Source organism: Puntigrus tetrazona, chromosome 1, assembly GCF_018831695.1.
Source record: "Puntigrus tetrazona isolate hp1 chromosome 1, ASM1883169v1, whole genome shotgun sequence".
Taxonomy (NCBI): Eukaryota; Metazoa; Chordata; class Actinopteri; order Cypriniformes; family Cyprinidae; genus Puntigrus; species Puntigrus tetrazona.
The window spans coordinates 31,470,049-31,542,137 of NC_056699.1; the positions used below are offsets into that span (position 1 = coordinate 31,470,049).

At 38.1% G+C, this 72,089-nt stretch overlaps 1 pseudogene; it reads right to left on the bottom strand.

Annotated features, from left to right (window-relative positions):
- Positions 1-13,536: 13,536 nt before the first annotated feature.
- LOC122349731 lies at positions 13,537-26,044 on the bottom strand (annotated as a pseudogene).
- Positions 26,045-72,089: the final 46,045 nt, after the last annotated feature.

Consider the following 72,089-nt stretch of genomic DNA (forward strand, 5'->3'; position numbering starts at 1 on the left):
TCATGAGCAACTAATCGCCATTCTATATGATTCATAGATTAAATAAACAATAAATTGTTCTTATTTTAATTTGTCATAATGTATTTATTCCTATATAGCATACTAATGTACTAACCTCATATGCATTTCAACCTTAACGCCGCTTTCATAAATCATTAGCTAAAGATTTGCAAAGGTATCATTATGTTATGACTTTACTTGTTGAGGCACAGGACTATTAACTAATTGTTAAGTATGTGGGTCTTGTGTTAGTTAGTTAGTTAGTTAGTCGTGTGTCTCAATACACACTGTCAGGTTCACCAATAAAATACTTTCAGTTTGCTTCTCATACAAAAATAGCGGTGTAGCGTTATGATTGGTCGGATCGCCTGTCAATCAAACTACATGCAAGGATCAGTCCAGTGAGCACACTGGGATTTTATGACCACAAAAGTGAAGAAAAGAAGACTTTTGTGTGTTAATCTACATTTTTAAGATTTATAGTTAATGCACTGAAAATAATAAGGTTCACATTGCTGTGTGAAAAGAAATTGTACTATGTATATTTATGATGAATACACACACATACAATATATATATTTTTTTTATGTATTTATTTATTTACATTTTATATTTAATATACTACCAACCTATTTTTTTCCAAATATATACATGCATGTGTTTGTATTTACATACACATATATATTATGTAAACAAAACTTTTGAACTAGGATAACAAACAACAGTGGACGAAAGCCGTGACTTTCACTGTTTATAATACCAGATAATAGCAGCAATGAAGATCACAATAACCAATGCACAAGTTATCCAAGCACAGAGTTCCTCCCAAGTGGACTGACTCTGAAACGACTGAATCTGCTCTGTCTGAGGCATGTCGATGGAAACTTGTTCAGAACGCCTCGTGAGTCTTCTGAGGAAATCCTCACGGCTCAGATCTTTAATGTCCTTGATGAGATCAGGGCTGATGCGGTAGGTGTGATTCTGATCGAAGTGCACCTGATCCGAGTGCTGCGTCACGTAAACGTTCTCGAACCTTCTCCGCCTCGGGTCAAAGGAAACGATGATTCGATCTGTGTTGCTGCGTCTAAATCTCCAGTGTAACATCTTGTCACATAACCAGGCAGTGAATCAGCTTTGTGGAGTTTCCCCACCGTGCGTAGTACGGCAGGTCACTGTAAGGAAGAAGTCCTCTCTATTATGAAACCAACAAAGCCAAACTCTCCATTTTAGGGCTGCACAGTGCAGTCATACGACCGTTAGAGTCAATCTGAACACAATCATGAGCGAACCACCACAACAGGTTCAGACCGTGTCTCGGAGAAGGCCGACCGAACCCAGTCTCTTCAGATCAGACAGATTCTTCAGGGTTATCACCATGTTCCTGACAATCCTGTTGACAAAAAGTGCATGTAAAATATCTGTTACAATCAATAATACAATAAGAAAAGAAATGTAAAAAGCTTGCAAAATGTAAAAAATAAGAAGGAAGGTGAATCTTCATCGGACAGTATCATTAAAGTCCAGGTCTTTGACGACGGTTTGGGTGTTTTCTGAGCTCTCTAACCTCGTGACTGTAACTTCACAGTAACACACACTCATTGTTTTACGGGCTGAACGTGTGTGTTGCTGTTTTTGATGAATAGAAACTCAAGAAAAATGAAACTTACAGAAGCGCAAGACGGGATATGTCATAATATTCAGAACTCATGTTAAATATTTATTTCATCATAACGCACTTAACCGATTTCAACAATACGGGCTGCAATTATTTGACACATTTAATTTCTAATCTCCGTTTCTAACTGGTAGAGTTTTACATTCTTACCTTATGCCTTCCTCGTCCTTGTAATAAATCATTTAAATAGTCCAATGATAAACATGTGGATCATTTATTTAGCAGATGACAATCAGCCTAACCTGAGATTTCTAAATAAACGGTCACATATCTAGAAAAGTTCAATGCTCTCACCAAATGTATATATTCATATTTTTGGTTTAATAACAAAGCGATGATACAATGAATGAAACTTACACTTACACTTTATCTTGTGTCTGTTTTCATGGGTATCTAACAGCCTACTGCACAAAAAGAAACTGTGCATGTAGTACCATGTACTTACATTTAAATTAACAGTTTGACGCAATGCACATGTTTTTACATTGTACTTATATTTTAAAAATGTAATTGCATCTGTAATTAATTTCTGCGATTACATTCATAGCTAGTCGTATGGTTGATCCATCCCTGATCTTACCCCTATCCCACCCAAGTACACAGCGGTTAAGGCCGTCTCATATAAAGTAAGACTCTATGCCTGTGTCATTGAAACCTGAGGTTAATGCGGCTTAATACGCTGTTTATTTCATCAGAACATAAATTATTCACGTGTAGGTCACTAAAAAACAACTACAACACACAAAAAAACAGCTGAATGTGATTTGTAAAAATAAAGCAGCCAATAAGGAGATGCTTTAGACCAGTTCAAGTGTGTCACAAAACGTCTTTGAAAAACGTACATCTAAGCATCCGATGCATATTTGGCCCTGAACACATCTTTATTCTGCAATACCTCTACTGTGATTGACATCCCTGCACTATTTTAATACATTTAAGACGTCTTTTTGTAGACCTTGGACGCTTTGTTCATAATGATAATCTTCACACATGTTAAAATAGCTGGAGAAAGTATAACTGAATGGTATGAGTGAGTAGATCGGTTTAGCTGTTTGTTTAATATCAACCGTCTTTTGTCATTCAAGATGAGTAAGCTTTCAGTAACTCACAGGTGCTACTGCAGATGTATGTTGTGTTGTAGAAAAGACTAAAATATGGCTTGACCTTGTTTTTGCATACAAAAATACATAATAATAGACTTGGGATGACTTGACGAACATGTGCATGTGACCCAACTGATATAGATATTTATAAACCCTCCAAAACTATTTAATTGAGCGATGCTAAATATTTTTATAGCAGTGAACCACATTTTTCTAGGTTTTGAAAGTCAGCATAATGACAGAATTTTGAATTTTTGGATAAACCAGTGCTTTAATGCGGTAAAAAAATAGATTTATTCATTAAAAATACGCTTTATCAGTAAACAAATGTAAATTAAAATGAATTAAACATAAAGTATCATAAAGCTACTATAATCCAGAGCAAATTAAAAAGACATTTCTGGCCCAGATCGAGTCGCGTTTATTACGAAGGTTTCAAGAAAGGGCTTTTATTTCGTATTGAAGAGGGAACGTTTGATCTGAAAGTGTATTTACACGTAACACGAGCTCAGCGACGAAAGACGACGGTCGCGGACCTTCACCTCTCGATGAAGTCCGACCAGTCCTTGTTCTGAATGATCTGAACCAGGCCTCCGACTGATCCGAAGGTGGCGTCCGCATCGCAAGCGCCCTGACCTAAATGATGCGTCACGTAAACCCTGTCAAACCACGTGTCGCACCAGTCTGAATCGACCAAACAACGACGCGGTCTGCGTTGCTCTCACGTACATCAGGGTTGTAATTCTTTGGTAACATTATTAGGCATCGCTCCAGGTCGGTGCAGGTTACCGATTTCATAATACTGCAGGTCAGTATCAGGAAGAATTCCTTCTGAGTTATGGAACGGATGGAAACCAAAATCTCGGTGTTCTGGGTCGCACAGGTGCGATCATATTGCCGTCGTCGTCGATCTCAATGCATTCATCAGCAAACCACCAGAGCAGAATCAGACCGTGTCTGGGTACGCCGACCGAACCGTCTCTCTCAGATGGGCCAGTTCGTTCAGAGTTCTCGGTCGGGCATTCTGCGTCCTAGAAAACAGATAAATAAGACTTGGATTGAAGGATAGCACTCAAATAGAATGGATGTCACAAGTTGTAATAGATAAATAATAGCAATCTTATAAGAATCTAATAATAGCTAAAATTCGATTTATATTTTATGCATTGCGCATGCACTACAGAATGCTGTAATTATGTTTCCATGTTGTTGTTTTAATTCAGAACATACCATATAAAGCAGTAAAGTAATCAGCAGTCATTCACTTCCTCAATAATTCTGTCACGTTACATTGCATTACATCAGCACGGCTGCTTATATTCAAAAATCACTGGTTTTTGGACAAGTACACAAGTATTCATTGTTCAGCTGTTTAATATTCTTCAAGGGTTCGTTAGAGAAGCTATGCCAGGGCTGATGCATACATCTACCGCTCATATCATTCGTTGATATACATAATGCATGCATGTATTTATATATCATTGTGTGCGTGGTGCAGATGAACGTGTAGAGCAAAAACCAGAAACATAAAACAAAAAGTGTTTATTCATTTATTATTAACATATAATGTATTATTTATTAATAATTATTTTTACTAGTTGTCTTTTTATTATTATTATTATTATTAATAATAATAATAATAATAATAATAATAATCGTTACAGTCTCAATATCATTATTGATTTATTTAGGTAGGCTAGCAGGTTATGCAGCCATTTTCAGTCTCGTCGTACTCAATATAGTCCAACAAGTGGACGCGTAGGTTTCGTTTCTCTCTAAACGCGGACCATCATCTGAATACACACTAAAAATACATTTTATAATGCATATTTAAACATAGATGTCCGGCATAAGTTTAAAACGAGCTTATATATATATAATGTAATTAAAGTTGCTCTTAGTGAAAAAGCAGTTTAAAGCAGGAATAGAGCGCTGTACCTTATTCACGCGCGTGAAGGATCTGCGTCCGTGCGGCGCGCGCGCTCGGTTATTATTGACGTCTCGGTCAGTGGGCGGAGACCAACACGAACTTGACGTAAATTGTGTTTATTCGACTTAAGTAGCCTCAAAAACGAGCTGGAAGCAAAATAGGTTTTTTTTTCAACTTTAAGTAGCTACATAAATACTATTTTTGTACAGACCGTGCAGTTGCGAAATACAGAAGAAAGGAGAGGGAAACAGGAAAGTGAAAATAAAGATGAAAACTCCGACAGATATCGGTATCATAACAATCATTGCGTCTGAACACCAGAAGTCATAGCAAGAACTACACATCAAATCCTATTTCACTGTGCCTCGATCTGACATTTAACACATTATGGGGCCAAAAGTCCCAAAAATATTATATAAAGCAAAGATGCCTAGGGACTTGGTTCTGAACCTTTGTTATTATCAATTTATGGTTCATCCAAAGTTCAGCAGAAGAGAGAGAGAGAGAGAGCAGATGATTATGTAGGAAACAGAAAAGTGAAGCAGACAGTGTGGAAAGAAAACGACTTATTAGCATTATATTCACATTTAAACATATTATGATAAAAAAAGACTTATAGTTAATGATATTTAAAATTTTGGTTGTCATGGCAAGTAATAGAGAATTTTGCATTGGTAAATTAAAAAACTAGATCGCACAAACACAAGTCGATAGTTTTTTAGTAATTAGAGTTTTATTAACAGTCTATTACAAAAACGTATAAATACAGAAACTTCATAATAAAATCAAGACACTGAATTGGAATTAAATGTGGTCATAAAAGGGATGCTGTGATCGACATCAAACAACATCAGTCATTCTTGAGAAGTGGAAATAAAACCTTGTACTCATTGTACTCATTTGTCATCATAATGAGAAAATTAAACTGAATGGGATACTTGGTTTAATACATTCTAGAATTAATCCCTCATTAATAATTTTTAATTGAATATATTTGTATTTTTAATCTAATAGCAGTTGCTGGATCTCTTTGTCTCGTGGTTCCATTGAAATAATCAACTGACTCAAAAGAAACCCAAAATGCAACATGCAGCTTCAACAGCTGGAAACAATGAAAACTATTTACATTTTCAATAATAAATAGACAGTGGCAGCAAGGATGAGCAACAGCACCAGCAGACTGCAGCCAATCAGCAAACAGCAGCATTTCTGAGTCTTGCTGGGCTGCGCTGACTGAGGTACGTCTCACGGAAGGATCCAGTGTCTCCTGAGGAATTCCTCGTGGCTCAAATCTCGAATGTCCTGCATGAGCTCATTGCTGAGACTCGAGAGCTGTTAGTCTGCTCTGTCGGAGGCATGTCGATGGACACGTGTTGGAGGCGATTGGTGCGTCCTCTGAGGAAGTCTTTACGCTTTAGGTTTTGAATGTCCTTGATGAGATCAGGACTGATGCGGTAGGTGCGATTCTGGTCGGTGCACCTGATCCGAGTGCTGCATCACGAACGCGTTCCGAACCTTCTCCGTCTCGGGTCAAAGGAAGCGATGATGCGATCTGTGTTGCTGTCGTCCTGAATATCCGATGATGATCTTTCCGGTCACATAACCAGGCAGTGAATCGGGTGGAGTTCAGGTTGCCCACCTGCTCGTGTACGACAGGTCGCTGTAGGAAGAAGCCCGTCCTATTATGGAATCGGTGGAAACCAAAAGCTCTGTTTGTAGGGTTGCACAGTGCAGTCATTAACGACGCTGGAAATCTATCTGGAGCGCAATCATGCGCGAACCACCACAACAGGTTCAGACCCGTGTCTCGGAGGAGGCGAGACCAAACCGCTCTGTCTCAGATCAAGCAAATAATCCAGGGTTCTCACAATCTCCATGGCTGACTCTGCTGAAAATGTTAAGACTTTTTCACTCGAATGAAAATATAACAGTTCAAAACCAAGACCGACCATAAGCGCCAAAATCCCGTCAAACATGGGAAGCCTGTTAGTTATATCTACAGACAAAATGTTTGGTCTGACATTATGGGGTTTTCAAGCATCCAAAACAAATATTAATATTAGGCTACTTTTTTGATGTTAAAATCCATTCATATTAGCAGAATAAAGTCTGTTTAGGTCTTAATTGGACCATCTGCATGCATTCATTGATCACTTGCACAGAAAGATGTTCAGAAATCTTTAGGCCGATGGCAATAAAACAGATCCATTAAGGGTAATATGTAATATGAAAGGGTTAATCTGCAGTTGGAGTAAAATGCAAGGAAGTCAAGATAGGTTTCTGTATTACCTGCACTTATACTTTAATTTTTATATAAATGAATCACTGGGAAAGTGCTCTTACCGTGTCTCTGGTAATGAACCGTTGCGTCCAGTTCCTCATGCAGCAGCTCTGTCTTGTGTGAAGTCAAGATACTGATATATAGACGCTCCTAAACCATTTTTACAACTAATAAATCAATAAACACCAGCTGAATGAACGCGAGTCCACCTTATTCTGAAATGGCTTTTGAGGGAGGAGAACTACCTGATAACAGAAACGATGCTGCTCTGTGCCAGGACGTTCATAGAAGAAAAAACTGAAGAGTGAAAGAGTCATTTCTGTTTGTTGCTTCCCTTTCAACAATCATTTAAAAATTAAAAAAATTAAAAAATTAAAATATCCAGACAGAAATAAGGATCGAAAATTGTGTGAACCATCTCCGGTCTCTCTCACGTACTTTGTAAATACACCTGTTTTCCAAAGGCACCTGATATTAGGTTGCTAAGAGATTTATTTGCATAAACAAATGGCGCAGTTCAAAGTTTACAAAGGTGCGTTTTATTTCAACCAAGCCAGAGTGACAGAACATTTAATGTAAATCAAAGAAATAAACGAAGGTCGTGATCGTATAACAGGAGACAGTGGCCAGGGAGAAGCAGTGCTTTTTGAAACCTCAAAAAGCATTTTCACTGGATATTGTCATCTGAACAAATAACAAGTCTGCAACTTTTGTTCTGACCAATTGAGAAAAACACATTAATGCCATAAATCTAAGCTGCCAGTGGTGTTTAAAAATCCCTGGCCCGATCAGCTTACCTTATATCACACATCAAACCGTGCAATTACTATTATTGTTCTAATTTGTTAAATTGTTTTATGTTACCTCACGCCAGCGTTGCATGACCCTACTTACCTAGCTTAGCGCATGGATTATTTCTGTACAGTCAGATATCTGGTTGTCATACCATTTGAATTTCGAAATTGAAACTTGTGTTATCCACATAGGCTATCTGTAATTAAATCTCTTGTAAAGCACTTTGAATTACCATTGTGTATGAAATGTGCTATATAAATAAACTTGCTGCACATTTTAAAACTGGAATATAGTGTCATTTTAGTCACTTGTATGCTTCATAAAAACACAAGCCTTTCTGGATTACAAAGCTACCATCAAAATGATACACTTATTCAAGCTCTCATCATGTGGTAACGTGGGACAACTGATTTATTTTTACCCAAAAATTAAAATGTAATTTTTAAATTTTTGACTTTTTTTTTTTATGTATCCTGGCTCTTCCAAGCAGTGGTAATGCTCGTGGTCCCTTACTTTGAAGCTCTTTAAAGCTAATCTATACTCCTTCTAGGAGGTTATCTCATGTCCTGGTTATGTACTTGATAAAAAAAATAGATATTTTGGATCATTTTTACAGACTGCAGCTTTATTTTGTAAAAATGACTCAAGACCTTTTATACAACTGGGCGTTTAATGCATTTAACAACACATTTCACCACACAAGGATGCAGCAGAAATAGCATTATCACAAGTAAAGCTCAGATTCACTCCGAAACATGATTCATAAAGGTTTGAAGCTTCTTGAAACAGTTATTCAAACTCGCCCTGACTGCTCAGATGCTTTAATCAATTACGCCATTACATAAAGCGAGAATAATAATTGCGAATATAATGAAAAGCAGGTTAATCTGCAGAGCAGCTCAAAGAATGGTACACCAAGAGTTGTTGTCAGGTGCCGTCTCATTCACCTTGTAACTTTGTGGTGTGTATCTGGTACGATTTCTCCAGTGTGGACTGTCATTTCTAGATAGCGCTCACGTCTCATGTTCTTGATGATCTGGAGGAGCCCAGGCTCACTGCAGTGGAGTCCTGCTGCCGAGAAGTGTCTCGTGGTCGCTGTGTTCAGTCACATACACCCTGTTGAAGATGCACAGGCGTCTTGGCGCACAATAACAACGATCCTTGTTGCTGTCAGGATCGCGGGGCTGTAACTCGCCCTCACATAAGATGGGAGAGCCTTCGCTCCTCAGCGTTCAGGTTGCCCACCTGAGTAGTGCGGGAGATTTTGACGGGCACAATATGATCATCATCATCTTCAATTCCATTATAATACCTGTGGAAGCCAGAAGTCTCCTTTTTGAGGACTGTAGGAGAAACAATATTCCGTTTCTCACGCTGATATATTCCTGAAGCGAACCAGTACAGCAGGTTCAGGCCGTGTCTTGGCTGCGGCTGACCGAAGCCTGATTGTTTGAGCTGGGACAGTTCGTTCAGAGTCGACACCATGATGGACGGCTGTGTAAAAAACATTTAGAATAAAAGTAAAAACCATACAATGAGGCAGTAAATACATACTAGTCACTTACATGTTTTGAAGGGAAAGTGCATTTTATACAATGTTATTTGTCAACGTTTTTACGATGCATTGAAATCACTTTTTGCCAGCTTCATCAACAATTTCTGTCTCATTTTATATAAGTTGGACTTTACTATGTAGTTAAGGTTTATTAATAATTTTTATAAAATGCACTTATTGCGTACATACACGTTTTTAAATCATACTTTTTTTTTTAAATCCCTATGTAGTTACATCTGTAATTACATTCATAATAACATCGATCCATCCTTTACACTTTAACCTACCCGTAACAACAAACCTGTCCCTTAACTTAACCACATCTCTTCTAAACAGCAGAAAAGAGTAATTTTACAGAGTAAAAAAATACTTAAATTTACAGTGTAATTTTATTTTTAAATACAAACAGGAAATGCAAAGGTCGAATAAAGTTTGCCAATTTAAAGTTTGCAAGCTAACAGTTAGCACTGAGCTCATTTTTGAGTCTTATTTTGCTACAAGAATGTAAAACACTATTAGTTAGTCAACCAGTCTAAACATCATACCACAGATGGAAAAAAGAAACTTCTCCGTTTAACTTTTGTATAACTTACGTTTTTTCCTCTATAAACAGTATGCATAAATTTGGACAAAAGGCAATATAATTTTTTTCTTGAAATTGCATGATTTTGAGAATGTTGTACATATTCTTTATGAAGAAATTATGGAGCGAATCTGTAATTGATGTTTCTGTGTCTGACACAACGCCTCTAAAACCGTGCGTAAGAGAGACTTGACTTTTAAATATGCTGTTCTTAAGGAAAACACAAACATCTTACCTTGTATGCTGAGGACTGACGAGTTTCTTGCACTGATCTAGCTGTTGAGGAGTATATAGTGAGTTGAAGAGAGTCCTTTTAAAAATGATTCCCTTCAAGACACACCTCCTCAGAAAAGCTCACAGCTGGGAAATAGAAACTTAAGAAGTTTGGAAGAAAGTAGATTGCTGTTGCTTGCTTAATGCACGGTGTGTACTGCGCCCTAAAAATAATATCTGGAATAGTATTAATACTCTATTATGCCACATAATCTCACAGTTTAATACATTTAGATTCTGAAAATAAATGTTTTAGTGTTGTTTTTGAATTATGTGGCGTACATTTAAACGTTTTTGAATAAAAATAAAGGTTAACAAAAAAAATAAAAATTTAAAAACTAATTCAAAGTATTAATAAATACTATATAAAAGACTCCAAAATAGCAATGGTTAGACGTTGTGGACTTTAAGTCAAATGTCACGAAGCGTTTCTCTATTTGTTTGCTTGTACTAATGTTTGAAATAATTATAAAAATCTTAGGGTGCAAATTTCTGAAATATCTAGCAAAAATATTGGAGCAAAGCAAAAAATGAAAATAAAAAAAAATCAGGTCTGGAAATCTCACTAGAAGCCTGCGTCAGCTGCATAACTCCAGCAGAAACAAAAATGTTTTCCTGTTTAAAAAAACAAAAGAAAAGAAAGAAGGTGGTAGTCTTCCAGAAAAACGAAACTTACTGTTTATCAACGGTTTATCTCTAAAAACAGTGCAAAAATACGTAAAAGGTGGTAATTGATAATGACAAGCGTGATAGACTGTTGTTTGTTTGATCATTTCCTTTTCAAACCAGTTTTTATTACACCATCATCTGCACCATGACGACAGTCAAGAGCAACTCCGTAATAACAATGATCAGAGGCCAAGAGAGGGACAACACCAACGGGACGAACAAAAGCAGAGAATGACGACCAGCGGTAGAGAAAAACTCAGGGAAAGAAAAACAATGAAGTTTTACAGTTTGTACGAAGACTGCAAACAAGCAGCTGAAAACTGAATCTGCAATGATCACAAACAGCAGGAAAACCGCCGCTTTTAACGGAACAGGAGGTGACGGAGGAGATATACACATATATAAAATATCCATTAGTCTGAATCCATTCAAGGACGATGAGCTGTTGCGTCTTTTGATATGAAGAAAACACGAATGCGTTACGTCGCTTCCCATATCAAAACGGACAACAACAAAACAAAGGTAAAAATCAAAATAATTGTGCTGAACCCTCGAACTACATCAAAATTACCATCATAATTATAGCTCTAGCTGTCAGTGTCAGCATAAGAAGAATCGGTATTAATAGTATGAATATTTTACTTCATTATTAGATATATATATACACAAATATCCGCAATGTTTTGCATTGCTGTGTTCTTGCTTCCCCGTCCCTACATGTGTTTTAAGTACACTTGAAAATAAATGCGATTTTTCTTTTTGAATCACTGGAATATACAACAAACCCCAAATACGCTCACTCCATGATCACACACGTACACACACACTAGTTTGAACTCCCTTGACCTCACACGCCCGTTTGAACACACAACGCACACACACACACACACACACACACACACACACACGCACGCATCGCGACACGCACACGATACTCTTCGCGCGCTTCAGTTTGTGGACAGCGTCCTTCTCGACCGTAATGCATCTGCGCCCAGGCTGAAGGGGAACCCCGACCTTAGGCGTCCCATCACAGCAACTTCTGGCGGTTTATAACGCTGGCTAAACTCCAGCAGTGCAGCTACATTAATGCTTTGACGTGGCTCTCCTGCTTAGAGCAACACAATCCCTCGAGCATCCACGGACCTGCTCTTCTGGAGAGCTAGAACACGCTCTTAGTCATTTTAAGAGATTTTTAGCGGGTGTTAAGAGGAGTTAAGAAGATCAGAAATGACGCTGACATTCTTCCTCATTCCAGACAGAGCGGTTGAGAGGACTCGGCTGTGATGGGATTTAAAGGAAAGGTTCACGCAAAAAATGAAAAAGAGGTGCCACTGTTCACTCGCCTCAAGAGACCATTCAAACTATGCGCTGCGTTTAATTCACAGGCTGCCAAAAGCGACTAAATAATCACTTAAAGGCACCGTAAAAAGTAATGCACACAAATGTGCGTGTTGTGTTTCAAGTAATATGAAAAGACCGAACTTGACATTGCTAGTCACTGAAAATCTTTTCTTCCGTTAAAGCTCTGACATTCATTTGGGAAGAAAAAAAAAAAACTGTGTGGTTTTGATGGTCATCAGCTCCAAAATGCTATTGATTCCTGCATTTTATAATTGTCATGCCAGTTTGAAGACTAAAGAATACCTCGCAGTAAAACTAGGAGACAAATCGCATAGACTACTTTCATGATACTTTTCTTTTAATGAGGCTTAATAGGTTTAATAGGCTGCCCAGGTCCAAAAAAAAAGGACTGGATAATGACTGAAAAGCACAATGAAAGCGATGCATGCGACTTATATTTCGACTAATATGATTGCTGACAGAAAAAGACATTTATTCACTGACTATCTTCTTCAACTCCGCGCAAAGCTCTGAAAACTTCTCTGCAAGCGGTTTCAAAAGCCGATAGTTCTTGTCCTTGAGTGTGAGATGAAAGATTGAAATTTACAGCTAATCTTCCAATCAAACCTCTGACGTTTATTCAGTTGGTTTAAAAGTTGAAAAGATGCAGTCCGATGGTTTTGTCCACAAACAAATCACGTGTAATTGGCCCTCACAGAAAACTATTGCATAAATTCAGAAGGAACATAGCTCCTCTAATCGCATACTCGAGTACTTTAATGGTACTTTTATTGTTTTAAGCCATGTTGTGCACTAAAAAAAAAAAACTTGTTCTGCAAAAGAAATAAAGGTATGAGTAAGTCAATGACAAATCTTTCCTATTAATGCGAACCGTTCCTTTAAAATCCACAAACCACAGGCAAGCTCTTAAACTACGTCTCTCACACAAACACGCTCAATGAAAAGAAAGAGCACTACAGCGCTTCTCTGAACTCATTCATACCTGCACTTCTTCTCACACACACACACACACACACGAGCAAACAGGCCTTCATATCCCCGGATGTTTAAAGAATGTGACGTCCACAGCTCTGAGGAAGAGCGTGTGGAGCGGGAAAGGATATGTTTTCCTACTGAATGCGTGAACCTTACGCTTTAACAATCCCGTGAACGCGAGGATAACAGAGAGACACACAGTGGATGGTGACGGAGAGCGCTCTCGGATCGTTTCTGTGTCCCTTATTGTCCACTGAGTAGAGCACGGCTGGCTTAAAAAGAGAACGCATGTGTATGTCTACGATGCGGGAAAGGAGAAAGGAGGCGCGCTGACTGAGCTTTCGTTTGTTTGTTATCTTCTGGGAAGCGGGTCAGCGAGGGCATCGTGGGGCATGTGCGTGATTGGGATCAGAAGATATCCGGGCAGGAGTCCCAGTTGCTCTGCTCCTTGGTTTCCCAGTATCCTCCTCTGTAGATGTGCGTGGGCTCTCCTGTCATCGGGTCCACCTGCCTCTCGAACCACATGGGCCTGTAGTTGTCCTGATGACCACCTGAGCGAACACAACGGACACGCATACATACAGAAGCAGACAGACGGTCACTTCATTAGAGAACTGAACACATGTGAGGGTGCTAGCGGCCTTTCTACAGAGCTGTTAGAACTAGTTCGACACACAAAACAACGCTGACTGGACCTATTCGGGTCTGTGCTCACACAATCAGCTTACAGTGATTCAACACATCTCGCCTCTCTAGATTCACACAATATGCTCATAAACAGAGAAGAGCGGCACATGGCCAGCTCTGGAGGGAGAGCAGTAAAGCAAAAAACAGTTTAGAGGTTGGCGGCATGACCAGCATTTCAGATCACAGTCCGAGCTATACGGTACCATTTTATATTATAATATATAGTAATATATGCACAATAATCTGCACAAGCTTCATGAATAAAATGTTTGAAACAAGAAACGTGCATTCTTTAACCCATTTGAATATGGACTTGAAAAACAAAATTTTTAATATTTGCATACAACCCATTTCACAATAAACAAATTGTCTAGAATACTGTGATTTTATTTGTTTCTAGTATGGTTTATATTGAGTGTATAAAACAATATGCCATTCCAAAAAGAGTCTATATATTATATTTCTATTTTATTTATACAGTCTATATATTAATTTTATTTCACAGTGACCTTGTTACCCATTATGTACTTAATAAATTCTTCCTAATTACCTGCAACTATCATTAAAATCAAACTCTCATCCTAATCTAACTTGGAAGTGTAATAGAGATTAATTTATGTAATTTGGCCACTTTAATGCATAATTATACTAAATTATAATAATTACTAAAATCAACACCTAAATATTACAAGCATAATTACATAAGAACATAACGTCTAACTCTTTTTTGTATATGTACAAATATCTATATACACACACATTTTACTATTATATATCTTATTTTAATGCCATTTAATATGAGATGAAATAGATTTAATTTGCACATTTATTTTTAATGATCATTTAAAAGCACAGAAGTGCACATATCGGAAAAAGAAGTGTGTGTGAGAGGCAAGTCACGCACTAATTAAACGTGCTCGATCATACCGCCTAGCTCTAACAGATGCTGAGAGCAATGGAGGGCTGGAAGGGCTTTGGATGGATGTTACTTGCTTGACCGGGAGCTCCATAAGGACCCTCCACTAGAGCGACACAGAGCAGATAAAGACAGTGAGGGTCTCATCCTGTCAGCTAACAGATGCACACAGTTTCCAACCCACTACAATTGCCATATTATATTATGTGTGTGTGTGTGTGTGTGGGTGAGTGCAGTCACACCATATGGCATAATACACAGAGTGTATAATGAGTGTACAGTTTTCTGCAATAATCAGTGCATGACCTGTGTTTGCAACAGTTAGGAGAGTCATATTATGACTACATTAGCATGAATTATGGGTAGGTCATGCTATATAGAACGTATAATTACTTAACATAATACCACTCCATTGTGAACACTGGTTATGTACGCATCTCTGTGTGACATGTGCGTGGTACTTGCTTGAGTATGCTGGGTGTGAGCCGTGCAGTGTTTAAATGCCGAAGCACACACAGATGAAGACGGAGGGACGGTAGGCGAAGAGAAGGGAGTTGAAAAGAGGTGTTAGCAGTGTGCATATAGGAGGAGTGAAATGAAGAAATGAAAGCCAACACTGGCTAGATAAACTACAGGAATATAGACTATGCATTCACACCACTAGTGGAAGTAGAAACGTACGATGCAATAGTTAATTCAAATAATAGTCTTCTGGCTTCTACTGAACAGTGTTTTCACGCCTCAAGAAGCCCGAACTAGGCCAGGATTGGATGGTTTATAAGTGCTGTATTTTGACTCTAGCGTTGCTTTGATATTGAAGACGTGAATGCAGCAAAGCACAACCAGTAAAGAAACCTTCGGTGAAGCAGACTCAGGACAGGACTAAGCGATCAAAGCAAGTGTGAATATTGACATTTCCTACACTACGCCTAAGCAGCTACCTGTAGGTGTTGGATTCTGCTACTTGCTGATAGTGAAAGATCTGGAGGAGGAGGTTTCACCTGTGTCAGCTGATGAGGACAGACAGATGGGAAGTGAAGATGATTAGTTAGTAGACGTGAGAGACTGATTAGGAGAGAGGGATGGGATGGTACTTGCTTTTTGTAAGTGGTCTCAGAGGGCTCACTGGCAATCTCGACTTCTTCCAGCTGATCAGAGTTGAGAGATGAGCAGCCAAAAATTAAAAGGGGATGCAAATTAGAGACAAAAACAAAGAAAGAATACAATGAGTGAATGGCATAATGGAGGTGGGGAAAGTGGACTCTGGATATTAAAGGCAAGTTCACCCCCAAATAAAAATCCTGTCATCTTTTACCTTTATTCGTTCTAAAAAGCGACCAATGTATTACAAACTGGTGTACTGCTACTTTTATCATTTGTCATTTTGCAGCCAGTGTTTTCAACTGAAAAATAACAAAAAAACATTACATTTTTAGCTATTTGCTTTGTAGAAATTTCTCATTTTTTGTTTAGTTAAGTACTGAAGTAACTAAAACTAAATGGAAAAAAATAAAAAGTAATATATATATATATATATATATATATATATATATATATATATATATATATATATATATATATATATAGGAAATAAAATTACTGCTCGAAATGCGCTTCACTGATTATGCAGAAAAGCTTAATTCAAAAAGAAAATTTGGGATGACAAAATGTTCATTTTTAGGTGAACTATTTCCTTTAATGTCATGCCAAATAAAGCACTACTACGGTGTCTGAATGTCTGCTTGAGTCTGTGAGATGGAAGAAAGCGCTGAACACGACAATTAAAAACAAGAAAAGAACAGGAAGTAGAACAGGAGTACTTGCTTTTTAGAAGCGAGTCCAGATATGGAGTCCTCAATGAGAGGAGCTTGAGGAAAGACAGAGACAGACAGACAGGAGTGGACGAGAGACGCCGAGGGCGGGGGAAGCGAGGAGAGACGAGCAGAATGACACGCGTAGAAGGACGACTCTACCCCGTCCGCTGGCTCCTTACCTTCTTCTCACCAGTAGGTGGTGGCGCGATTGGCCTCTGCGCTCTCTCTCTCGGGCGGTGCGCTGCTTCTCCTCAGTCTCTGTTTCTCAGCGGTGGCCTCCTCCCAGCGGCCCTGCTCCATCAGACGCCGATCCGGCCTCCTCCTGCTATCCGTGGGAATGACGCCCTCCTCCTGTTCGTTCAATGTCAGCGCCAGGGCGAGAAGTAGTACATGTTTTCTGCACCTTCCTAAAAAGCACAGAGAAGGCCAGGAATCAAAGAGGGATTTCAATCGAATTTACACGAGTATCTATTGCACTGGATCTGCCAGAAAGAAAAAGAAAAAAACACTACATGTGCTAAATACACTATTCACTAAAAAGCCAAATGGCTCCAACTACTCATGAAGATTGATTAATGTCATGAATGTATTGAGAAAGGTTCAGTTTAAGTTAAACTGATTTGTGGCATAATCTGTAAAACTAAATGAAGAATTGATGATTTAGGGTTTTAAGTTATGTTGTCATATAACAAAGTTATCAAATGTTATGTAAAGTGTGCTTGTTTTAACTCTCAGTGCTCATGATTTGTAGCTGCACAGATGAAACAAAGAGCATTGTAACATATGCAGAGTGGCCCAATTCACTTCTAATGTTACTGCTACAGTCCTTTTTGGCTATTTTAAAGCTGACTGAGCTTTTAAAGTTAGAAAGTCACTAAAAATGCAGTCAGGGAACATCTTCAGTAGCGAGTCTTTCTCCACAGCTCTTTGGCTTGAGCGTCTGATAGGCAGTTTTCTGTCGCCGTCGGCGCCGTTCTCTCCACCTCTGCTGCTCTGCATCACGCGAGAGCACTCCATCTTCGTCCACGTCCCAGGAGAACATAGTCGCGCTTTCCCGTCCTTATCGTCTACCACCCCCGTGACCTACATAGAGAGAGAGAGAGAGGCGTTGCGAGCGAGAGGCGAAAGCGAACATAAATACAGAATGGGCAAAAAAAGAACATGAAAAGTTGCAAAGGGCGCCCGGGTGAAAAAGAAAGAAATGACACGCCCGGCATTTAGGGAGAAAGGCGTCAGTGGAACGGGGCTGCCCAGCTCACCTTTCTGGCCACGTCTCGGGAGAAGTAGCTGTACGAGACGAATTTGAGATGACAGATGTCCCCTGTTCTGTGGTTCACAACGTCTATTTCTCCCGACTGAATTCAGAGAGAGAAAGGAGACACGCAGATATATCACTTATGAACTAAATGAAACGCCACACATTTGTATAACTGCAGATGTAACTCACTGTAGCATAATCCACTGACACTCCATTAGTTAATTTTATATCAGACACACTAATGCTGATGATATGACATTACGTCTGAAGCAGTGCAATATTCTGACCTGATCTATCAGAGTTTCCACGACAATGATATTGTTGCGGTGGTTTGTGACTTTCTTCCAGGTGTAGTGATTGTTACTCTTCTCAAAGATGCAATGAATAGAACCTGGAGCAAACAAACCAGAAATTAAAAAAGAGCTTGCATAAAAACATAAACGTAAGCTTGTGACATTCATATATACGTCGTTTAATATAAGAACAAAATATACTAATAGCAAATGTAAGGGATTCCCAACTTTTTTTTTTGTTCAGCCAAACTCCTTTAACTACACAATTAAAAATATCCAAATGCAATAAATATTAAATCCTATGGTATCCATTTTAAACACAGCACTGGCACACGCTTATTTTTTTGTTGTTGTAATTATACAAGTTGAAAGTGCTGCTCTTAAAAAATAAATGCCAACAGTATTGTGAAACTCCAGTCAAATGTGTTTATATAGTTAAAGCGTCCAAAAACTATTTTATTCCATCACTACATTGTTTCTAATGGGGCTTTTGCATTACTTCCCTTTTTGATTTTAAGAAAAGGAACTAAATGAGAAAAAACTCTTTCCTGATTGTTTTAAAACCTGAGCACTGTGATAAGGCCCAAAATAGTTTAAAATAGTTACCCAGGGGCATGATGGAGAGATATTTTCCCTGAACTTGCTGGCCAGGGCAATCTCCCTGTCTCAGGGTCCAGCCTAAGCTCGGAGATCGCGTGATGGGCCGCGGCCCGAGGGTGATGGCTTACCTGAAGAGGAACGGATTAATATCGAACACGGCTCGCCTCAATTCCTCTCTCAGGATGAACAGAAGCTCACCTGCTCGCAGAGAGGGACCTGCAGCCGCTCTCTTTGCGCGGTCCAGCTCAAGCGTCTCTCCCAGCAGAGGGTTGAAGGGTTTGCCCGTCTGGTGAACTGATAGTGGAGTAAGAGAAGCGGGTGAAAGCTGCCTACACGTGAGCATCTGCTCCAAAGAGCTCTGGCATGGCGCCTCGGTCCAGCAGCTACTCGTAGTACTCCAGATCCTCGAGAGAGCCTGCAGCATGGACAGGGGCTGCGTTGAAGTTCACCTGTAAAAAGAAGGATGCGTTGAAAGCAAATGCAATCAATCTGGGCGCTCGGCATTACGCGGTAAAGATACGGATAGAGGCGTACAGGCATAGGGATTTTGGAGAGCTCTTTTCCGATACAGTTCTTCATGATGCTCCATAGATTGAGAGAGTAATTTGGTTTATCTGGGATTCGGGTCACGCCTCTTTCTCACGTGGCACTACTTCCTGGGGACTGTGGAGATTCTGGGTTAGATGCCAGAGGACTGTTCGTCTAGCTAGAAAGAAAAAAAAAAAACACGTGTTTAAACGTTTTTTTGATATATTAGACTTCGCATACAGTGGAGATAAAATTTTGAAATAATTATTACTGTTTGTAATGTGTTTGAAAGTCACCTCTTATACTTAAGGCTTCATTTATTTATTAACTTTTTAAATACAGTGAAAATAAGCACTATCATGAAAGATAATCTATTTCTATACATAGTGAAATGTAACTTATTGCTGTGATCAAAGCTGAATTTAACAATGTGTTACATGATCCTTCAGAAACCATAATAATATACAGATTTGTTTTAAAGGGTAACAATATTTCATGACTACTACTCCTATCAAATGATTTTTGGATTAACTGCATGCACATACATACATATATACATACATATACATATACATATATATATATATATATATACACATATACACACACACACATACATACATATGTTTGTATTTATATATACACAAAATAAATGTTTAATAGGACTATTCATAAGATCACTGATTTTACTATATTATCAAGGTCAAATAAATGAGCCTTAAATACTTTTTTTTAAAAACGTTAAAGAGAAAAATCACCAATTATCCTGTCAATGTACATAAAATCCTTACAGACGTTGTCCACGTCGTCCATTCCCAGCTACGCTACTGATTCCATGACATTGCTGCCAGATCTCCTGAGAGAAATGGAAAAAGAGCGTATGAGAGAGCCAGAGAGCGAGAGACAGGAGGAAGGGGAAGGAAGGCAGAGGACACACACACTTAGGTCAAGTAACACTCATATCAGAAGGGAGTTAAGGGACAGAGTGGGGCCAGCGAGTAAACGAGCAGGAGCGAGGCAGTAAATACAGACCTGCCGATATTTGGGGTCTGCTACAGTGATAAACTCCTGGGCGATCTCGCATGCATCAAAGAATTCATTCTCCTCGTCTTCATCACTGACGTCACCCTTACCAGGAACTGGGCCTACAGAAGTATAAGTGCAGCCTCGGTGAGTAGAAGAGACGCATTCAACCCCAAGCAGATAGTTGTGTGTATTCAGATACATATCTAGGTTTATGTAGTGCTACATTTGTACAGCACAATGAAAAGGTGGAATCCTCATACTGATTGCTAGATTTAGTGCCTTGTTTGCTGTAGAAAAATTGTACTGTGATTAAAAGCAGTTTGTAGTTACTAGCCACTAGCTGTCTTTTCATTATTGCGTTCAACTACTAAAGTCAATGCATTAGAAATCTGTGTTTATGTATTAGTCTTCTCTATATAATTTTGTGGCACCTTCACCTTTGCTGTTATGGCAGGGTTGCTCTGGGATGGAGGCAGTCTGGGTGGCTCCTCTGAAGGCTCTCTCAGATGGTTGTGTTGTTTGGCGAGCTGTTCCAGAGTCTCCCTCCAGACGCACTCTCTGCTCTCTCTCGGCACTGCAGGGCTTTCTGCCAGCGCTGCACCAGCGAGCCTGAGCCAGCGCCAGGAAGTCCCAACGAGCCCTGAGTATCAGGATTATTAAAGCATCGTTAACAGTACATTTAACTGCAGCTTGCAGTGTGCTAAACAGGCGGCCGGCGAATGTAAGAAGCCGGGCTGAAGCAAATGTTTAGCTCTGCAATCTTACTGTTGATCATGTGGGTTGGAGGTGATGCGAGGAAGAGTGGCTCGCTCTCGTCACCTGTCGGAATCTTTTTCATTTCGTCCCTCCTCCCAGCCGAACTCCCTCCAGCCTGTGACAAGGACCCGAAGGAAAGCACCAGGAACCATTTCATACGAGCAGAATCAGTAAAGTCAGGCTGCATTCCAGTGGGTTCAACTGAATAGGACCTTAGCAAAAACACTTTACATAAATCATCGCATTTACGTGCCAAAGGAACATCTAAAATTTGAAGACCACATTTTGCATTCGATCATGCATTTTAAATTGAAATTCGATCAATATTCAAAATTCTCAAATTTTCTATTTTTATTTGACAGCCTAAACACAAAGTATAATGTATCTATATTTGAAGTTTATTTCAAGTGTTACTCCATTTTACTGTTCAAAATCATGTTTTTTTAATTTATGTTATGTTTTAATTGTGTTTTATCCAGTTTTTTGTTGTAATTTTTAAACTAGCTAAAAAAAAAACACAAAACACAAAATCAAAATGCAGTTTGAAATAAATTAGAATGCACAATGAAAAGTTTTTTGAGAATTGTTAAAAAAATAAGAAAAAAAGAAAACTATTACATTAAATTTAGTTAAAAGTAATGCTGAAATAAAATATTAGTTCAAACTTGTTGTCTTCGCCACTAACTTAAATAAGTACTAAAATAACAATAAAAACTTAAATAGTGAAATAAAAAAAAATTTATTAAAAATTAAAATGAAAAAACTAAACAATGAAAGCTAAATCAAAATATTAATAATATACATAATATATAAATATAATTATTTTAATTACACATAAAGTAAAATAAGTGTAATATAAAAATATATATATATACAATATATATTTATATTTAATTTATATATATAAATTTATATATAATTTATAATGTATAATGTATAATTTATAATTTATAATATATATATATATATATATATATATATATATATATATATATATATATATATATAAATAATTTTATTTATATATATAATATCATCCAAAATAAATAAAAAGAATTACATAATATTTTCATTATTATATAACATAGTACACACATGCCTAAAAATGTTTTCATACATTTAGCCAAAAGTGTGTCCAATTAGAGAAAGACTGACTGCTGAAGCGCAGAGCCGTGTTTGGCGATGGAGGTCATTGCAGGTGCTCAGATCCTCCACCTTGCTGCCCAGCGTCCTGAGGGTGGACTGCACCTCTGAGTTGCGTGAGCCTGCGCCCTGACCTGCCGCAGGAGGAGTGGAGTCATCCCCGGAGTCATCTGATTAAAAAAAAAGAGGAACAAAACTGTGAAACAGAAACTCGAAGCGTGCATTTTTGTGCTGTTCTCAAATGCGGTTTTCCCTTCCGACTGACCCGACTCGGCCTGCATGGCGGAAAGCTTTGCTTTGGCCAGCTCTAGAGCAGTGATCCACCGCTGCCGCTCCACCTCAGAGCTGGCCTTCAGGTGATACGTCTGCGTACCGCCATTAGAAATGACGAAATTGCACGAGTCCTCCACCGCGATGTTGGCTGTGGCCAGGTTTATGGTGCCCCGGCATGTGTGACCCATCTCCGCCTGGGTCCTGGAAGAGCAAAGGGGATGGAGACAAGACAGATGAAACACACAGTCACGGTTACATCCACAGTATGTAATGTTTCGTGACATCATAATGTTAGTAAAAGGCTGGTTCTGTGAAGCTAGACAAGCGCTAAGGTGGCTCTTTTTAAACTTTGAGAGTAAAAACTTCAACAAAAGCCCCACTAACAGCTGTTTCACGGCATCTCATGCAATATTCATGAATTAGCACTGAAAGCCAAGCATCTTAAAAATGCCTTCAGGTGGAGTTTCTTTCACTCCTGAGCATTTATGTGACAGAAGATACGACGCATTAGCGCTGCTATCATAGTATCTGGTATCAGATTGGAAAAGAGCCACTTAGTTTACGATCTCAGGAGATACTGGAAAAATATTTACCTCATTGAACGTTTCTGGAGCCATGAATCCAATCAACGCAATTTAAAAGTTTTTGTATAAATACAAAATGCTACATATTTAATACTGATTGCAAAATATTCAATACGCATTCATATAGTGGCAAGTTGTTGAGAGAGCAAGGGTGTAGACAAACTTTATGAAATCTGACTTGCAAAGTTATGACTTCTTAACGTCAGAGCTCATGGCTTAAAAAGGTCTGTATCTAGCAGAGTTTTTATTGTTAACTAAAAATTACAAACAGTTTTTTTGTTGAGTACTTTATAATCTGAAGTAATTTATTTACTAAAACAAATAAAAATAAAGCTTTACAAAATGTATAATGTTTAAAGCTCAATTAAAATGATTCAAATATACAATAATAATAAAAGCTAAATCAAATTATTAATAAATACTATAATAGTATAAAAATGATAATAAAAATAATGTTGTATTTTTATAAAATTGAGCAGCAAAACTGAGAGAAGCTCAAACGTAAAGAGCACCAAATATATCAAATATAAAACAAAAATTTTTCATCTCCAACTGTAATTTGCCAACACTGATGAATCACCAGTTCCAGGATTTTTTTAATACTCTGTGGAAAAAATGAGGCAAGACTCAGTTTGGACGAGCTACGACACGGCACACGATTTCCAACAGAGACACAAGAGTCCTGAGCCCGTAACCCCGTGAAACTGGGAAATCTCCCTGCTCGCTTTCTCTCGTTTCCTGATGAATCTTTAACACGCACACAACGAGAGCGACGCAGAAACCACTGAGGTCCGCACCCGCGGGAGCAGAGGAAGTGCTGAAATCAAGCCTTAAGTCGAGCGTGTGATCCTCCTGAACAGAGATGACCTGTTAAGACGGTCACGTGACTCAGACTCGCTCGGCCAATCGCGCGGAGGCGGACGAGACAATGTGCGCTTGTGTCTTTTATTTACACTGTAATGGCACGGTGGGTTTTACACCCCGTATGATTAATGGAGATCGATTTTTTTTTCAAATAATTATCTCGAGGCCTACTAAACCATCATGCCATCATGCCGATTGCATTATGCAGAACGAGTGGGACGTTTCCATTGCATTTAGAAAGATTATTTGGTGCAAATCCTTTCAATTGTATCACATCGCAACACAAACGCAAATCAAACTGTACATGCAATGCGGGCTTTCTTAAGACAAGCATCCGCTACACTGATATCTCAGTTTCTACTTAAATTCAGCATTTAAAAGGTGCAGTGTAGTATCCAGGTCTTCTAAAGTTTGCCATATGCTTTTAACTTAAGTAGAATATCCAGCCTCTAAGTAATAATGTTTAAGGTTAATTTAAATGCAAAGCCAAATTTAAGTAGCGCTTCCAGTTTTATCATCCAATCAATTCAGGTTTTAATGTAGATACACAATACACCTTTTTTTAAGCCTCCTTATTATCAAAAAATAACTGGCTGTATATCTTCCACTGCAGTAAAAACAGCTATTTGTGAAGTCTTTGGAAGCGGGACGTTTCAATGCAAAGTCATTTTCATCTCGACTTGAATAAAGCTTTTTTATTTTTCCTCATCTGCTTTGGCGCATCAACGCAGTATTTACTTAATAGACGCTACATTTCATTCCGCACACGCCGAGCAACAATTGCAACATAAAGTTAAGCGTCCAGAAATAAAGCGCATGCTCTGCTTCAGCCGACAGCCGAGGCGCTGGACCTTGCTATTTTATTGTATATTTAAACATCAGATGACGAGGATGGATTTTGAAGAATGCGTTATCCTCTCATCTCAAACTGTTGAGCAAACAGCGCGAGACACACACGAGCAAACAGACACGCATGCGGGCGCTCCTGCACGCCTCACGCGCAGTATTAATAATTGACAGAGCCCAGTGAGACGAATGTGGCTTCACGACCAGATCAACGCCCACTCAAATCTAATTACGTGAAACGCTTATCATCTTACAGGTCGAATGAACGCCAGAAGGTGTTGAGTTTTTACGCCCATTTCGGTTATCGACATTACGTCACTTAAACTATTAAAACACTTTTGTTCTTTGAAATAAAGCTGAAACAACAAAATATAAAACTTTTCAGTTAGCGGTCAGAGCAACATTTCGATCGTCCGCTGGTGCACTAAAGTTACTACATGCAATATAAAAAAACTAAAATAGTGGTATTTAAAAATAAGTACGTAAGAATCATTGAGTTTAAAATTAAATCTAAAAAAATGCTAATTTAATGTGATTAAAAACTACAATTGTATATATATATAAAACACTGATCCATCCGGTATTGGACTGATGGATCAGTAAATATATATAATTTATATACAATTAATTGCATATAAAATTGTAAATATACTAGTTGTACCAAATCGTATGGTTTGAATCATCCAAAAGCACAAACCATGCAGAGTTAACATGCACACATTTAAAAAGGTTTTGTACGAGTAACAGCAAAAGCGATGCTTGCCGTACCAAGAGCGCTAAGTTATTTCACTATCTAAAGCTTAGCACCTTATCAGATATTGGGTGAAAGGGCCAAAGAACACTGACAGCAACACAAAGGGTTCATTAGGCCATCAGACGTTCCTATCAGCCTTGGGAGACCTGCTGTCTGACAGAAACAACGCCAGACAACATTTTTCTCCCCGATAAACAAAAAGCGCATCACAAACTCACCTGTAATAAGAAAGCAAGCCGTTGCTCAGGACGCAACCATCGCCTTTGGTATCCCTTGATGTAATTAGTCCATTTGAAGAGCCAGCCTTTATAGGTGTCCCCAGGGGCCGGGTGGGCGCTGGGGCCTGAGCATCACAGCCCTTGGCTTCACAGTGTCTGACCGGGGTCTGGGTGAACACAAAGGGTTAACCAGTTAGTTGACACCTTCACCTTGATCGCACCTTGAGGCGCACGAAATGTTTACATACACACCCAAGTTGTGCCGTTCCCACCCAGACGGCATTTTGCGGTTTGTTTAGGGGTTGACAGCACGCCAGGTTTTAAAAACACAGCCCGAATCGTCCACGTAAAGACCGAAACGCGTAACACTCGGTGGACATCGTGTCCGCGGGCTCGTTTCGCCTACGTGTCACTCCCTGAACCTGGCTGCTTGACATTTACAGACGCGAATTAACACAAAACACTTTTGAGAGCGGCGTTTGACCGCAATGCATTAAAGCAAACGCACCTCTGGCTATTTTTAAACTTTGTTTAGATAAACGAGGCCTTGCACGGACGAGTCGTTCTCACGCAACTACGAGCCCAAACGACGTTTTAAAAAAACAAATGTTACACATAAAGCTCCTCGACGTGCGGTATAACCGCACTTTTAATGTTTTTAACGCAAAACCCAGTTCGCTTATACGCATGTGCGTGCGCGCAAAATGACTTTGACGGCTAATTCAGCTAACGGCTAATAAAACTGATTACGCTATCGCGAGACATGAACGCGGAAAGTCAAAACACTGATATATCTGTAAATACAACACTTACGCGACGACAAATCAACCGTAAGCCCCAGAACGAGCGTTTATCCCCAAAGGCCCTTTGGTGATTTCAGCGTGCGGGAAATGTGTGTTAAACTGAAGCTAATCTAGCCCGTGCTAACCTTCAAGCCGCGCAGAATGACAGAAATCCTGTCAATTCGCGCATAACATCGGGAGGAACCTCGGGGAAATAACGCAGGGCGAAACGACGAGACGTGGCAAATCCGAAATCCTCGGTGTTGGGATGATTTTAAAGCGTGCCGTGGTGCCGGCCAGCTCTCACCTGATCTCTCAATGATCCCCTCTGAAGAAGGAAGTCGGTGACATGAGATCACAGGAGCGAGTTACTCCACGCAACTCGCATAAAAGTCACATTATCGCGTCTGTCCTCCTTCACACAAAAACAGACGGCGTCCCGATTCCCGTCGACGGCTCTACTGAAACGATCGCGCTCTCGCCCGTTAATGGCGTTTTAGTCGAAACGGGGTTTGTTTTTAGGTTGGAAATGAGGCGAACGTGGCTAAATATTTAAATCGACAAAGCTGCCCTAGTTACGGCGGTTTTACAAGAAGTTGATTCGTAGTAAAATCACTGCCATGCACGACTTCGAGTGATTTATTGCTTTTATAAAACGGTGCAAACTGTATAATACGATCACAAATGTTCAATAACCGTCTGCATGTATTATTCATAATAAACGGTTCTCCGAGTAATTTAATCCATATTCTAATTGTTGCCATGCAACGTAGCATTATTTTATTACTATTCATCTCTTTTTAAGCATCTTTTAATTAACGGTTATTATCGTTGTCAAACATATATTGAGGATATAAATAAATATTATAAATATTAATATAATTTACAAACCGCATAATAATTTAACTCAAGCAAATTTTGATCGACATATAATGGTATAATATTAAACATCAGCATACAAACGTGAGGCTTTGAGATGTGTCTGAGTTTATGTCAGCTGATTTAACACAATTTTTACAAATATTTTTTAAATGTGACAGCCTTAACAAACACCTTGATGTTTATGTGCATAAACTTGCCTATAATCACCGTACAATACTGTTGAGAAAAAGTACAGCTAAAACTAGCCTAGTCTGGTTTTAGCTGGTTTTAAGATGGAGGTAGCTGGTTTTAGCTGGTCTCCCAGTCTTGCCAGTCTGGTTTTTAGCTGGTTTAAGCTGGAAGTAGCTCGTTTTTATCTGGTTTGCTGGAAGTAGCTGGTTTTAGCTGATCTCCCAGTCTTGCTATTTTAGTTGGTTGTCTCTACCAACTAAGACTAACCTGACAGGCTGGAAATTTGGACAAAGAGCCTTCTAAAACCAGCTTAAACCAGTGGACAAAAACCCCCGGTCAGCACCAGCTTAAAGCAGCTAAGAGACCAGCCAACCAACCTAGTCTGGTTTTATCTGTTTTGTTCAGCAGGGAAATAGCATTTTTATCACAAAAGCTCTCGACAATGACCTATTAAAACCTATTATGTTCTTTGAAACCAGTTCATGCATTTTTGTCGCACATTCATGTAACCATAAAAAAATCGATCCGGTTTTGTGCCATTTTGTTTCAGCCACTGTAAATCAGTGCAAATATATAAACAGATAAGTAAGAAAAACACCGATCATGTGTGAATAACCTTTAAAACAGAATACAAGTGCAATTATAGAAAGGATATTTTGTAGTTTTTAGAAACTGAATGTAAAATCCTGTCAACTGTTAATCCCGTAAAACACTTTTTATTCTATATATTTAATGATAATATAATTCATGCAGCAGTTTTATGTAAAGATACGTGCGCATGCTCGGTGTTTGACCGGAAGGTGGCAGTGCACGCGCTTCCGCTTGTTGGTCGACGTCCACGAAGAAGATCGTTGTCACGCGCCGCAGCGTTCAGCTCTGCGGTGTGTTTTGTTTTCAACTACAACGCGTTCTTCTGTAGATACAATATAACGCGACAGGGTAAGTGACAGATGTGTTGCTGACTTTAGAGAAGCACTTTAGACAGATATATCTGAGAGTCGAGTCATTTTCGTGCTGTGTCTCACAGGAGATGCCTGCGTGCTTACTAGTAGTAAGTGAAGATGAGTCACGTGCACCCATCCAGCTTCATCACCAGCAGTCCGTGACTCTGGGTCGAGGGTCCACAAACTAAGATAAAGAGACAAGAAGTACTCAAGAGAACAAGGTAGAGATAGTAATTCCGTATATGCAACCAGATCCAGGCTTTTAGTAAAGAAACTACATCTAATATGTTTTTGTTTTGTTGCAGTTAAATTGAGAGCTGATTACAACAGAGGGCTTTAATATTGTGAAACAGGTGTGCTAAGAATGTTGGAAGTGAAGGTTAAAATGAAATATTAGAATCTAGATGATGAAATAAAGAAAGCAAAGCTGAGATAAAATATTAACTTTTTAACAGAAGTTGGGTGCCAATCCTACCAAATGTGGACAATAAGTATGGTGTAAGCAAGTAAACTTGTGGTGCAAAAGGTCCTACTGTAAATTTGCAAACAGAGATTTCACAGGACTTGAAAATTAATAAAAATATCATATATATATATATATATATATATATATATATATATATATATATATATAATAAAAATATTTTTATAAATAAAATATTTGTATATATATATATATATATATATATATAATAAAAAAATATTTATATATATTTGTGTATATATATATATATATATATATATATATATATATATATATATATATATATATATATATATGATTTATTTTTTTTATAAAAATTTTTTTTTAACTCGAAACAAAGTCAAACAGATGTTTTGTGCATTAGACCAAAATTCGAAATAAAGTCAAAACAATTATGTACAGAACAATTCTGGTTTCAAATAATCAAATCACAAGGAAGAACTATGGGTTAGAAGACTGCAATAAAAGCAATTATTCCTGCATATATTTCTGATATTTAGGGCATGTGGAGTTATACACACCTGTTAAATCCATCATTTATGTGTTTTCCATCATGTAGGATACCCGTTATGTCCATAGACGTCCTGTTCTTTTATAATTGAGGTTGTGTTATGCGAGGTTACTGGTCTTAACATCCTATTAAACTCGCATGTCACAAACCTCTTACAATCAGGTGACCGCGTGAAGCCGGGCCAGACTTTACATGGTCAATCATCAGCGGTATCCTTACATCACTGAGGTTCACCGAGGATACATCCACACCCAGATCTGCCACAGAGCCGGGAGCAAAACCTTCAAAAGAGCCTCACCAGATGAGCTCCGGAGGGGGAACGGAGAGCAGATCGAGCCCTGGCAGACACAACATCGGAGCGTCACAGAACGCCTGACGACTCATTCACCGCCAAAGAAGACATCTGATAAACTCCAGAGTTTTTACTGGGTTCAATTTATTTCAGGGTTTGCTTAACTAGTGGCTTATTAGCGCAGTACATTAATAGAATATCAGCCGCTTATTACTAGCTTAATTACTACTAAATTTACTTTTATTACTACTTAAATACATATTAATTCCTTTTCTACATTAATTTCATTCCGCATCACTGATCTTACTCAAACCCTAAACCTAACTACCAATTATAACTATTAATGAGCAGCAAATATAAAGTGGAATAAGTGTTCCTTATTATAAAATTCGTTACTATTCAAATATATGATTTTTATAAAAAAATTTTTTGTTTTGTATTATACTACTATTTTTGTCTATTCACACTTAAAACTAAAGTTTCGTAGCTGGTTAGAGAAATTTATTAAAGACTATTTACTGTGACTTTAGCATCAATAAATTCTCTTAATTTGACACGTATTAATAATTAGTGAGGTAGCAAGCTTGTGGTTTGGACTTGGATTAGGATGAATGCATTAATACAAAGCTAATCACTACTAATAAATGGCTAATATTCTAGTAATATGCATGCCAATATAGGTGTGACTCAAAATAAAGTAATACCATGTATTTGTTTCTTTTCAATAAATGAAAACACTGCAAACTTTGTTTCCTAGGAATCTGCAGGCCACTGGAGCCAAGGTCTTAAAGCGCCCATGCAGGACCCTAAGATGCAGGTAGAAGTTGTGCATTTCTTTTCAATCTCACTTAATATTAGAAAGATTTGAGTTAGAAAGATTTCCTCGAAGGATCGCGCAGGACACCGGGAAGACCAGTAGCAATGATTCTAGAAATCCAGCTTTGTTTCCACAGGAATAAGCTGCACTCAAAAAAGCTACCAATTTGTTATCCTCAGGTGGCAAAGATGACAGGGTTGTGGTCATCAAGGACAAGTACCCAAGGCGCGGTACCATTGGCTGGTGCTGCCGTGGGACTCCATCTCCAGTCTGAAGGCTCTGCGCCGAGCACGCGGAGCTGGCGGAACACATGCAGCGCTGGTGGGGAGCGTGTCCTGCAGCAGTGCCCCGACGTGACGCAGCCCACGCTCCGCTCGGATATCACGCCGCCCCAGCATGAGGTACGGCCGTCTGCGTATCCTGGATTGCTGCCGACGCTGGGAGGGCGGCTCGCGTGAACGCAGACGCTTAGGATGTTCATTTCTTCGTCAAATGCTCCACCTGCACGTAATCAGCCAAGACTTTGACTCACTGTATTTGAAGAACAAGAAATACTGGAACTTCCTTCACCACCGCATTACTTCGTGGAGTCTCGAGGTACAGCGCACACACAAAAAGCCCGTTGCATGATATTAAAGATAAGCGGCTTTAGTCTCTTAAACAAAATGTACTTGTATTTCCTCCACATGGATTGGAAATTATTAAAGGAATAGCTAGAGAAATGAAAATTGCTGAAATGTACTAACCTCAGAGTTTGTCGTCATTCGACTATTGCTCTGCAGTGAATGGGTGCCACAGAATGGAGAGTCCGAACAACTGGATAAAAACGCTGGCGCTAAATCCACAATCCATCGCATCGACGCCTGGTGAAGCGGTGTGCAGTGCTTTGTAGTAAACCCATCTGCTAGGTGTTTTTCGCTCCGGATGGTTGTCGTTTCTGGACAAAATACAAATCTTCTTTTTCCGTATTATGGCTTTCTTTCAGCGAAATAGTAAATAATGAGATAATATGCACAGATCGGAGCACTTTTTACAGGTTGAAAACGGCTCTAAACAAAGTGGCTGGATTTACAGAAAGGAAATACATAAAATAAAAGATAAAAAAATTATATATATATATATATAGCAGTTATAATTTCTCCATTAATATGCCTTTGGTTTAATAAAAATAAAAGACATTTATTGGAGAAATTATTAATTTAGACTTCACTTTGACCTGAAACAATGGATGAAGTTAAAATGTCTTAATAGGTTCGCTTTATTAGTTTTTCACTACAGATTTTTTTAATCGATGGATCAGGGTGGTGGATTGCTTGGCGGTAATTATCGCGCCGCTTTATCAGCCATTTGGATTCTCATTCTGCCATGCACCTATTCTACCGCAAAAGTGTGCACACATTTCTGCAAGCGTGCCTTTTGAGCCATTGTTACTTGAATAAATTATCACTTAATATGAGTGTTTTCGCCAAGAGAAAACATGCAATCTCCTGTATAAGTTGAACATCGAATGTTTTTCTCGTTCCACAGATGTCATTTCTCCATGCTGAGAAGGATGGAAAGTGATCGTGAGTAAGGCAACCATGAACTGGCTGAAGCCGCTTCCGCGCTTCGTCACCGTGTGTGGTAAAAGTATGTTTCCCACAATACCTAAAACTAAAAAGAACACCTCAAAACCCACCTGTCACCTTAAAACCTGTTAAAAAGGTCAAATTATAATGTACTATGTACCTCCTTCAATAAATTCAGTGTGTTCTGTGATATTCTCAGCATTGCGCTTTCATTATAAAACACTGATACAGTAATGAATCGCATCTTTTGCACATCTCTTTGGTTTTAGTTGAATGGAGAGGTCGAATAAAACGCTCAGTATCTCATACACGCACGCCACGCAAATGCACTTGATTGGAATTTCCGCACTAAATGAAACTGCACGACTTTTGTTGATTGCCGGGACAAAGAAAGACCATCGAGCCTAGATCACCTCGAACTAACAGATTGGTAATTCGCTTAGCGCCGCTTTGGTGATGCACTCAATTACACACCGCTGCTTTTTGGCACGAGGGAAATCACAATCAATATTACGCTGATCATTGAGGAAGACGAGAGCAAAATCTATTTGCTTGTAACATACCGCTGCATTTAAACTAATAGAGGAACTACTTCTAGGATGATAAAGTACAACTCGATTGATCTGCAATAATATAGCTTACATAGATGGTTCGAGACTGGAGTGTATTTACATAATGCTACAAAATATTTTAAAATCAACAGGCTGGTCAGATAATACAAAGCACCTTAAAAAATGAATTTAGATTACTAAAGCATTGCATTCTTAAACTGAAATATCTAAAACACTACAAGGCAGCTACTGTTACTTGCATAAAACGACTATCCTAATCTAATAAAATGCTGTCACCAAAACCTCATATTTCTGCTCTACATCTTTAAATAACTCGCAAAATGTACTCCTCGCTGTTTTTCCATGTGCAAGTTTTTAAGCTCTGTTTCTTTTTAAAGAGCAGACATATTACACTGCAGATAACCAGATCCAGTTAGTGTTGTGTTTTTTTTTTTGTGCATGTATCCAGCTCACTGTCCTAGAGTTTCTGAAGTCAAATGCCCCTGCAAAGCCATGATGACAGACGTTGCCTGTCACGGTGAATTCTGAAGAGAAGCTTTTTGTGTCTCAATAGCACTTTTTGGAGAATCAGTAACAAAGGCACTGGTCTTCATCGTGCTGTACCTGTAGTCTTGAAACATAATTACAATTAAAAAAATTTTCTAAAATTTTTTATATATAATTATAATTGTATTATATATATATATATATATATATATATATATATATATATATAAATTTTTTATATATTTTTTTAATAAAAATTTTATATATAATAATATATTTATAATTTTTTTTGTTACATAATATATTTAATTTGTATTGTTTTGCTGGAATCAGCTTAAAGTCCAACATCAAAAAAAAAAAAAGTTCAACATTTTGTCACACATTGGCTAACATGCTATTGACAACCTCAGTGTTTTTCTGGTGAGCAAAAACGTAATATTTAAAGAAAGCTGTTACCAGATAGTTGACGGTAAAGCCATCAATCTTCCATAGCATGGAAGGGAAATACAAACGCATGGCTAATGGTTAAAAATATCTTCTTTGTGTCAATAACAGAAGATAGAAACCCATACAGGTTTAGGAACAACATATGGGTTAATAATGTACATTTTACCTGGTAAATTATGACCATTTTTGATTTTAAGTGCAAATCTGAAGGCTTGAAATAAGCCGGTTAAATTTCCTTAATCTGATTTATTGTTAGTCGTGATTCTGGTTCAATAAGCAGTGTCCTTTAGACTACCATAGATTATTTCGACTCTCTCCTTTCTACTTTACAGTCACCGCTCCTCGCGGGTTTCCTGGTGTTTTCACAAACTCTAAACGATCACAGAGAGACGCCAAAGACATATTTAACGGATAAATAAGCCGCCGTAGACTCGCATAATCAGATTTTTTTCATTGACCTGAGGTCAGAGGTTCACCATCAGGCTCTTGTCCATGTAGTACTTTCGTGACTGGCTGCCGTTGTACTTGGTGCCTTGCATTTAAGCAGAGGAAGATGCAGAACGCCTACCACGATTCAAAGATGGAGAGGAAGCAGTGGGGTCACCAGAAGGCGTAAGAGACAAAGACACCGATGATGAGCGGCAGCACCTTAGATCGTAGATTCACGCCTGATAGTTCAGAGACAGATCCCAGCAAACGCCGCACACCCATACCCATCAGCACCCAGACAAATGCCTCACTTCTTAATAAAGCACTATACCATTTTTTAGATTTTCATTTTTTATTTTTTCACTTTAATTTTGGCAGTATTGTTTGTCTAGGTTTTTTAATTAATTTTTTATTTTCATTTTAGTAATTTTATACTTTTAAACCAAAATGAGAAATGCTGTCAATATAAATAAAGTTAATTTTTTTTAAATTAACGTTAATATTCATTTTATTTCAAGCAACAAAATTATATACTGATTCATCCGATCGGAGACATGTTATATATATATATACATAGGCTTAAATTAATATGACCAGGTTTAAAAGTTTAGAGATCTTTAGCACATAAAATTGTCACAATATTTCAGCACAATGATACCTAAGATTAAAAAGTTTTGTTTGTTGTACCTTAAGTAAAATAATAAAAACATTCATAGTTGAAAAGAAAGAAAATAATACATGATGCCTTGTCAGCTAACTGGAATATATATATATAGTATATATATATATATATATATATATATATATATATATATATATATATATATATATATATATATATATATATATAAACAAACTATCAATTATTAAAAAGGGAAAATTTCTTAAAACAAACAGAAATTACAATGAAAATAAAAAAATAAAAGCTCATTTAACACATATAAAAAAATACTGAAAATATTATAGAAATATTTACTGAAGTAACACTGATTACACTGCATAAAGGTTACAGCTAATCTATTAATACCTTCCTAAAACAGCAACAAAGCCCCACACTGTTGATAGCTGCCACGGGAGAGCCGCCGGGCGAGGATGAAGAAGGCGTCGCTGCGACGGCAAAAGTTGGTGCTGCGATGGTTGCCACGCAATGCCGCTTCTGAAGAAGTGCCACGTATTAACGCATTGCGATTAAAACAAACTGTTCATCGTTAGTGCCATAACAATTTCACCATGTCTAACAGGTAACGCTGCGGCAATTTCAGACACCACAGGTAGCAGATACAGGCTTTCAGCATATACTAGCGCACGCCAAGCCCCACAGCAACAAAACAGGTTTCAGGTTTAAGGTTTTACTGCAGCAATTGAAAGACATTCATAAGTCTAATCTTGTGACGTGGAAGTTGAGTTGACGGTGACTGACCCCTTCCTTGAGCTGCTGTGATAGGATGAAGTCTGGGGATCTCCACTGAAGGTGATGATGAAGGCCTCGACCACGGTGCCCAGATGATTACTGATCAGACGCAGTATCAGACGGCATTACGATGGGCTGTGAACGGCATCTGAGACTTATCTCCTGCAGTCAGACAGAGAAACAGAGCAGAGTTGACCACCGGCGTCTCACAGACCGACAGAGGAAGAGAATGACCTTTGACCTCTGACCTGGTGGAAGTAGGTGACGACCGTCGCGCGACGTCATTTGCTGCAGGCTTAGGATGAACTCGTTGATTCAGATGAGCTCCCACTGCAGGTACCACACTACACTGCAGCGGTTCGCCCATTCAACTCCACCAGACCCGTCTGGTTATTCTGCACCGACTCTATGAGAGAAACAGATCTCAAACGCTGCTCCTGAGAGACGCTGAAATAATACAACAGCCATCCGAGTTGCTGCTGAGGGAATATACCACAGCATGATAATGCGTGTGTGTGTGTGCTTAATAAATCTAAATAAACTATGTTAATAAAATCAAATAATTCATAAATAAAAATCTAGTTAAGAAAAAAGAAAATACAACCATACAACCAAAAATTGTACATTGCATTACATACTAAATATAGTTTTACATACACAGAACTATATAAATACTGTATACAATTATTAAGTATAACTCAATTATACAAACATTATTTATTGTGCATGTACACACACAATATAAATATATTAAATAAATAAATATAAATATAAAAAAATATACTAATGTTAACATGTTATTTCACGTATTTATTACATTTGTGCATGGAAAATATATGTATTTTTTTACCATTTAAAAACAAAAACATTAATATTATTAAACAAATATATAGAAAGTCAATAAATAAATAAATAAATAAATATATATATACACATGTCAATACACTTACTTATTTTTTTAATGCCTTGAATAATCACTGTCTTCATTTTAGACGTAATCTTCTACTGAGAAAATAAAAATTGAGATATGAAGCAGGTTGCAACAATACTATTTGACTAAGCCGCTTAATTCGGCCTCACCTTCGGATCGTTTGACAGACCTACGAGCCGAGTGGAAGAGGAGAGCATCGTGGGATTCAGTAAAATCCCAGAAGAGCATGAGCGTGAGTAGTCCAGAAGGGCTGCAGGCCACAGAGGCAAGATGAGGAACACTCTACCGGCCACGAAACAGAAATATAGCGCCACCGCTCTCATGCAGAAGAACATCAGCAGCAGCAGAATCACCTCTAAAGCTTTAGTCAATATAAAAATCACACGCCACAACACCTTTCGGGGCTGCTCACGCAGTAGCACGTGGATCTTCAAACGCACACGGTGAAGACGTGTGGCAAAGAGGGCGTAGATGAGCAGGGGCTTGCTGTTCTCACACCTCTGCTCCAGAGCCGCAGAGTGTCGCTCACAGATTTACTGTGATCCACGTACAGCTACCACAAGATCCTCCTGGGCCCCACCTGACACGGAAAACACAGAGCCGATCACACAATCGCGCCGCGTGGCTCAGCCGCTCGTCTCCGCGACTATTAAAAATCTCACCGATTGAGCCACTCACTCACAACGTGCTGTGAGAACCAGACCAGAACCACGTGGTAAGATGGGAAGTGGATCACAACCATCAGGGATCAGAGACAGAACTGCAGAGAGACTGAGCGTTACTACAGTTTCCTGAAACTAAAATAACATGTTTCATACTTGAAATAATAAAGATAAAACATTAACTAAAATACTACTTTATTTTAGCTAGTAATCAATAATTGAAAATGAAAAAAATACAGAAAAGTTTTCAAGGTAAAAGTATAAAAACAGACCTCAAACTTAAGTTACACGAATAAAAAAAATACATATATTTAGTGAAATTCTATAAAACAATTATGAAAAACATACTAAAAATAAATAAATATATATATATATATATATAATCTCTTAAAAGGCAAAACTAATACAATTAATAAAAAACAAATAAGAATGTTAGTTTAACTCAAAATAAAATATACAGCACATAAAATGAAGTAGAAATATTTCCGCTAGTTGCTGATCAAACATTTTCATTTTTAAATTATGCTTAACTTAAACACTAAAATAACTACAAATGACATGAAAAGTAGAAACTACTAGTCATGTTCAATAAAAGCAAAACTAAATACAAAATGAAAAACAAGAACAACATAAATACTAAACTAACTCAAATTATAATGTAATAAAAATACACAATATGCTATGTTAATACAATTTATTTCAGCTAGCTGTTAAGGAAAAGTTGGAACGCTTTTAATTTTTATTAACTATTAAATTAAAATGTACTTAAATAAAAAGCAATAAAACTAACATTTAACATTACAGTTGATTTATAAAAACTATTTGCATATATAAACAAATTAGTTTAAACGATTATTTAATTTCTCTTTGAATATTTTAAAAATAATTTTAATTTGTAAATATTTATTAATTTAATTAATAATATATTCATATCAATTATAATAAAAATAAAATAAAAACCACAATAGTATTCTCATGCTAAACAGCACTGATGCCAGGTGTCTCACATTTGTGTGATGTTTTCTAAGCTTAGGACGCTTATGTGAAATTGTTATTACTGGCCGATAATGTTGGTTCAATCGCCGACAGCTGACCGAGAGCGAGCAGACGCTATGCTCCATGATCTTTGGATCGCCATCACCCAGTATGACTCGTGCACCACGCCGCCGTTGTCAATACCGACGGTAAAGTGACGAAGCGCCTCAGCAAACTTGGCGTAGCAGGAAATATCCACGCGCATGTAAAGTGTGAAACACCGGGCAAGGATGCACTACACAAAGAAACAGACCAAGTATGTTAGCCTGAACGAAAGTTATCAAACCCACAAAATAAAAACAAACATCAACTTAAACTTTTTTGTTTTCTGCTGGACGCTTAGCTGGAAATATCGCTAGACAGTTCTGCTTAAAATCCTCAGATTTTTATTTTAGACACAAAGAATCATGATTTGGTAATCTATCTCCAGTCAGGTGAAAATATATTTAAAACAAACATTTATATGTTATACTTTATTTATAATTATATTAATTTTATGCCTGCACTACCTTTTTAAATTGATTTAAAGTAATATATATTTATTTCAAAGAAGTGCTGTCAAATAAATATATATATATATATATATATATATATATATATATATATATATATATATATATATATATATATAAAAGTTATTAATATTATTTAGATTTTTATATTATATTTTATGATAGAAAAAAAAATATATATATATAATTTAGATATCATGTACAAAGTATTATATATATATATATATATATATATATATATTATTTAGATTTTTATATTATATTTTATGATAGAGAAAAATATATATATATAAAATTTTTATATAATAAACATGTGCAATAGTATTTATTATATATATATATATGCTAGTTATATATATATATATATATATATATATATATATGATATATATATTAACTTAATATTAAAGTTTCAGAGCAGAAAGGATCTGTCTTTGGAAAAATCGCATCGACCACACAAAAATAATAATAATGAGCTAAATAAATGAACTACCTGGATGCACAGGAAGTGGCTGGACATTTTGTAGACTTATTAGGGTGAGAGGAATACTCTCCGGCTTAACATCATAGGAGCACAAATCAGATCCTAGAGAAACAATACAAAAGTTCGATAGGCATGAATACATTTCACAGCGTATGGGACAGCACTGAACTCACCGTTAACGTGGAGAACCTGGTGAGATCCTGGTGTCTTCACCGGCTGCCTGGACACTTGGAGACGCACAAGGCCACAGATTTAATCTTTTCAGTATGTCGGCGTTACAGGGTTCAGGAAAGACACTGCGACAGAAGCATGGAACACACCACCAAGCGCTGTAAAACGCACGATGCTCGGGCTACTCCGCACACTTTCTGGAGCCGCGGTCTCGCCGGGGCTGGAGCTTCTATGCCCGGGATCCTGCCGCTTCTGGCCGCAGGTGTTCCCGTAGCCGTCGCACTCTGATATGTGAGTCTGGACGCTGCCCCGCCGTGCAATGGCAAAGCTAACAGATGGCGAGCTGCCACAGAAACACAAGATGATATCGCACACAGGACAACAAACTAGTAGCACAAATTATTGAGACCTACATGGTTATTTTTATTTTTTAATAAGGGAACTGGTATTTCCTACCATGCCAATATTGAAGAGGATGAAGAGGAGCAGCCATGGGACATCTGTGCACTCCTCTGCTCTATAATGGTTTCCATTCACGGGTCTTCTGTTGAAGGTAAAGTTAACACATACAAACTTCTTTAACACAACCGAGGCGTGCATATTTTTGTGGATGAAGTGACATTTTCTAATTACTGCACCGAGTGGTGCCAAACCATCAATCTCCATCTATACACAAGTATATGTTTTTGTTTAGTAAAATAAAGTGTATATTTATTATGCATATATATTTAAATGTATTTATTTGTTTATAAATACACATACAAACATTTGTGAATATTTACATGCATTACATGTGCATATAAATTATACTAATATATATATATATTTCTTTTTTTTTTAATATCTATATATATATATATATATATATATATAGATATAGTATAATTTTATACATATACATACACAATGCATTATATATATATAAACATAAAACATTTTTTGCAACATATGCATGCCTGTAAATATTTATAAATAACCAACAGTACCACAAACTAAATTAAGCAAACTTAAAATATAATTGACTGTTTTCTACCAAATTAAACATTTTATTTTGATGAACCACAAAGGTAAAATTTCATTTTTTTACATTTAATCGTTTTATTGGATTATTTATTACAAAAGTTTCCGTCTTACATTTAATTTAATTTCAACTTTAATTTAATTCCTCAAAAATCAACTTAATAGGTTTTTTAAATAACCATAACTTTTTACAAAAATCTTTTACAAAAACGCAAACTTCTACTTTTATTCTAAAATCTCATAGTAGCGCAGCAGACTAAATGCCAGAGCCCCTGCGGTGAATGAATGGGACGGACCGTCTCAACACACCTGACTAGTTCTCGGAAACCCGGAAGTGAGCGCGCACTGTTGACAAACAAAGTTTGCGCTGATTTATCTTTATTTTGATGCGATAGCGCTACAGTCGCACCAGCTCGGCGGTATAAAGTGCACACAGCCCTCCCCGTTTTATAAAAAGTTCACGCGAGCACTGCTTGCGATAAGAGTGACGCGCAGGCGAGCGCTGTCTGCGCACCCCCTCGTAACTTCGCGTTCAAGTCCAAAAAAGCTTGGAGACCGCCGACCGGCGCGTAAAGCCACACGACCGCGCCGCGCGACGTCTTACTTCTGCGGTGCTCTCGCAGCATCCTGGCGGTTCCCCGAGTCAGAAAATCCCGGACGCGCGCGGAATGGGGAGTTGGCGGCGCGGGCGGCGCGCGCTCTGCAGCGGCTTCCGAGAACGGTAAAAGTTGCGCGCGTAAACGCCCTCTGAGACAGACGCGTGCAATCTCGCGACTGTGAACGCGCCGGGTCGTTGCTGTTATTAAACGGATTAGGGTCTGCTTTTTGGTTCAGGATTCGACGCAAGTTGTACTCCCTTCCCTCGCGAATTTCCGCACAAGGTGAAGAAGGGCGGGAGTTTTCCTCTCCTCTTCCCTTTTTCTGTCACGCGAGAAAACGACTCAGAAAATGTCCCTCGGTGTGACATTATCGCGAGTTACTGGAGTCTGTCTGTCCATGTTCCGGGATACATCGATATTAGGGACGCGTTTAACGTTTGTTGTGGGCTAGTTATAACACCGAACGAATCTTTTGCGCGCTTGTTCTCGGCACTAACTTGGTTAATATGATTCACAAGGATTAGAATCACTCGATCGACACGTTAATTCGGTCATGTCAATTACGTCGTTGACACAAATATTAGCAATGTTAACGCAACCTAATAGCCTAATCGACGACAGAGGTATTAATTATAATGATCGTGATGTATAACGCAAACTGAGAATTAGAAAGACACCGCGAACACTTACCTGGAAAGATTTAGCGAATCGAAAGTATTAGTTCGTTAAGCGAATCAGGTTTGAACGAACCGATTCGGCCGCGAAAGATCTCGGGCCGCTGAGCTCGCTTGTTACGACTTTGGCGCCATCTATCGAGGAGAGATGTGTAACGACACAGGTTTAAAGTGTCCGCGACCATTTTATGGTCGTGAACATTGTGGAGCATTGCGGGCACTCCTTGTGGTGAGATAAAATCAAATTGCGAGACCGTAGAGTTAACTGAAGTTGCAGCTTGTCTCCGTTAAAGTCGTTACCATTGTTCTTTGCTTCGCGGAGAGAATTCAAACAACTTGCTTAAAACTAGCTAAATATGCGTGGAGTAGCTGTAAAGGAGATGCCGGGATTGAACCTGGGGCCTCATACATGCAAAGCATGCGGCCCACCATCGAGCTACATCCCCGTTAAGATTAACTGCGGCGAAAGCACTGATCCGCACCCGATTATGCGTGATTAATGCGGGTATAATACTCCGTAAAATATGTTCATACCTGGACACGTATGTTAATATTTAACCCGAATTCGACATAAAGTCACATGTGTTTTGTTTACGACAAAATAAAGAGGACAAGAGAGCTACTCTCGCTATTTTTATTACTTAGTTAAATTCTAATACCTGTCAATCACATTGTGCGTTTCCGTGTTACTGACATTTAATTACACGACTTTAAAGGGCGGGGTTTTGGAGAAAGCGAGATCTTGCGTAACTTGAACGTAATGGAGATTTACGTTGCTTTCCGACCGAAATAACTTTTTCTGGGTCAACCAGTCGTCATTTAGTCTGTCCGGTTGGTTTATATAAAAGAAAAAGAAAGACAGATAATTAAAACATGGCATTGTTGTTTGTGAGGCCATTTAGGCGCGTACTGAAAAGTACACTACGTGGAAATTATTAATACAGCGTTTTATAAAGTAAGGTTTATTTTTATGCTTGGCTGTATGTTTCTCAACCCTGTAAACTTTATATATATTCTATATAATATTCATTAATTTAAAATCAGTGCACATATATATACACACACACACACACACACACACAACACAATAACACACCACAAGCAATAATCCCTGAAAGTTTGTGTCTCAGGATTTCCTCAGAACACTATTTATTATAATTCTTTTTTTTTTTTTTTTTCTTCTATAATTACAGAACAAGAAAAGGTAATACAAGAGTGACCTGAAATAGCTTTTTTAATAATTAAAAATGTAAACAATATTACATTGTAACAATTTAAAAATAATATTAATGGGTGGGACATCTAAAACCTTCACTGCCTATAATAACCTTTATTAAAACACAAGATGTCCTGTTTGTGAATTATGAATGTCAATGACCAGTTTAACATTATAAAGTGTCAGTTTTGGGACCAAAGCTCAACACTTGCCTTTTCCCAATAACCAGTGTGCAGCTGGATCGCCTCAATTTTCTTGAAGGTGTTTGACTGCGTTAACTCAATGGATTTGAAAATAAAGCCCATTGGCAGCACCTCGCTGCTTTTTGGTCACTTCACGCCAGGTAATAACAAATAGCGCGTCAGGCCTGTCGCATGCCGTGAAAAGTATATAACAAACTAAACTTGAGTTATTAGGATAAGGACATTCTGAGATATTAAATCTCCTGTACTAGAGGTTTATGAATTTATTTAAGTTACAAAGCTCTCGTGGCGACTTACTGCATTCATGGAGTAACTTTGTTTCAAATTCCGCCAAAAATGTAACAGCAGTGCTCGTTGAGGGTCGCTATCGTGAATGTCCAACATCGGCCAACGCCATCGCTTGATACTGATCCATTTGCTGGCGATTTTAAACCCTTGACCCGGCTTGGCATCGACATGATTCGCTTTCTGACCGTACAGTTTCACGCAACATGAACTTCGCCTCCGCTTTCGCCCGCCGGTGGACACAACACTGAAAATCCTCGCTCAAGATCAGCGAGCATCTGTCGCTGAAACCCACACGCAGAAACACTTCAGATGACAGCCGGAACATGCTCGAAGCTTGACGATGGAGGTCCCAAACACGCCATCTAATGCAAAAGCATGCACAACTTCTAAAGTCGTCCGCCTCGACTTCGCCAGACTTGAATACCAACCGGCAGCTACGACGACAGCGCAGTTCGCCGCCGGTCCATCAGCGGAGGTTGTTTCAAGGCACCCACACCTCTCAAACACTTGACAATAAGAGTAACGAGAAGTGAAACATTGCACGCTGCTGCATCAAAATATCATTTTGAGTATAGTTTTAAAACGCATATCTAAAAAAGTAAAAGCAATAAAGACCAGCGAGCGTCGTTGAAATGCTCTTGAAGTTTGAAGCTCAGGCTAAATGAGGAGATGAACTTCGGCCCTGAATTGACGGATGTCATTGGCAGTGTTTTGATTGATATTTCAGACGTCCGTCAATCAAACATTCACCGCTAGTGGTGCGAACATCTTCAAGTTTCTCGCGACGTGAGCGTAACGGCAGCACCGTGCTCGCTCGCCCGCTTACCTTCAATCTTTTTCTTTTTTTTTTTTGCATTGATTACATCGCCTTGTTTCTCGAGCAGGCAAGGTGTCCGCGCCCTTTGCGATCGCAAACACACACGCTGAAAATTGAACAAAACTAAATAGTACAAAAGCGGAAATGACATCGCCAGTCTCCGTGTGAAGGTGGATTGTTGTATCCATCGTCCGGGCGTGATCACACCATCGTTTCTTTGGCTTTCTCGTTTGCGAGAAGGCGTTCAGGTGAGAAATGTCCACGATGGCATCGCTTTTTGTTCATGGAAATGTCTTTAAGTGGTCCTCAAATACTTGGTCCTTGGGCAAAATTGACAACACCTTGAAATGAGCAGACAAACGGATTGAGTCACTTTACATACGTGTGATCATTTTTAACGTAGCCTGTTTTGCAGTTTAATTTAGACTAAAGCTAAAAAGTTTATAAAGAGTGTTTTAATGATTTGATTGGTAAAGCTACTTAATCATTTGCTTATTATAACAGTAATATTATAAAATATTACCATTATAAAAATATACTATTTTAGAAATTTTAAGATATATTGTAATATTTATTAGTTTACACAGTATATATATATATATATATATATATATATATATATATATATATAGAGTATATATATATATATATATATATATATATATATATATACTCCTTTTATTGCTTAGAATAAGTATTTTTTTAATTATTATTTATTCATTTTTTTCATTGTTAGAACAGCATATAAAAGAAATATTAAAAATATTACAATTCTAAAATAATTCTTAATAACTTTAATAAACTAAAAATAACTCTTTCTTACTTATTTATTTAACAATTTATAACAGCATTCATACATGCTGATTATAAAACATTTAAATATTATTACAACACCTATTTTCTCTTGTAATACATTTCCAAATGTAATTTCCTCCCGTGAGGCAAAGCTGAACTCATTATCATTTTCTCCAGCCCTCGTGTCACAGTATTTAGCACATAGTATTTAGCACGATTAATAAATACATATTTTTGCGCAGCACTGCGGCACTGAATATATCCCATATAGCTTCTACTGGATTCAGCGGTCTGGCGAGACGCGAGTAGTCCTCGATGTGAGCTGCGTTTTTTGTTCTGGAGAGGAGCATGAAGATGCGAGCGGTGGACGAGCGACGAGGGGCAGCTGGTACTGCAGCACAGCCCTGTAAGCTTTCCTTTCAGGAAAAGCGTTCGGCAGCTCCTGCTCGATGAACCCATCATCGGCCCAGTTGGGCGTGGATCGCTCCCCGCCACCGCGAGGATGATGAAAAATTCGCCACCGTAATCCGCAAGACGAGCACAAAGAAAGCTCAGCCTAACCGACCAACGAAGTCACTTTCTGAATCCATTCAAAAAGCCTCCCAACCGCTTACTTCTGTTGCGCTGCATCGCCGCCGGTGGGCAGCGGAACTGGCCCACCATGATGGCTACGGCAGCGTGTGCAGAGCGCCCACACCCTCCATACTGCAGAGAAAACAGCGCCGGGTTGCCGAGCAAGTCAAACCGACGCATGCACCAATTTCGACCGCAGGCTTCTCTCTCACCTGTGGCGAGGTCAGGACTTAATCGAGCGAATTTCTTAATGATGCTGAGGATGTTCCACAGGCTCCGCCGGCTTTGGTCCATCCCAGTGGTGGGGCTCTCGCCTGTAACCATCCACAGCCGCGCACTGTCGCCCACACCAATACCAGGAAACACAAGCAGAACAGCATCAAGAGAGGGAAGAGCGTGATCATGGTCCTCTGTTTGATTGGGCCAACGGAAGGCTGTAGCTCGCTTTAACAGCCAAACGCAACCCGGTTTTCTGGGAATTAAACGCCGGCGGTGTATTAAAATGTGGCAATGTGTGGGAATCGCTTGTTCTGGGAAAATCCAGGTGTTCGCCAAACGGCCGGTATCTGCACACAACGCACTTAACAGCAATACAAGATCTTTCATGAAATGCAAATGACCTCATAGACCCGGGGCTGGGTAGGGGTTTTTTCGGTTTGTTCATTTTTGGTGTTTTATGCTGTTTTGGAATTCAGCGCATTAACTTTTGTTTCCGTGTTTGCTCTGTTTGCCCAATTTGTTAACGCCGCAGCCAATAATTCACCTCATAAAACGCAAAAACATTTATTATGCTGAACAACACATACGCGAAGCGCAAGTGTTTTTCCCTTTATTTTAAATGCTGATAATATTAGATTTTTGATAACATTATTTATAGTTATGCACAAGCCTCTTTCCACGCTTTTCAAAAATTATTTATTTCACTATATTTTTGATAACTACTATAATTATAATAACTTTTTATTTGCTTCCACAAAATTTGCTTTAGTTTTTACTTAGCTTTTTATGTGTTATACTCTTATATATATGCAGAACCATAATTTGTCCCTTTTACGCGTTGATAATATTGCTATTAATTAGTTATACTCTGTTATTAATGCATAACCAATTCTTTTCTTTTTACTACTTACTGTGTTTTATTATGCATTTTATGTATTTGGCGCTTTTATTATTTACATCACAGCCTTGCTTTTCCCTCGTTTCTCATAACTCATCATTACAATCCTTTGATGCATTTTTGGATTATGATGCACTAGCGAATAAAATGATCATAAAGCAAGTCACACACTCACCAAGAAAACGACTGGCGGTCCTCCTCGATGAGCGCCATGGCGGTGGGAGAGTTCTCATGTTCCCCGCTGTAGCTTCCTGGCGTTTATTCACATACTCATCAGGCCCAGTTTACTAATGCCCCAATCCGCCACCTGTGACCAACAAACAAACCGATCAGATCCTCAATCAGCCTCAACATTAATAGTTCGCTCAGCAGCCAGAAAAACGGACCTCGTGACACTTCCTTTCTCCGGATCGCCTGCAGGATGGCGTAAACTCAGATGCGCCTTTGCCCGGTCAGCAGGTCGTTGATGGCACGAACCGCGGGATGAGTAGCCCATATGTTCTGGATGCACTTCATCGATCTTCTTCTCACACAGAAACAAATACTATATACATTTTTTGTGACCATTCTGGATTATTAGCATTATTTTTTAGGACTACACCGCATACCAACGTTACATAGTGCTAGTTTTTAAAGTACATTCAATGAATCAGTAGCATGTTGTTTTAATTTTTACTTGACCTCTTTCCTGCCGGGTAGCCTCCGCTTTCAGTGACAACAGGAATCTCCAGAGCATCTTGAAGGTAAGTCATTTTTCCAGTCTGTCACTAGCAAACCAAACACCGACGCAGAACACGACAGCGTCAAAACCCCAACATCGGCGCAACACTCAGGCCAAAATCCACACAGAAGGCCGTTATTTATTTACTAAGAAGATGATCTCACTCTCTCCGTGGGATGCCCACACACAGTCTGTTCGGGCCAGCCGGCTTCTGCTTTCTCATAAACCTGCAGGATGAGCGCTTTACTGTTATTGAACATCGCTGATTTATCTAGTTCGACACTTAGCAAATTGTCAGAAAATAACTAAAAACTATCTCCTTAGATAGATAACTGCTCTGCATAGTGGTTTCATAAGCTTGTTATTGTTTTACATATTTTCTTTTATTCAAATTTTGATTATGAATACACACATGTATTTTGAATATTACATAAATATATAAATATAGAATATACTTTTTTTTTTAAATTTACAACAATTTAATTATAATTTAATGAGTCACATGAAAATATTTTATGCATTTATTTATGTTTTTACTTTTTATTATTGTTAAAGCTTCAAATGATACACCCATTACATGCATCCAAATTAAAAGTCTTGTTTACATTATTATATTGTGCAACGCAATATTGTAAAATATATGAGTATTTTTGGATACAATTAATCGTGATTAATCATTTGACAGAATTAAATATTATAACATAATATTTGAATGTACTACATCGCTACACAACACATTTCTACAAATGTGTGTGTGTGTGTGTGTGTGTGTGTCACAGACCTTGGTGAGCTGTTTGAGCTCCAGGATATCAGTCTGTCCCTCCTCCGCACAAAGATCCTCTGCCCCTCTCTCTGCTGGCCACATCCTCATCCCCTCCTCTCCGATCGCTTGCTTAGTATGACTGCCTGCGTTAATACCAAACAGGACATTTATTACATCCGCTTAAAACAGTTTTGCATGCTCTCGTTTCCAAGACCAGAGAGAGTATCATCACCTGCCTTGGATGCAAACGGTACTGATAAGGACGGTGATGCAGAAGAAAAATAACGCCATATGGCAAAGAGATTTTTTCTCACCATGCCTCCACGCCAGAGAGCGGCTATTCTCGCCTCTGAAACGTGATAATCAGGTCAGTAGAAGCAGAAACAGTTATGATGTGTCGCATGCGTATGTTGAAAGCACCATTAATGTTCTGGTCAAGTGTAGAACACACAGCACGCATTAATATGGTTTTTTGGAATATTGAAATAATCATATCTACAAATGTTTTAAAAAGCACTGGCAAAAGTAAGCTAAGCCACTAGAAGCGAAGCACGCTATGGTCACAAAACTGAACTTCGTTTGACGTGTTTCTTAGATGATTATGTTCCTAGGAAAACGTAACTCTAACGCGATCTCCAATGAAACTAGATGTCACTTGACCTCGCCTCAACCTAATCAACACGGCAAACGCTAAAAACAATTTCTAGAAACACTGTTGTAAATCCTCAATGGCCATTCTGAAAGAACTTTATTCTAGAATGATACGCGACCGTATCTTCTCCAGAGCGGGGTCGCATATTTGACTCACCATGTCGATGAGTCCTCAAGTCTGTATTGAGTAGTGAGGGGAAGATCAGGAACACGTTCTTCAAGATAAAAACGTTGATACACGCAATCTCCTGGAAAAAAAACCAAACGGCTGCGTTAATTTAAGGCTTGGACTTCTTCACTGATCGTTTAGCTGAGAAATGTGGAATCCACGTTGCCGCTTAAGCTCCAGGACCTAACGTGGACACGCTGCTATTTATTCCAATCAGGATAGCAATCGCTGGTCAAACCACATATGCTGCGTTGGGAATCTTAAAGAAGAACGACGTCGGCAACATCAGGGGTGCTATGACCACCTATATATATATCAAAGAAATGCAATATATCTTGCTATTAGACATATTTCAGATGTATTCATACAGTATATAAAAGTTCGCGAAACGCTGTGGTCTGTATGTTTTTCGTTTTCGAGAAGTTCTTCTGCTCCAAATTGCTGCATTAATTCGGATTGCGTACAGTAAAAATGTGAAATATTATTAGAATTTAAAATAACTGTATCTTGCTTGAAAATATTTTGAATTGTAATTTATTCCCAGATGCAAAGCTGAATTTTCAGCATCATTACTCCAGTCTTCAGTGCTCAATGTGATCATTCAGAAATCATTGTAATATGCAATTTTCAGGAAAATTCAAAAAGACAATATGTTTTTTTGGATGATTTTCTAACATTACAAAATGTCTGCTCTGGGACATTTTTATTACGTGATTTGCTTACCTTTCAAAGAAAAACTCCAAACTTTTGAACAGTAGTGTAAACAGGAAAATGACTGATTTTCAGCCCACCCATAAGAAACAAACAGCAGAGGGCAGAACAGGAAGATTGGTGGAGGGACACATAGGCCTCTTGCTGAAAAAACAGACGAAGATGATGATGACCAGGGTCGCTGGACAATGTAGTTGCACTGGGAGGACAAAACGCCGCAATCGTCAAAGCGCATTTGGACAGATGATGGCATCGCTGAGTAAAAATATTTGACGAATCCCTCACCATGTCCTCATCGAAGCTGGCCAGCCAGCAGAGGAAGCTGGCTGAACTCCGCTGATGAACTGCATGTGCTTGGCTTTATTCAATTCCTCCTGATGAGGAACACCACAAAGCTGGCCGGGGACGAAGGACATGTATGGCGATGACGATAGACAGCACGCCCACCGAGGTCATTGGTCTCTGGGAAGCAGGTGGGGTCAAAGGTCAGCGTATATCGCTATCCTCGTGTTAACGGAGTGGGAGCGCGCAGGTGAGTTACTTACAGCGCTACTCTGTAGCTGCTTGGTGAGGTTGAGCGATGGCGTTCTGAGCCGAACTTGGAGTCGTCCAGGCCCGGAGGCAGATTAGCTCGCAGTGGCGCATTGTTCATGACATTAGAACGCCCCAATACTGTACAAAATTTCTTATTATTAAACCAGATTCGCAATAGTATCAGCCAATCATGTCACTTTTTGCTCTTATACACCAAGAAAAAGCTTCCTCACAGCTCCTTTGTCATTGTCCAAACAGCAGCTTTACAGTGAATAAATAGACACATAATAATACAAAACAACATCTCAACAGCCTTCCTCTTAGCTGGATGTGTCACATAAAAGACATTATTTTTGCATTTTTAGACATTTTTTGAATTTTTTATGTACTACCAGTATATTTGCAACTTACAACAATAAAATGCTATACATACATATATATTAATATTTGTAATGAATATCATAACTATATTATTTAAAGACTCTACACATACATAATAACATGTACAGTATATAGTTAAATACTCATATATATTTTGAATTTAGAATTAAAATATATAACCGTTATGCTATCAAACAATTCATAATGATCAATTATGATATACACACATGCATGAATATATGAGTATAACATATAAGTTTTTCTATTATTAAATCTATTTATATATAATATAATTGACATAATACAAATGTATACATGTAAATATTTTCAAAATGCACTGTAGAACGCTTATACATACATAATAAATATGCACAGTGTCAACACAAATATGTTATGTAAAACAAAACTTTTATTTTTAATGCTTATTAATCACGATTAATCATTTTATCAACAATTCAATCATTTATTTATGTACTTGTAGTTCTTATATTATTACTATCATTTAAATATTACAAAATATTAGTTAGACTTCTAAAGCAAGGACATAAATACCAAAAACAATGCATATAATGCATAACCTTAGCTTAGCTGATTTTCTTTTTGGACAGTATCTAAAAGTCGCTTATAACAACAGGAAATCTACTCACAGTGGATAACCAGGACATCGCTACATAATCAAGCACTTGTGTGCCTTTTCCTTTGCAACTTATTAAAAGTACAGTAGTTTTCATCAACATGCCATCTATAAGGTCAGACAAACACATTCAAAGTTAGTGCTCACCTTCACGTTGTTTTGGTATCGAGACCTCGCACGAAAGCCTTCTCTCCACAGGCTTCCAGAAAGCGGTCACGTCTCTGCGGGTTGGCGCACAAAACAGGTTTAAGGTCGTACCGGCAAACATTGGGCAACAACTTGGTAAGCGAAACATCAGTCATTGACAATCATTGTGGCGACATACCGCTTGAAGATCAGCGTTACGCATCGTGAGAGATGGCACGTGATCTTCATCGCCAGGGGAGGGCCTGAGCTCCTAGCACCCAATGAGAATTCCTCCATGTCTGCAAACAGCCAATCCAGAAGCAGACTTATATTCAAACCTTCCACTGGACATTATCATTACTTCATCGCGGATCAGAACCGATCAGTTTACCTTGAATTCGTTGACCCAGAGTTTGTTCCTTCGTTGAACAGACAAAACGACACACCAGAATCAAAAGCGCTGTCAATGAAACAGTGCTCAGGAAAGGATCTACTTCGGATTATAACTCACTTTTTCCTCCCAATGATCTGCGTATCGCCACCACAGTAGTTCGAACAGCTTGTCTCGCCAGATTCTGCAGGGGTTTCATTAGCGGTGACTTTGATCTAAGGAAAGCAAAAGAGATGATCGTCCCAAGGCCTCTGAGAAACAATAAAGCAGTAGTTCTACTGGAAAGAAGCAGAGTCTTTGGCGACATGTCTACCTGAAGTGCTGCAGACCCCTGCTCCTGGAGGACACTGGAAGCATCTTTCTTCCTTTCCTTCACAGCTGCATCTCCGCACAGAGGCGATGGGTTTTCCATACTCCAAGTTCCCTCACAAATAAGTCCTGGAACGGAACCGAAATTCCTCTGGAACCATCTCACTCTCCATCGCTGGAACTAACACGGATTGCTACTTTTTCCCCCACAGAAAAGAAAAATAATTAATTCTCACTTTAAAAAAAAAAACTCACAGATACTCAGACCCACGGAAGCCTGTTTATGGCACTGAATAACAAATAAATGGTTTTCTCACTCTGTGAATTTTTTTATATTAAAAATGATATAAAACTCTATAGTTTAAAGTTGCCTTTTAATTCACAAAACGCAATCATGATTTTAAAGTCCGATGGCGTATATTCTTAAATAAAAATGCATAATTCACAATTGCTTATAAACTTGTATATAAACTTGAAAGATGAAAAAGTCACAAATTGCAATGACATTTTTTTATTTTTATTCTGTAACAGAAACCAGTCTATACAAAACTGCACAGATAATCTCTCTGATAACCTATAATTTGTGTAAAACCGGAGCAAATTGATATCCCTGAGGTCAACAAAAATGAAATAAAAGGGACTGAGATATTAATTACAGCGGAATATTCATATTTGATAGTCAACACCACAATGAAGGGTTTATTTTTAAATATATATTTAAATATATTAAATATCGTTTAGATGCAATATTCTTCTTAATAGTTTAGATTAATATTTTTAATTTACACCAATCGAGTATTGTAAAAGTTTGAGGACTCACGCAGCATTTTTGTCTATGTATTTGTTCATATTGTAAACAGGATTGTCCATCAGAGCTTGCCAGCTTGTTCAGGTGTCTGTCCTCTGGTGCATCATTAAGTTGTAGTGATAATAAAATCATTAGGCCATCAGAGCAATCATGGGAGTTAAAGCGCGAGGTGCAAATGTTTGACAGCAGATGTACCTGACAAAGGAAAACTGCTCCTCATACATGCTGGCCCTGTGAGCAAGACCGGGATATTTTTCCAAGGGAGGAACAATGGAGGTTGAAGACCAGGAAAGCATGTGCACCACCTAACACAGCGGGAAGTTATCAATCTGAAAGACGATTTTTAAGTATGCTGCATTTAAGGATCAGCTTAACAGACGATACAGAAGTCGTTAACATTGTATGAAGATTCACTTGAGCTAAGAAACCCTTTCGAGCGTTTTGCAGCATGGTGAGTTTTTCTCCCAGAGCAGCTACAAACTGTTGTCTCTTCGCACCTGTGCGCCTTTCACCTTGCAACAACACCTTTACCGCTGGCGCCGCCCAACCAGTCCGCTCACGAGATTTCCTGCAGGTGCAACAGCAAGCTCAAAACGGTGTTTAACATGACGGTGCTTGGACATAAAAATATATTTCTTTCATATAAATCACATGCACCCAGTATGATTACGCAGTAATAAATGAACTAACGGAGCTGAATCGTTTCAGAACGATTAACTAAAAGAAACAAATTATTTTAAATGAAAAATAAAAGAATACAAAAATTTTATTATTTACAATAGCACATCTTTAAATCAAAATTGTTATCTTAATTAAACAAAAAACAAAACGAAAATATATATATATATATATAGTTATATATATATATATATATATATATATATATATAATTAAATATTTTTTTATAATACCTTATTTATTTTTATTATATACCGTTATATTAAGTATAAAATAATTAAAATAAACATGAATGAAATTAAATATAAAAATAACCTTTTTTCCTCCTTGTGAAAGTTAGAATGTTAAAACCTAATAGAAACATTTAAAAATCATTAATAAAAATTACTTAAAGAAACCAAATTTTGAACAAAAACGCAACAGTAACTATAAAAGTAAAAGGAATACAAAAATGTTTAGTTTTTAAACACTATAATAGTATAAAATATCACTGATTCCAATGAAAAAAATCTAAATGAAAATACTGGTCATGCTTTTAGACCACATGCCATCTAACCTCAACACATGAGATGGTTCAGATTTGTGGGATGGATGAAGGAGGTTGCGCACCACCTGATCACCTTTCGAGTCATTGAAATCAAAGTCGCCTTTCACAGCGAAGGCTTCAGGCAGCTCTGAGGTCAATCGAAAGCGTGTCTGCGTTCCCCGCGAGGTGAGAATCCCATCTGATCCACGACAAAACGGAAAAATATAAGACTCATGTGTTTCCATATACCGCTTGGCAAATGCTCACATGAAGCAATATGGAACCGCGACGCAAAACGTATTCGGGTTTTAATACTGACATTCAGCATCAACACCGCTGTCCTCTGCTACCATGAAAAATCTGCTCAAAATGATCAAACGCGAAACCAATTAGATTCACATTCCTTTACGAACGCAACTGAACGAACGGATGGATGTTGGGCTTATCCGCTACCTCCTCCAGGGTTGTGTCGGAGATGCCGAACTCTGAAATGCCGAGGTCGGTGAGCCGGTCGTCGATCTCATGGAAGAGTTCCACAAACGCCTCCGCTTTTGGCGACTCCTCGTAAGGCAGCAACGTAAGTGATTCGCGTGACCCAAATCTTCAACCAGTTCATTGTAGAACGTGCTTGAAAATCACATTGAGATCAAGGAGATGTCTATGCATGGAAAGAAACATTCAAAATCAGTGTATGACTAGAGCTTTCTCCAACAGATGGTTTGGAATATAATAATGTTAATGAATGATCCTTTGAGATTTGTTAACTCTGTAAATCATCAAACAAGTATTTAGCACTTCTAAAGTATTTACATTTTTTATTAATATTCTTAATTCTTATTTAAACGTGATATATTTATAGGTTTCCAATTTAATTTTAGATTCATTTACAGTACTCTTATGCACTTTATGTTATTATTACTATTATTGTTGTTGTTTTATATTAATATTTAGTTAAAACAATTTCTAGGTAAGATTTATCATCTAATATTTAGTTTTCTTTATCTTAATTCCATTTTTTAATTTTACTATTTGTTATTTAATTTTTCCATTTAATACTACTTTTTTTTAATGTATTGTTTATTGATTCGTTAGTTCATTTTAAAGGTAGTTCAGTTCCGCTTGGTTCAGCTTAAGCTTTCCATCCAACATTTATATTTATTTCAGTTCAGTTTAGTTAATTATCTAAACAGCAGAACAAGCCGCTCAGATAATAACCCGCTATATACTCCATGGTGGTGGTTTCACTCGTGGTCGCTGCCTGTGTCCAGCGCCAGAGCGTTTCCTCGGATACACCGTCCTCCCGCGACGATGAAAATCAGCAAACACGCACCAAGAGCAGAAGAGCCAGCTTATAATATACCCTACAATATTGCCGCTCGTATTTCTGAGGCTAGCTTTTGGAGTAGGACACGGTGCTGCTGGAGGCATCGCAGGAGCTGGCCGACAGATCAAGTCCTCTTCACAGAGTCAGGTAGTATCCTCGCTCCCAGCTGGGTCTTGAGGAACAGAGAGAGCTCACTGGCCAGCACAGCTTCCCGTGGAGATGATACATGCGATCCCCGAGGATGTCAGTCATTCATGTGGTGGTGGACAGATAATCGTGCGTCCTGAAGGTACAAATACACCACTTAATGGATGCTTTAACGAGATCAACGCTGTTAAAATGAGAGCTCGTTTACCTTGGCGATACTTGAGCAGCAGGTTCCAGATGCCCTCCGGGCGAAGGCAAGGGTCGACTCCGTGTGGCTCATCCAGGATCACGACTTTTTGACCTCAACAAAACGCCGCTACCGATAACTTCCTTTGCATTCCTCCTGCGAAGACCATAACAGTTCTGTTAGTAGCCATCCCCTGTCATTCTATACCGAGTACCACACCGCAATACCAAGTATTTTTGCCGAAACTAACAAGAATTGCATCCGCTTTGATCGAAGTGATACAGTAAAGACCTGCTTCAAATAAATACAAGTGCTTTATACCATCATATAATCCTAGGAAAACATCTGATACTTGAACATAATAAATACTTCTAGTATTAAATCTGCTTATAAAATTTATTTCTGAAGGATCAATGACAATTAGGACACAATATTTTACTGTATTTGATTAAATAAATGCAGCCTTGTTGAGCTTAATAATGATGTAAATCTAAATAAATAAATAATCATTGTTGCTTTTAAATCTCTGAAGTTACACTATGCACTTTCCGTACCCGAGAGCTGGTTTGTGCGAGATTTGCGTTTATGAGGCAGGCCGAGGTCCATCACGATCTGCTGCATCTCCGACTTCACCTTGTCCTCAGACAGACCCTTCAGACGAGCATAAAACCAGATGTGCTCCTCCACGGTGAGCCTGAAACACACGGACGGGAACACAGTCCATATTGAGAGCAGGTCGCATACACACACACAGCTGAGCTGCTATAATCTGTTTCTGGTGTAACTTACATGCTAAACAGGACATTGTGCTGCGGACAGACGCCCAGGTTTTGGCGTATAGTGTTCAGATCGGCAAGGATGTCTTTGCCCTGGATGTAAGCGGTGCCCGAGGTGGGTGGAACAGGCCGGTGAGGATAGACCTAAGAAAGCAAGAAATATTGAGCTTATCTTATTTACATCATCACATTATTAGCGTAAGATATGAAAGCATCTGAGTTGTCGTACATGGTTGTGGTTTTCCCAGCGCCGTTGTGACCCAGGAAGGAGGTGATCTGACCCTCATAAAAACCCAGAGTCAAACCGTCCACCGCCAGTTTGCCGTTGCTGTAAACCTTCATCAGGTTCTCGATGTAAACACCGATCCAGGTGAGCCGGTTCTTCTTCAATGCACACAGCTGGAAAACAGATCAAACCGAGTCTTTGCATGCAATATTTTGAAGTATGATTTCGCTCATTTTTGTTTGGCTCCATTTTGAAAACTTTAGTATATTTTTGAGCATTCTGGGAAATTAAAGCGCCCCCATTATGGATTTGTTTGCAGTGTGTAAAGTGCAATCTGAAAGTGCACCACCTATGAAGTTATCGTCTCATGAAAGAAGAGTCAACTCTGAATCAATGAAACGCAGGCATTTTAAAATGCCCCTTTTTTGGCCTTTTCACTTTGGTCTGAATGAAAATGCATTCTTTGGCTAAAAAGGCGCCGCTTTGTGGTAAAATAGCTGTTTCTCCAGTAACGGCTGTACACAAAGCAGCAATGTGCTCGTAAACACTGCTTTTATTATAAATGAAAATAAATAAAATCGACCAATCAGACCCATCACCGCAGATAAGCATCACGCAAAGGAGAGGTTTGGAGAAATTAAAATGCATATTAAACAGTTTTAAGACTCCAAAACCAAAATATCAACCTTTTATTACCCATAACAGCACTGTAAGATGTATATAAATATCAGATTTTTGGTATAATTTCTCTACCTTCAGCATTTTCTTTCTTGTTAGTCTGCGCTGATGTAATCCCGCCACATTTCTCTCCACACCAGTAAGACTTGGTGAAGGGGAAGTACCAGCGTCGTGGGATGCCGTACTGACCTGTGGAAGGCTGACGTTTTCAGACCATGAGAAACTTCCCAAAGCTGTCAATATTTCAAAGTACATCTCTTCCCAAAGCCACGTACCTGGAAACACAGCTTCAATGTACCAGGTCATGATGGCGTACAGCACAGAGTCGAAGAGCATGAGCGAGATGGACGTGGTGAGACTGTAGCTGTCCTCCTGCATGGGGCTGAGAGCAGGTTCCTCCACTGGATGCCCACTCCTGCTCCTCGAACAGAGCGAGGCACTCACAGCCGGGCCAACGCCACCGGAGACAAGAGGCTCTGAGCAAAGAGAGACAGAGGCCTTCAGTACATAAACAGCAAAGGTCAGGAATGTAAATCAAATTAATGACAAAATATAAGATGAAAATAAATTCTGACATTGATTAAAAATAAACAATTAAATAAATAAAACGGATTCTAATATTTAATAATATGCATGCAAATGAAATTGAGCTAAAACGATTATTTTAAATAATACATAAAAAACTAGATTGAGCAAAAAAGATTCAAGTAAAAACAATAATAGATTTTTTTATTAAAATAATAAAATTAAAAAAATCTATAAATAGTTTAAAATAAATGTGCAATAAATAAATAAATATTAAATACATTCAAACAATTCTCAAAAAGTTAATTAATTAACATTTATATAATGATCAAAATCAAAAAGTATAATAATAATATAATTTTAACTAATATTAAACAAATTTGATTAAATAAATAAATCAATACATAATACATCTACAGTATCTACAATATTTAACATTTTACATTATACCTTTTTTACAGTACAAATTGGGTCTTTATAACACTATACAAACTACGAGATGGCTCGCATGAGAATGATTATATTTGGGAGGTCCGCAGCATCTAAAATATTGAGAAACCCATGGCGCTGGGTAATTGCAAAGGCAAAGCGGATGACAGTCGGCACTCACCACTACAACTTTGGCTCCAAAGCCGACGTAGTCCTGCCAGGCCACGCACAGCACATAGGGAAGGTAAAGGGTGAAGTATATGATGCCCCGCAGGCCGCGCGGCGAGGTTAGCGGGAGAAGAGCGTGCTGATCAAGAAACACTGCATGATGGTCACGACCGCAAACGAGGTCAGGAACAAGTAGACGACGCCAGGATCGCTGTAACGGCAGCAGATTCCCATCTGAGCAAAAACATAGCAAAACCGTGTTAAATAGCGGTTAGGGTTATATTTTTTATATCAGACCTAGACAATACACACCTTCAGGATGAGCACCAGCAGGGCGGCGCTGATGAGCAGCGGGATCAGACTACTGATGAACCAGCTCAGCCACAATATACCGTTATCCAGGCCCATAATCCTCATGGTCTCCTTGAGCCGGGCTTCCTTCTCGTACACTACACCCTTGATGATGATGGCCACCGAGTACATCCAGGCCAGAGTCATAAACAGAGGCATTGAGCGGCTCATTACCCGCAGGAAACTAGGGCAGAGCGGACACCATGGGTTACACATTCAGCATGAAACAGCCGTCTGTTTAAAAGATATCTGCTAATATACCTAGTTTAGGGCAAAAGCTGCATCAAATACGTAGAATACATTTTTCATTATTATTATTATTATTAAAAAACATTAATGAATGTAAATAAATAAATACATGAAGGGTCAAATTAAATACATATTTAAATTTAAATTTAATTTAAAGTACATTAAACAGGTTTCAGAAAGTAAAATCAATTAAATTGTAATTTATAACAGACATTTTAAGATTTGAAAAATACGAATTAGATTTAAATAGATATAAATGTTTTTTAAAATAAATAAACAAACTAAAAAGTAGAATTAAAGTTAAATTAAAATTAATAAAAAATGTATAAAAAAATTTAACTACATTGAAATAAGCAAATTTGATTAAGGTAAATAATAAATTAACCATACAGTTTAGAAATGTAAATAAGTAAAATAATTTGTAAATTAATAAGAGTAGAATAACTAAAAATTAATTTAAATAAAACGAAATCACATAGTTATAATTTTTCAGATTTTAAATTGCAAATACGCATGAATAAATACAGCTGCCTTTCAAAGGTTATTAGGATGAGGGTTGATCTCTTGCAAGGACAATCATTTTTGTAAACCTGAGGCATCTAAGAGATCGAAAATCCTTTCGAGAAAGCAGTGCAATGATTACATTTTTGCACGAAAGTCGAGTTTCTGATTTCCTTTAAAGATCAATGCAAATGCCGTTTCTTACATGTCGTCCACGTAGCAGGGATAAGGCATCTGCTGGATGTAAACCCCGGTTTTCTCCTTGCTGCCGGTCAGAGCTCGTATGATGCCGTGTTCGATGACGTCCTGAAGGTAAGAGAAGCCTCCCCAGACGTACCTGAGGTCTTCAAACGGGTCCGCTCGAGGACCGGGATCCCAGTACCTACGGCCAAAACACGGTCAGCTCTCGGAGACTTCAGACAAAACCCGCTCGTTTTAATGGGAAGCGCGCGTCTCCTACCCGTCCTTGATCTTGTTGGTGCGCTCCACGTTATCGATGTCCATGCGGATCTTGTAGTTGACGCTGCAGGCAGCAGATCGGACGTGTTGGCCTGCATGTCAGGAAACACTATCCCAGCCCAGAACTTGCGGTCGTCCAGCAGACGCATGGACTTGTTCACCAAGCGCTCCTCGTTAGCCACCGGCTCCAGCTTGTCCAGGTTCACGCACTTCAAGGGAGAACGGAGAAAAGTCTTAGAGGGTGATGCAGTTTATTATAAAATGAAATAATCAGTCAGTTCGGCTGACTCTGGACTGGCTCGACCTGCTTTGGCGTAATTGATTTGTTAATGTGATTCAGCAGAGAACTGAGAAGCGTTTCTTTATCTGGCAGAGAGGCACACTGACCCAGAAAAACACCGATTCAGTTCAGCTAGATCTGTTTAACTGATTAGCAGAGACCGCGCATGGTGGCCAAACACTAACACCAGTCGGATGCGATCTCTGTGTTCGTGTAATGCAGACGCACCTCCATGAATCGCGAGATGGTCTGGATGGCCTGGTCCGTCTCGTTGAACACTTCCCGCCACGTGTACGCCGAAGCATGGGGGCGCCTGTCCTCCGAAGCCTTGGACAGAAAGCTGGATATGTCCTCCACTTGCCAGTCGGTGCCGCTCAGCTTGGCGTTGAAGAAGCGAGCGCTGGCGTTCTTCTGGAGCGTCTGTTTAGGAGAAACAGCGTTCGGTCGATTAGTGAAATATTACAGAGCTAATGTAGCTGTGCAAGATGCATGGTAGTATAAAGTAGCGCATCAATAAATGTAGACAAAAAACTTAATTTTCTTTTTATTGAACACTCATGTGCATATACTTGATTCTGGGAAATATAAATATCTTTATAAATATGTCTAAAATATTTTTTTGAATGTTTCTATTTATCTGTGGTTTCTTCTACTTATTTGTGTACTGCGTATTAGGTTTATTAGGTTACTATTAAGTAAATTTTTTTTATTATAGTATAAATTAGTGCATTAAAAATTATATCGTTTTTAACAATTTATTTTTTACAAATGTATGCATACATGCTTCACACTGTGAAAAGTAATATTACACAAATGTCTAAAATATTAAAATGTTAAATATTTCTTGACTTATTGTACTTTACTCTTTGATGTATTACTTATTTAAATATTAATCTAATTATTAATTTATTCATTCATTTATGGTACCATAAAGTAATGCATCAGAAGTGAACATTGTGCATTGCAATTAATCTCAAACTGCAGTTAAGTTATTTTGATAAGGTAAAAAACTAATACAATAAAAATATTTTAATATAAGAAACATTTTTGAACATTAAAAAATAGTTTGCAAATAAACTCTTCAAATATTATTTTATTATTTTATATATATATATATATATATATATATATATATATATATATATAATATTTTATAAATAATTTCTTTATTGTACTGTAATGTAAATGAGCGCATCAATAATGAAACAATTAGATAACACTTGTAAAATGTATTAGATTTATATTTGTTTTAATCAAATTATATTTAGTGCATATTTGTGAATTTATTTTATTCCCTTACTTGCTTATTTTTTCAGCACGACCTTGCATGAAAGTCACGCACATAGCAATGTGACAGAGAGTTTTTGTGCCTATGACAACAAAACACCTAACGCTGCACACTTTTCATACGCCACAAATAGGTCCTCGGTATCCTCCGAGGATACGGAGATCTCCGGTTAGAAGCGTGCATCCTGCAGAGCGCCACACGTTGTGAGCCATGTGAGTTCAGCAGCGAGGTTAAAACGCAGTATAGCTTTTCTCCAAAAGGTGGCAGAGTGAAGTTCACCGCTGGAACTCCTGGCAGCAGTCATGTGCTCGGAGGTGACTAACGGGAGCAGTGTCTTTTGTTTCAGGAAGGTTATCTGCGTTCAGACAGATGTGTGTGTGTGTGCGTGTGTGTGTGTGTGTGTGTGACGCACCCGAACGAGGTCCATCTCCTCACTGTTCTCCATGAAGTTCCAGATTTTGGGTCTCATCTCTTCCCACATGCCTCCGAGGTCTCTGAGAACACCGAGCTCCTGAAACGTCTTATTGACCTGAGACAAACAGAGACCGTTAGGATCCTCTAGATTTATAAAGAAAAAGTATGTGAGAATACTGTATATACTGTACTACTGAAAATCAGATATATTTGGCTCATTTGTATTGCTCATGATCTTCAAAACCTTATGATCTAGGCTTACAGGTTTCTGCTTAAATTACCTTTTTAGATTAATATAAATTGCGTCCACATATTATGCAACTTCATGACATTAAGTCAAAATATAAGAGATTTTTATGAATATTTATTTGCTTAACATGTTTTAGTCACTATGTGTTATTTTAGTTTTGTTGTGTTAACTAATATAACAACTGTTAAACAAACCATTTTCAAACAGCAGAAATAATAAAATCTGGATATCAGATGAAAAACCTAACTTTTGAAAATGTAAAAAATATTGCTCTGGCAACCAGCTGAAATAAAGTAAATGTCAAAAAAAAAAAAAAAAAAAAAAAAAAAGTTGCTAAATTAAAATGACTTAAAAAAAATAAAATAAAAACTGAAGCAAATAAAGAAATAAATAACAAAAAAAAGTGTGCTTGCAAATGAGTAATTGTGATCTATCTTATCCAAAATAAAAGTTTTTGTTTACATAATATATATATCTCTATACTGTGAAAATGTATTGTTGTGAATATTTAAATACTTTTCTTAAATATATATATATATATATATATATATATATATATATATATATATATATATGTGTGTGTATATATGTGTATACACATATACTATGTAAAGAAAAACATTTATTTCAGATGCGATTATTGACGATTAACCATTTGACAACATATCAAAAAATATATTAAAACAAACTAAAATTAAAATCAAAACATAAAAATTTAAACCAACTCAAAATGTGAATAAATGCTGTAAAAGTAAACGAAAACTACTAAAATAAGGCTGTTTCCAATTCATTTCCTATTAGAAAAAAACATTAAAAACCTACAGGAAGCGAAAGTGTGTTCAGATGTTTGGCTCGGAGACCTGCTGGACATTAGTTTAGCATGAATATTTTCTCTCCTGACCTCTTGTATGATCCTCTGCGTGGCGGGGGTGTCAGGGGTGTACAAGATCTTGCCCATGAGCAGCGGCTTCAGAGCCCTCCAGATCATGCGGGATATGGGACTGGACTCCAGGCCCTTCATCAGGCTGTTGCAGTAGGGCGCTGCAGACAAAAAAAGAGGGCTTTTCAACAACAAGTTATATTTAGCGTTGGCAAACGATGGAAAAAGAGAGCGCTTGCAGCTTGGCTCACTGGAGGAGTTGTCGTAAACGGAGGCGGGCTCGCCGTCGCTGTCATTGCCGTAGTTCCCGAACAGGGCCTTGTAGTTGTTGTCCTCGTACCAGTTGAGGGACTTGATCTTCAGGCCTCCGCCCTCCGGGTGACCGCAGACGATGCGGGACACGGCCTGGTACATGTGGTTGGGGGACTGCGTGCTGTTGCCCGTCAGGTACAGGATCTCGTTGCGCATGTCCCGCCAGCTCTTCATGCTCGCGAGCTGAGAAACAGAGAGAGAGAAAGAGTCAACGAGAAGGCTTTATAGAAACAACTAGTGCTGTCAAACGATTAATTGCATCCTAAATGAACGTTTTTGTTTTCTGTGCATTACGTATATTTATATAAAGCACACACACATGCGTGTATTTATATATATATATATATATATATATATATATATATATATATATATATATATATATATATACATAATAAATATTAAATTATTATTATATAATGTAAATTATATTATATGTCATTTATACATGTTATGATTAATCGTTTAACAGCGTTATCATTTTTATGTTTATGAAAGAAGTCTCTTCTGCTCACCAAGGCTGCATTTATTCAGTAAAAAACACTAAAACTGCAATAATGTGATGTATTATTACAATTTGAAATAACTGTCCTCTATTTGAATGTATATGAAATGTACTTGTGATCAAAGATGAATTTGCAGCGTTTTCAGTGTCACGTGATCCTCCATAAATCATACTAAAATGCTCATTTAATGCCGAAAGAAACGCTTTACTAGAAACACTTTTTATGGATCTTGAACAGAAAGTTCAAAAGAACAGCATTTATTGTCAATTTAATGTATTTCTAGCATAAATTCTAGACTAATTTCGACAATTAAAAAAAATCATTAAATATAATTTCATATATATATATATATATATATATATATATATATATATTTATAGAGATATGTCGGTTTCCAGAACCTCATTGTCTGAAACGTACAAGTGTAACATCACGAAACGTTAGCTTATGCTCAAGAATGTCTTAAAACCATTTGTCTGAAGTTGAGAAAAGCAAAAGTAAACACCGCAGCAACCCGGCCTGTGTTTATACAGTTCTCTCAAAGTACACCGTTCATTGTTACAGCTGCTTCAGGAAAGAGAGACACTAATATTCCTTTCAAAACTTGTTCGAAAGTGACCTGGATGTCTTAAAGTGTCCACGTGCCTGCCTGCGTTTGGGACGTTCTACCTCTGTGTGTCACTGGGTGTATTATTATGAAGTGTTGTCACCGTCAGCTGAAGGGCGTTACCAACCCCAACATAACTATAATAATAAATATAACAACACAGAAACATGCTTATCGCACGAGCTTATTTTTATTATGTCATTACTTCTTCGCCGTTGCATGTCAGGATATATCATTGTTTTAATGAAAAAAATTAATCTGCGTTCACTTTTTTATTGAATCGGTTACTCACATGACACTATCGTATGAAAACAGCACATTTTGCTTTTATTTTTAAAGCTATCTAAAATGCATTTTAAACGGACCTGCGCAGGTTTGGAAATGAGGCTAAGTAAATAACGATAGTTAATTACGTTTAAGTACTGAGAGAAAAAAAAACAGGCAAAAGTATAAAAATAGACGATGGATGTAAGTGTCTTCAGAGTCATCCGGAGCGCGGAGAGCAATGAAAGGGAGTTTATGAAAACCCTAACTCGTGCCGAACAGAGGCTCTGCTGTGACATGCCCGCCGAGGACGGGGTTACTATCAGTCACTCGAAACCAAAAGAGACCAAAAGAGCACAAAAAATAACCTACTTTCTCACATTTCCATCACTTTAATGGACGCACGCGGAAACAGAGGGCTGTGAGAATTAAGGCGTGATGATAATGAAAGCGTTTTAATTTTACGGTATAAATGTTACATAAGCGCTTGCGTGAACGGGTTATAGTCGGTCAAGTTTGTAAAGGATGAGTCAATATGATTCACAGGGCTGTAAACACTTCTGTCATGTGCAATTCCCAAAAGCACCTTATTTATTACCAAGCAAAGACTTTTTACCGGCAGGTTCATTTGCTTATCCACGATTGTCAATAAACTAGCCAATAGGAAAAATGTCAAGCCAATAGGCTCACCATTAAAAATGTAGTTATTTTAATTATAATATTTATAATAATATAATTAAAAAATTGATTTATGTACACACAGATATATATGTACACAAACTTTTATTTTGTATGTGATTGATCGCAATTAATCGTTTGACAGTACTAATATTTACATAATATTTATTGTATTTTTTTTTTTGAGATAAATGAAATGCTAACTGAAATATATTTTAAAAACGTTTTATTAAAACTAAAATTAATTAAAAAAAAAAAAAAATAAAAAAGTACTCAAACTTTAACTAAAATGAAAATAAATACAAAAAGCTAATTACAAATATTAATAAAATCTATAACAGTAAATAGTACTAAAACAGCACCGCCCTTCGATTCTGCAAAGCTTATGTGCATTTTTACTGGAAGAATGAGATCGGTTCGCCCACATTATCCAGGGGTCTCGTTAAGAAAGGATTCATCTGTTCCGTCTCTCGCACGTACGATCGCTAGCCATAGACGAGATCTGTTGTTATAGCCGTCACCTTGTAAGCTATCATGAGGTGTCTGAGGAAGCCCTGGAGGCCAGACAATCATGCAAACACAGCCGAGTAACTGGAGAAATAAAGCACGCCCTGGAGTAACCTCCGCTGCCTTTAGCGAGGGTTACTGGAGTTCAGCTCGCGTGTCTGCATTGCTTCTGTGAGAACAAAGAGGAACTAATGCCGGCCAGGCCAGCGTTGGCGTCGACTCGATCGCTGTTTCTGTTTCAAGCGATTAAACCAGGAAGAGATTGCTCGTGAGACACATTTCCCCATCAACACATGCCCTGTGAGATGATGTGGAAACAGTAAGCGTCCCAAGAGCGAGTCACTTTCGCATTTTGCCGAGCTCGGCACTTTTGCCCAGGCGGGAACCGGGAGTCTCATGATGGGCCTAACTACCGCTGCTAACTCACTTAACACTCGGGTCTGGTTTCTAAACGCTGGACACCACGTACATACGAGCGGCTGAAATGTCGAGCGTCAGCACTGCGGTTCTTCCGAGGGACAAAGACGTGCGGGATGCTAACCGAAATAGCCATTCATTAACAGAACTTTCGGTCTCTGAGCTAAAACAAGTTTCTTGTAATGTCTTGATGGGGACCGAAGGGAGGTTTCACAGCAGTGGTGGTGTAGAAGGATTATTTTGGGACATTCGAATAATCTATAGAACCTTTTTGTACCATAAAGAACTTTTTTGGGAATAAAAAGATTCCGTGGATTCTTAAAGTTCTTTGTGAAACCGTCATTAAAGAATATTGAGAGTCGTTAGCCCCAAAGCACAAAATATTAACATTTTTCAGGAGTGACATAATGCAACATTGCACATATAAATCAGTAATATAATCATAATAACCATTTAAACAGCCATTTGTGCTTATCACATTATAACAAGGCATTTAATCAATGTTTTAAGCAGATTTTTCGGACTAAGTCAGATCCAACCGTCTAATACGGGATAAGTTCGTTCGTGAAGCTGGGGGTGGGAATTAAACGCTTCACTCTGGAGTCCAGATAAATCCCTAAAAGCAGGGTGAGAGGTATTTTCGGGTGTTCTTACCTCCACCGTTAATGCTCCCAAACTCTCCAGCAGACTGTCTGTTGCTATAGACACGTCTTGGATAATCTTCGGGTCAGACTTGACATCTTTCTGCATGAACGAAATGTAAAAAAGACATTGTGAGCTCATCGCATTGTGTACGTTTACTGTAAAAACAGCAACTGTGGTTGCCAGATATCCACTGCAGAAATAATGTGATAAAAATACTGTATACTTAATTTATTTAATTAAGTCGTGTAATGTTAATATAACAACCCCAGCAAAAAGTAATATATTTAAAAACAATTATTTCATACTAAATATAGTCCCAATCTATAGTTCAAACACATTTAAAAATTATATTTAAACCTGCACATTTATTAATATTTCTTCATCAATACTGCTGCACATTTAAAGCGCATTAGGTAAAAAACCTTTTAAGTATACCAGTTTAGGGTGCTAAAAGTACAGCTGCGGGCTATTTTTATTTAAATATAAAAAAAAAATAAAAATTTGTGGTAAACTGAGCAGGAAATAAATGCGTTTCACGTAAATTATTTTTCCTAAGCCACTTTAGCAACCAAAATCAGCTTTTTACCTAAAAATGTCCTTATAACCTTCAAAATGAGTTCATCATAAGTTCTGTCAATAAATCATAAACGACACTTGTATACACAGTAGGCAAATTCGCAATTATTTAACTTTTTACTTCTTTTACACGTTTAAATTTTACTTTTTTCAACTGTGAGGCAACACGCAGGTTTTTCCTATAGCACTTTAACTTGTTCTGCAAAAACAAATCGTAATAAAAATTCACACACATTTGCATGAACCTTTTTTTAAGTCATAAGCTGTTAGTATAAGGCAAAGCAAATGCATATAAGCCCCATACACTAACTCTGGCGTGCACTACAACGTTGCGATTTAGGGAAAAAATGTCAAAGCCCTCATTGTCCCGTTGCTTTCATAACTAAATCGCTGCGCAAAGATAGAAGTGACCTGGCATCTTGAAATCTCATTATTCGAAGACAAAGAAAACATTGAGTCTAAAGCGAACGCATACACAAAGACATCAATATGTGAAGACTCCTGGCTGATGGCCAGCGCCGTTCCCTTTTCATGCACAAATATGCTGAAATAATGATTCTGATTGGCAAAAACGTATTATGTAAAAGTGACCATTATGTGACCACAATGTTACTCTGTTTGGCTCGAAGACTTGAGAGTTCACTGGGTCTAAAATACAAAAATATACACTCGTCCTAGTTTGCGTGTAATTGGTTGTAATTGTGGCGTTTATTGCATTATTATAGTTCAGTAAGCAACTTCTATGTGAAATATAAGGGAGATAAAACTCTTCACGAGCAATCGTTAACGCAGTTCTTGTGATGCTGGTTAATGATGAAGTCCTACAGAAGGATTTATTGCTTGAAAGCTGTTTTTGCTTACCGTATTGGCTTCAGGAAGTCCAGGTTGGACAGGAAGTGGCTCTCTGCGCCGTTCAGCCACTCAGCGGACGACTGACAGATGATGTTCTGCGTCAGCTGAGACACGTCCTTATCGGCTATAGTCACGAAATCCTCCAGAGACGTGGTATTGCACAGGTCTCTGAGATGAACGCTTTGAAAGCCTTTTATAAGCACCTGTGGATCCAAAACAGCAGCTGAAATCGACTGAACAAGCTTTATGCGAACGTATCTTTCAAGTGGAAGCCGCCATCTTTGTTTCATGGGCACTTTTTAAGCCAATCATATGACGCCGTTAGGACGCAAGTCACATTTGTGAGACTCTCAATGGCGAACTTCTATTTAAACGATGCATTGAAACCGCAGATCTCCAGAGAATGGGTGCAAACGATTGTGGGAAAGAACATTACGTGATCACTTAATTACACACACTTTCTTTTGTGAAAGAGGCAATGGACAGCCTTTGCCCAACAGACAGATTAAAACACAGCCTGTCCAAAAGAAGTCTTGTTCTTTGCTTTTTTTCGTAAGATCGCGACTCTCTATCAGCTCCTTCACTTTCTCAGAGACAGTCCACCATTCAGTTATTAAGAACAGGATGTTCTGAAATTATGTCTTAAGGCTAATTTGGGAAACACTTAAGAGTCATGGTTCAAAAGCGCAAAACTGCGAAAAAAGAGAAAAAGGTATATCGTGAAATATTATTGCCACTTAAAATAGTGTTTCTATGTGAATATATTATAAAATGTAATATATATCTGTGCTGTTAAGCTGAATTTTCAGCATCAAGAAACGTTTATCATTATTATCAATGTCTTTATTGATCAACTTGCATTGATCAAAGTGTTCTTAGTGCTAAATAAAAGTATAAATAAAAATACTAATCGTATAAATAAATATTAAAGAAAGGTAGCACAAATAAACGTAGTACTTTAGTTGATTTAATATTATACAACAACTGATATGAACTGATAAAATGTCATTGCACACAGAGATCTTTGTGGTCTGGTTCGATTTCCTGCATTTTGCATCTCTAAAAGGATGATGAAAGATTCTGGTGTGCAAGGACGTCAAGAGTAAAAGTATTTTAGCACTTTCGGGTTGCCAGATGTCAGTGGAATGCTTCTAATGCAACGAATCGGATGCATTTTAAATGCAGCTTAAGTATCCAAATGTTTTTGGAGCCACTGTTTTTGGTTTTAGCCCAGGCAAAATAAAGAGCTGATCTATTTTTAGACATAATCTATACGTGAAGAGTGAAACGCAGGGCTTATATCCAACAAAAGGAAGCGCGGTGTTATCAGAGCTGCCTCTATCTTGCGGCGCATCTGTCAGAGGTGCTGGGAATCGCTCGGCCCGCATCAGTTTTCCAGGAATTGTCCCGTGGCTGCGGTTCTGCAGGGGCAGTCATGTGACTCCTCCTACCCCCACCTCCGTCCTCCGGAGCACCGCGGCACGTGTACAGCTGTGCGGGACATACATCTGCCCGCGATCTCGTGTCCCAACGCACCAAGGTCGTCCGCGCGCGAGAGCGTACGGGCGCGTGCACAGGGCTGTGAAAAACAGATCGCTTCGTATCTGCGCGAACCAGCGCCTTACGTAACGGTCCCAAGACAGATGACAGGCAGAAATTTAATGACTACGCCAGACGACGTGTGAAATATTTTAGGCGCTGCGCGTACATGTGTGAAGGTAATTAAAGACAACACCGGGAGGGCAAACGGCACGCGTTCGTGAAAAAAAAAAAAAAGGTCCTGTCGTTCAGGGGTGTTTCAGCGGCTCGTGTTGAGCAGTTTATTTACCTTCTCCAAGTTGATGTTAGCCTCCACTATCTGTCTCACAGCATGCTTGGGCAGGGTAGCGTTTTTCTCAGAAACTCAGACAACGTTTCATTATCACGGAGGAAGTCCTTCAGCTTGAACCCTAGGAGAAAAAGAAAACCTTTGAGACTAAAAATATAAGCATGAAACACTACATTAATTAATACATTAATGTACTTGATAAAACAGTATTACATTGTATTTAAATTTAATACATGTATATATATATATATATATATATATATATATATATATATATATATATATATATATATATATAAAATATTTTCAAATTAAAATTGTATGTTTATGTAAACAAAAGCCTTTATTTCGGATGTGATTAATCACGATCACTAATAAATAATTTTTATATATATACTGTATATATATATATATATATATATATATATATATATATATATATACTGTATATATATATATATATACTCCTAATTATATAAATAAAATAATCATATAAATTGTAAGTTATTTAAATATATATATATATATATATATAACTTATGTGATTATTTATTTATATTATTTATGAGTGTGTATATATAGATTTTTTGTTTGTTTATTTGGTTTTTACTTGGTGATCATGATTAATCACATCCAAAATAAAGGTTTTGTTTACATTCTGTGTGTACATTGTTAATTTATTAGGTATATATAAATACACAAACATACAGTATACACTTTTGAATATTATTTATATGTATACACATGTGTTTAATTTAAATACATAGTATTTATAGTATTACCATTATTGTGCTATTATGTTTACACACATAAATTATACAACTTATATAACGTACTTCTATACTAATACTAATTATACCGTGTTTATACTTAAGTAGATAGCATCATGTCAGAATAATGCTGAATAAGACTCTTTTTAACCGAATTCATGACATAAAGGAGTGATTCACAGTTACAATATGAATAATATTATTTTTAACAAAGGGTGTCGTTCAGAACATTGCGAGAAGCATGACTTTACTGCAAATACCAACTCAGTGATAAAGCCAGTGAGGTAATGCAGCTGAACTATTGCATTCGGTTACCGCTGAAGTCATGAGAGAATTGTTCATTTAGCCCTCAATTTTGAGTTCATCGCGCGACGTCCACGATAAAGGACGGAGGAACAACAAAAGCCAGAAAGCAACTACAACAGAGTTCCTCACGGAGCTCATTGTGAGAACATTCCAGAAGAGTCATCGGCGCGAACTGGTTTGAGTCGGTCTCTTTCCTCCGGGGTGACTACAGGTCATTCCCAGCCGCTTCTCCAAAACCACTAGCGGCGCTTTTCAGGGCGTTTTCGGGAAATGAGCTATACGGGATTTCAGAGGGAGCGAATACGGAAGACGTTTGCACAACAATTCCATAAAACATCCTTCTTAAAAGAACGCATGCGCAACATTTAACAAAAGGTTCCAGTGAATGTTGAAAATTCTACATGGAACCATAGTCGCCAATTCACGAGTTCGCACTTACGTATAATTAATCATAGTAACGGTAAAAAGTAAGCGTGTTTGGCGAGCTGTCAGGGAGAGGGCTCGGAACTAGGTGGACTACCGAGTCCAGAGTTTTTCCTCTTGTCCGTGAAAGCGGACAGGACTCGGTGTCCGACCCGATCCCTGAGTGCCCCCCCCCCGAGAGGGGATAGTAGAACTAGGAGGAATGGAGAT